This window comes from Leiobunum rupestre, chromosome 2 (assembly GCF_980474605.1).
Source record: "Leiobunum rupestre chromosome 2, qqLeiRupe1.1.hap1, whole genome shotgun sequence".
Classification (NCBI taxonomy): domain Eukaryota; kingdom Metazoa; phylum Arthropoda; class Arachnida; order Opiliones; family Sclerosomatidae; genus Leiobunum; species Leiobunum rupestre.
Genome location: NC_143385.1, coordinates 42527724 through 42599812, shown reverse-complemented (window position 1 = coordinate 42599812; position 72089 = coordinate 42527724). Strand labels below are relative to the sequence as shown.

General features: G+C 36.7%; 2 protein-coding genes across 2 annotated transcripts; one reads left to right on the top strand and one right to left on the bottom strand.

The window, feature by feature from the left end:
• The first annotated feature begins 17932 nt into the window (after positions 1-17932).
• On the top strand, positions 17933-44193 carry LOC149957556 (uncharacterized). The gene is made up of 4 exons (XM_090164835.1): positions 17933-17998; positions 30386-30603; positions 31200-31453; positions 43906-44193. The coding sequence occupies exons 2-4, from the start codon at positions 30394-30396 to the stop codon at positions 44144-44146; spliced, it is 705 nt and encodes a 234-aa protein (XP_090020961.1). The 5' UTR covers positions 17933-17998; positions 30386-30393; the 3' UTR covers positions 44147-44193.
• An 11104-nt stretch (positions 44194-55297) lies between these two features.
• On the bottom strand, positions 55298-56347 carry LOC149957555 (uncharacterized). Its single transcript, XM_090167087.1, has one exon. The coding sequence runs from the start codon at positions 56345-56347 to the stop codon at positions 55298-55300; it is 1050 nt and encodes a 349-aa protein (XP_090023213.1).
• Positions 56348-72089: the final 15742 nt, after the last annotated feature.

The window sequence follows — 72089 nt, the reverse complement described above, 5'->3', positions numbered from 1 at the left end:
ATTTTAACACTTCTAGAAATATTTTAACACTTCTAGAAATATTTTAACACTTCTAGAAATATTTTAACACTTCTAGAAATATTTTAACACTTCTAGAAATATTTTAACACTTCTAGAAATATTTTAACACTTCTAGAAATATTTTAACACTTCTAGAAATATTTTAACACTTCTAGAAATATTTTAACACTTCTAGAAATATTTTAACACTTCTAGAAATATTTTAACACTTCTAGAAATATTTTAACACTTCTAGAAATATTTTAACACTTCTAGAAATATTTTAACACTTCTAGAAATATTTTAACACTTCTAGAAATATTTTAACACTTCTAGAAATATTTTAACACTTCTAGAAATATTTTAACACTTCTAGAAATATTTTAACACTTCTAGAAATATTTTAACACTTCTAGAAATATTTTAACACTTCTAGAAATATTTTACCACTTCTAGAAATATTTTAACACTTCTAGAAATATTTTAACACTTCTAGAAATATTTTAACACTTCTAGAAATATTTTAACACTTCTAGAAATATTTTAACACTTCTAGAAATATTTTAACACTTCTAGAAATATTTTAACACTTCTAGAAATATTTTAACACTTCTAGAAATATTTTAACACTTCTAGAAATATTTTAACACTTCTAGAAATATTTTAACACTTCTAGAAATATTTTAACACTTCTAGAAATATTTTAACACTTCTAGAAATATTTTCAAACTCTATCAATTTTAATAAACTTTCTATAGATATTTTAAAGCGTTTCCTAGTTATTTTAAGAGAGACGTTTCCTACATATTTTACGGCAAAACGCGGGAGAGAAAGCAGCGCTTGTAGTTTCCAATCGGAGAGTTGAGTGTGAACACTGTAAAGGCTAGCTATGATGGGATGGTACTTGTACCGTTGATGGAGTGGTACTTGTACCGTTGACCGAGAGTTGAGTGTGAACACTGTAAAGGCGAACTATGATGGTACTTGTACCGTTGATGGGATGGTACTTGTACCGTTGATGGGATGGTACTTGTACCGTTGATGGGATGGTACTTGTACCGTTGATGGGATGGTACTTGTACCGTTGATGGGATGGTACTTGTACCGTTGATGGGATGGTACTTGTACCGTTGATGGGATGGTACTTGTACCGTTGATGGGATGGTACTTGTACCGTTGATGGGATGGTACTTGTACCGTTGATGGGATGGTACTTGTACCGTTGATGGGATGGTACTTGTACCGTTGATGGGATGGTACTTGTACCGTTGATGGGATGGTACTTGTACCGTTGATGGGATGGTACTTGTACCGTTGATGGGATGGTACTTGTACCGTTGATGGGATGGTACTTGTACCGTTGATGGGATGGTACTTGTACCGTTGATGGGATGGTACTTGTACCGTTGATGGGATGGTACTTGTACCGTTGATGGGATGGTACTTGTACCGTTGATGGGATGGTACTTGTACCGTTGATGGGATGGTACTTGTACCGTTGATGGGATGGTACTTGTACCGTTGATGGGATGGTACTTGTACCGTTGATGGGATGGTACTTGTACCGTTGATGGGATGGTACTTGTACCGTTGATGGGATGGTACTTGTACCGTTGATGGGATGGTACTTGTACCGTTGATGGGATGGTACTTGTACCGTTGATGGGATGGTACTTGTACCGTTGATGGGATGGTACTTGTACCGTTGATGGGATGGTACTTGTACCGTTGATGGGATGGTACTTGTACCGTTGATGGGATGGTACTTGTACCGTTGATGGGATGGTACTTGTACCGTTGATGGGATGGTACTTGTACCGTTGATGGGATGGTACTTGTACCGTTGATGGGATGGTACTTGTACCGTTGATGGGATGGTACTTGTACCGTTGATGGGATGGTACTTGTACCGTTGATGGGATGGTACTTGTACCGTTGATGGGATGGTACTTGTACCGTTGATGGGATGGTACTTGTACCGTTGATGGGATGGTACTTGTACCGTTGATGGGATGGTACTTGTACCGTTGATGGGATGGTACTTGTACCGTTGATGGGATGGTACTTGTACCGTTGATGGGATGGTACTTGTACCGTTGATGGGATGGTACTTGTACCGTTGATGGGATGGTACTTGTACCGTTGATGGGATGGTACTTGTACCGTTGATGGGATGGTACTTGTACCGTTGATGGGATGGTACTTGTACCGTTGATGGGATGGTACTTGTACCGTTGATGGGATGGTACTTGTACCGTTGATGGGATGGTACTTGTACCGTTGATGGGATGGTACTTGTACCGTTGATGGGATGGTACTTGTACCGTTGATGGGATGGTACTTGTACCGTTGATGGGATGGTACTTGTACCGTTGATGGGATGGTACTTGTACCGTTGATGGGATGGTACTTGTACCGTTGATGGGATGGTACTTGTACCGTTGATGGGATGGTACTTGTACCGTTGATGGGATGGTACTTGTACCGTTGATGGGATGGTACTTGTACCGTTGATGGGATGGTACTTGTACCGTTGATGGGATGGTACTTGTACCGTTGATGGGATGGTACTTGTACCGTTGATGGGATGGTACTTGTACCGTTGATGGGATGGTACTTGTACCGTTGATGGGATGGTACTTGTACCGTTGATGGGATGGTACTTGTACCGTTGATGGGATGGTACTTGTACCGTTGATGGGATGGTACTTGTACCGTTGATGGGATGGTACTTGTACCGTTGATGGGATGGTACTTGTACCGTTGATGGGATGGTACTTGTACCGTTGATGGGATGGTACTTGTACCGTTGATGGGATGGTACTTGTACCGTTGATGGGATGGTACTTGTACCGTTGATGGGATGGTACTTGTACCGTTGATGGGATGGTACTTGTACCGTTGATGGGATGGTACTTGTACCGTTGATGGGATGGTACTTGTACCGTTGATGGGATGGTACTTGTACCGTTGATGGGATGGTACTTGTACCGTTGATGGGATGGTACTTGTACCGTTGATGGGATGGTACTTGTACCGTTGATGGGATGGTACTTGTACCGTTGATGGGATGGTACTTGTACCGTTGATGGGATGGTACTTGTACCGTTGATGGGATGGTACTTGTACCGTTGATGGGATGGTACTTGTACCGTTGATGGGATGGTACTTGTACCGTTGATGGGATGGTACTTGTACCGTTGATGGGATGGTACTTGTACCGTTGATGGGATGGTACTTGTACCGTTGATGGGATGGTACTTGTACCGTTGATGGGATGGTACTTGTACCGTTGATGGGATGGTACTTGTACCGTTGATGGGATGGTACTTGTACCGTTGATGGGATGGTACTTGTACCGTTGATGGGATGGTACTTGTACCGTTGATGGGATGGTACTTGTACCGTTGATGGGATGGTACTTGTACCGTTGATGGGATGGTACTTGTACCGTTGATGGGATGGTACTTGTACCGTTGATGGGATGGTACTTGTACCGTTGATGGGATGGTACTTGTACCGTTGATGGGATGGTACTTGTACCGTTGATGGGATGGTACTTGTACCGTTGATGGGATGGTACTTGTACCGTTGATGGGATGGTACTTGTACCGTTGATGGGATGGTACTTGTACCGTTGATGGGATGGTACTTGTACCGTTGATGGGATGGTACTTGTACCGTTGATGGGATGGTACTTGTACCGTTGATGGGATGGTACTTGTACCGTTGATGGGATGGTACTTGTACCGTTGATGGGATGGTACTTGTACCGTTGATGGGATGGTACTTGTACCGTTGATGGGATGGTACTTGTACCGTTGATGGGATGGTACTTGTACCGTTGATGGGATGGTACTTGTACCGTTGATGGGATGGTACTTGTACCGTTGATGGGATGGTACTTGTACCGTTGATGGGATGGTACTTGTACCGTTGATGGGATGGTACTTGTACCGTTGATGGGATGGTACTTGTACCGTTGATGGGATGGTACTTGTACCGTTGATGGGATGGTACTTGTACCGTTGATGGGATGGTACTTGTACCGTTGATGGGATGGTACTTGTACCGTTGATGGGATGGTACTTGTACCGTTGATGGGATGGTACTTGTACCGTTGATGGGATGGTACTTGTACCGTTGATGGGATGGTACTTGTACCGTTGATGGGATGGTACTTGTACCGTTGATGGGATGGTACTTGTACCGTTGATGGGATGGTACTTGTACCGTTGATGGGATGGTACTTGTACCGTTGATGGGATGGTACTTGTACCGTTGATGGGATGGTACTTGTACCGTTGATGGGATGGTACTTGTACCGTTGATGGGATGGTACTTGTACCGTTGATGGGATGGTACTTGTACCGTTGATGGGATGGTACTTGTACCGTTGATGGGATGGTACTTGTACCGTTGATGGGATGGTACTTGTACCGTTGATGGGATGGTACTTGTACCGTTGATGGGATGGTACTTGTACCGTTGATGGGATGGTACTTGTACCGTTGATGGGATGGTACTTGTACCGTTGATGGGATGGTACTTGTACCGTTGATGGGATGGTACTTGTACCGTTGATGGGATGGTACTTGTACCGTTGATGGGATGGTACTTGTACCGTTGATGGGATGGTACTTGTACCGTTGATGGGATGGTACTTGTACCGTTGATGGGATGGTACTTGTACCGTTGATGGGATGGTACTTGTACCGTTGATGGGATGGTACTTGTACCGTTGATGGGATGGTACTTGTACCGTTGATGGGATGGTACTTGTACCGTTGATGGGATGGTACTTGTACCGTTGATGGGATGGTACTTGTACCGTTGATGGGATGGTACTTGTACCGTTGATGGGATGGTACTTGTACCGTTGATGGGATGGTACTTGTACCGTTGATGGGATGGTACTTGTACCGTTGATGGGATGGTACTTGTACCGTTGATGGGATGGTACTTGTACCGTTGATGGGATGGTACTTGTACCGTTGATGGGATGGTACTTGTACCGTTGATGGGATGGTACTTGTACCGTTGATGGGATGGTACTTGTACCGTTGATGGGATGGTACTTGTACCGTTGATGGGATGGTACTTGTACCGTTGATGGGATGGTACTTGTACCGTTGATGGGATGGTACTTGTACCGTTGATGGGATGGTACTTGTACCGTTGATGGGATGGTACTTGTACCGTTGATGGGATGGTACTTGTACCGTTGATGGGATGGTACTTGTACCGTTGATGGGATGGTACTTGTACCGTTGATGGGATGGTACTTGTACCGTTGATGGGATGGTACTTGTACCGTTGATGGGATGGTACTTGTACCGTTGATGGGATGGTACTTGTACCGTTGATGGGATGGTACTTGTACCGTTGATGGGATGGTACTTGTACCGTTGATGGGATGGTACTTGTACCGTTGATGGGATGGTACTTGTACCGTTGATGGGATGGTACTTGTACCGTTGATGGGATGGTACTTGTACCGTTGATGGGATGGTACTTGTACCGTTGATGGGATGGTACTTGTACCGTTGATGGGATGGTACTTGTACCGTTGATGGGATGGTACTTGTACCGTTGATGGGATGGTACTTGTACCGTTGATGGGATGGTACTTGTACCGTTGATGGGATGGTACTTGTACCGTTGATGGGATGGTACTTGTACCGTTGATGGGATGGTACTTGTACCGTTGATGGGATGGTACTTGTACCGTTGATGGGATGGTACTTGTACCGTTGATGGGATGGTACTTGTACCGTTGATGGGATGGTACTTGTACCGTTGATGGGATGGTACTTGTACCGTTGATGGGATGGTACTTGTACCGTTGATGGGATGGTACTTGTACCGTTGATGGGATGGTACTTGTACCGTTGATGGGATGGTACTTGTACCGTTGATGGGATGGTACTTGTACCGTTGATGGGATGGTACTTGTACCGTTGATGGGATGGTACTTGTACCGTTGATGGGATGGTACTTGTACCGTTGATGGGATGGTACTTGTACCGTTGATGGGATGGTACTTGTACCGTTGATGGGATGGTACTTGTACCGTTGATGGGATGGTACTTGTACCGTTGATGGGATGGTACTTGTACCGTTGATGGGATGGTACTTGTACCGTTGATGGGATGGTACTTGTACCGTTGATGGGATGGTACTTGTACCGTTGATGGGATGGTACTTGTACCGTTGATGGGATGGTACTTGTACCGTTGATGGGATGGTACTTGTACCGTTGATGGGATGGTACTTGTACCGTTGATGGGATGGTACTTGTACCGTTGATGGGATGGTACTTGTACCGTTGATGGGATGGTACTTGTACCGTTGATGGGATGGTACTTGTACCGTTGATGGGATGGTACTTGTACCGTTGATGGGATGGTACTTGTACCGTTGATGGGATGGTACTTGTACCGTTGATGGGATGGTACTTGTACCGTTGATGGGATGGTACTTGTACCGTTGATGGGATGGTACTTGTACCGTTGATGGGATGGTACTTGTACCGTTGATGGGATGGTACTTGTACCGTTGATGGGATGGTACTTGTACCGTTGATGGGATGGTACTTGTACCGTTGATGGGATGGTACTTGTACCGTTGATGGGATGGTACTTGTACCGTTGATGGGATGGTACTTGTACCGTTGATGGGATGGTACTTGTACCGTTGATGGGATGGTACTTGTACCGTTGATGGGATGGTACTTGTACCGTTGATGGGATGGTACTTGTACCGTTGATGGGATGGTACTTGTACCGTTGATGGGATGGTACTTGTACCGTTGATGGGATGGTACTTGTACCGTTGATGGGATGGTACTTGTACCGTTGATGGGATGGTACTTGTACCGTTGATGGGATGGTACTTGTACCGTTGATGGGATGGTACTTGTACCGTTGATGGGATGGTACTTGTACCGTTGATGGGATGGTACTTGTACCGTTGATGGGATGGTACTTGTACCGTTGATGGGATGGTACTTGTACCGTTGATGGGATGGTACTTGTACCGTTGATGGGATGGTACTTGTACCGTTGATGGGATGGTACTTGTACCGTTGATGGGATGGTACTTGTACCGTTGATGGGATGGTACTTGTACCGTTGATGGGATGGTACTTGTACCGTTGATGGGATGGTACTTGTACCGTTGATGGGATGGTACTTGTACCGTTGATGGGATGGTACTTGTACCGTTGATGGGATGGTACTTGTACCGTTGATGGGATGGTACTTGTACCGTTGATGGGATGGTACTTGTACCGTTGATGGGATGGTACTTGTACCGTTGATGGGATGGTACTTGTACCGTTGATGGGATGGTACTTGTACCGTTGATGGGATGGTACTTGTACCGTTGATGGGATGGTACTTGTACCGTTGATGGGATGGTACTTGTACCGTTGATGGGATGGTACTTGTACCGTTGATGGGATGGTACTTGTACCGTTGATGGGATGGTACTTGTACCGTTGATGGGATGGTACTTGTACCGTTGATGGGATGGTACTTGTACCGTTGATGGGATGGTACTTGTACCGTTGATGGGATGGTACTTGTACCGTTGATGGGATGGTACTTGTACCGTTGATGGGATGGTACTTGTACCGTTGATGGGATGGTACTTGTACCGTTGATGGGATGGTACTTGTACCGTTGATGGGATGGTACTTGTACCGTTGATGGGATGGTACTTGTACCGTTGATGGGATGGTACTTGTACCGTTGATGGGATGGTACTTGTACCGTTGATGGGATGGTACTTGTACCGTTGATGGGATGGTACTTGTACCGTTGATGGGATGGTACTTGTACCGTTGATGGGATGGTACTTGTACCGTTGATGGGATGGTACTTGTACCGTTGATGGGATGGTACTTGTACCGTTGATGGGATGGTACTTGTACCGTTGATGGGATGGTACTTGTACCGTTGATGGGATGGTACTTGTACCGTTGATGGGATGGTACTTGTACCGTTGATGGGATGGTACTTGTACCGTTGATGGGATGGTACTTGTACCGTTGATGGGATGGTACTTGTACCGTTGATGGGATGGTACTTGTACCGTTGATGGGATGGTACTTGTACCGTTGATGGGATGGTACTTGTACCGTTGATGGGATGGTACTTGTACCGTTGATGGGATGGTACTTGTACCGTTGATGGGATGGTACTTGTACCGTTGATGGGATGGTACTTGTACCGTTGATGGGATGGTACTTGTACCGTTGATGGGATGGTACTTGTACCGTTGATGGGATGGTACTTGTACCGTTGATGGGATGGTACTTGTACCGTTGATGGGATGGTACTTGTACCGTTGATGGGATGGTACTTGTACCGTTGATGGGATGGTACTTGTACCGTTGATGGGATGGTACTTGTACCGTTGATGGGATGGTACTTGTACCGTTGATGGGATGGTACTTGTACCGTTGATGGGATGGTACTTGTACCGTTGATGGGATGGTACTTGTACCGTTGATGGGATGGTACTTGTACCGTTGATGGGATGGTACTTGTACCGTTGATGGGATGGTACTTGTACCGTTGATGGGATGGTACTTGTACCGTTGATGGGATGGTACTTGTACCGTTGATGGGATGGTACTTGTACCGTTGATGGGATGGTACTTGTACCGTTGATGGGATGGTACTTGTACCGTTGATGGGATGGTACTTGTACCGTTGATGGGATGGTACTTGTACCGTTGATGGGATGGTACTTGTACCGTTGATGGGATGGTACTTGTACCGTTGATGGGATGGTACTTGTACCGTTGATGGGATGGTACTTGTACCGTTGATGGGATGGTACTTGTACCGTTGATGGGATGGTACTTGTACCGTTGATGGGATGGTACTTGTACCGTTGATGGGATGGTACTTGTACCGTTGATGGGATGGTACTTGTACCGTTGATGGGATGGTACTTGTACCGTTGATGGGATGGTACTTGTACCGTTGATGGGATGGTACTTGTACCGTTGATGGGATGGTACTTGTACCGTTGATGGGATGGTACTTGTACCGTTGATGGGATGGTACTTGTACCGTTGATGGGATGGTACTTGTACCGTTGATGGGATGGTACTTGTACCGTTGATGGGATGGTACTTGTACCGTTGATGGGATGGTACTTGTACCGTTGATGGGATGGTACTTGTACCGTTGATGGGATGGTACTTGTACCGTTGATGGGATGGTACTTGTACCGTTGATGGGATGGTACTTGTACCGTTGATGGGATGGTTCTAGTACCGTTAATGGGGTGGTATTTGTACCATTGATGGGATGGTATTTGTACCGTTGATGGGATGGTACTTGTACCGTTGATGGGATGGTACTTGTACCGTTGATGGGATGGTACTTGTACCGTTGATGGGATGGTACTTGTACCGTTGATGGGATGGTTCTAGTACCGTTAATGGGGTGGTATTTGTACCATTGATGGGATGGTATTTGTACCATTGATGGGATGGTATTTGTACCGTTGATGGGATGGTATTTGTACCGTTGATGGGATGGTTCTTGTACCGTTGATGGGATGGTTCTTGTACCGTTGATGGGATGGTTCTTGTACCGTTGATGGGATGGTTCTTGTACCGTTGATGGGATGGTTCTTGTACCGTTGATGGGATGGTTCTTGTACCGTTGATGGGATGGTTCTTGTACCGTTGATGGGATGGTTCTTGTACCGTTGATGGGATGGTTCTTGTACCGTTGATGGGATGGTTCTTGTACCGTTGATGGGATGGTTCTTGTACCGTTGATGGGATGGTACTTGTACCATTGATGGGATGGTACTTGTACCATTGATGGGATGGTACTTGTACCATTGATGGGATGGTACTTGTACCATTGCAGGGATGGTTCTTGTACCGTTGATGGAGAGGTACTTGTACCGTTGATGATAAGCCTCCACTGAAAGATCTAGTGTCCGAATCTGCATCCTTCAATAATGCTTGAGCTCTACGTGTTCTCGCCTCAAGAATATTTATGGTCAACGGTACAAGTACCAGTCCATCAACGGTACAAGTACCATCCCATCATAGCTAGCCTTTACAGTGTTCACACTCAACTCTCCGATTGGAAACTAGAAGCGCTGCTTTCTCTCCCGCGTTTTGCCGAAAAATATATTATGTCCGTAAAATATGTAGGAAACGTCTCTCTTAAAATAACTAGGAAACGCTTTAAAATATATAGGATTTTTAAAATTGATAGGTAATTTTAAAATATTCCTAGAGTTTGAAAATATTTCTAGAGTTTGAAAATATTCCTAGAAGTTTGAAAATATTCCTAGAATTGTTAAAATATTCCTAGAATTGTTAAAATATTCCTAGAAATGTTATTTAGTTTTTCCGGTTTAGCGCCCCATATATAAACCAATAAATAATATAACAATAATTACCAGCGGCAACTTTTAGGAGTGTATACAGTAGCGTAACTAGGAACTCCGGGGCCCCCCTTGAAAAACGACTCGGGGTCCTTTTAAAAAGCATCAATTTCAATCATAAACGTTTGGGGGCCCCCTAGTTCTCGGGGGGCCCCCCCGCGCCGCGAGGTCTGCGGGGGCGCTATTTACGCCACTGAGTGTATATCGTATAGCTTTGCTGTGTGCAACCGACACCTGTTTTCTTTGAAGGACTATGAAGAACTCCTTTCTACGTGTAACTTATTTGTCTACGACAACGTCTGCTACTGTTGACATTATCTATACGCACACTATGGAAGTTAAGCGTAGAAAAAATTAACTTGGGAGAAAATGAGTAAACTTGTAAGACTATAACTCCTATATTTATTCACCCTACACGTTTACTAGTCCTTACTTATGTTGTCTATTAAGGAAGTAAAATTTCCATAGCTTACTAAAAGGATATTATTTCAGAAGTGGAGAAAGAAACGTAATTAGCCTTTTCAGTTTACATAGAGCCACATAGTGGCAAATGCGAGAAGCTCATGAAATGCTGGATTTTCGTCTGCTAAGCAGACGATTTTTCCATAAAGCGTCTGCTTAGCAGACGAAAATCCAGCAGTTTATGAGCTTCTTGCATTTGCCACTACGTGGCTCTATGTAAACTGAAAAGGCTGATTATTGAAAGTGCGATACTTGTACCCGGGTGCTTGTAAGGACTGGTCACTCAATCGCGTTGTGGGGGCATTGAGGACCAAAAATGCCCGTCTCACTGAAGCGTCGCTCCGTATTTTAGTAAACTGCGCAAACGACACAGGTTATATTGCGCTCTGGCCAGATGTCTGTAGACTTCCGCGGCCCAGATTAGAAAGGGAATTTTATGACCAACTTTATCCCGCGCTTTATCCATTTTGTTAAAATAAAATGTATTTCACCGTTTCATTAGTCAGCATTGACACTTCAGTTTATTTCGTGATTTATCTATCCATCCTTTTCGGAATTAAGTGTAAGATACTAGCAGCACCAGATGAAAACATAGTTATATTATTTGCTAAACCATGGTTTTTATTATAAAAATAGATAAAGTAGTTGACTATTATCCATGGGTAGACTAATACGAGTTTTCCATTAGTGTTTTATTACATTTTAGTCGAGGCACATCGCAACCGGAACAACAAATATGATTGATTAACGAAGAAATATGGTATATATTTCCAGAAAAAACTATTTGCTTTTTTTCGGTAAATATTTAATTCGTAAATATTTCGAAGAGTTATAATTTGATCTTATTTCTCTTAAAAAAACAAGTGTGTACAAATTTATTTAAATAAAAGTTCATATCGACTTCATGATAAAAAAATACATTCGGGGAAAGTAAAGCGGCGGTGAATTTATTGCGATCAAGATGTTTTTTTTTTAAACTATATAATTAGTTGATAAACAAACTCGAGATTTTACCGTTAAATTATCTGGAAGTTTTCCGATTAATCATGGTTAACTGAATTTACCGGTTGAAACGATCAAAAAAATCCGAGCCCTATCCCAACCTGTCAAACTAGAAGAGAGGGGCAGTTTGTGTTTTTAAAATTTTGGGGTTTGACCCAGTTTTCAACACTTTTACGAAATCTCTTGACCTTGATCGTCGTGTCTCTTTATCCCGACGACACGGGCCATCTTTCGTTCCATTTCGTTTTGCATTACAGAACGAGTGAGTAGTTTAAGTTTGTGTCTCTCCAGTCGAGTTATTTTTTATTAGTCTGTTTAAAATTTTGGCAAGAGCGGACTTCTACCTCCTTGAGGTTTAAAGAAGCCTTAATGCGCTTGTCTAAAATTTAAACACTTACAATTTACCTCAAACCAAAAGCCTTTTTAAAGACTAATTAGTTATTATTTTAAACAATCTTTTTGAAGACTATTAGTAGCTACATTTCGAAACAGCCTATTAAAGGCTATTTGTATTTTTTCAAACAGCCTTTTTTTAAGGCTATTGGTACTTTTTTCAGTCTTTTTAAAGCTATTTGTACTTTCTCAAAGAGCGTTTTTAGACTATTAGAAGTTACTTTTTTAAAACAGCCCATTTCAAGGCTATTAAATGTTACCTGTTAAGGCAGCCCTTCAAAGGGTTTAAGCTCTGACTTATTCTAGGGCATTTACGGGATTTTCAACTATTTGCTCTGGTTAATCATTTTTCGAGGTTGGGAAAAAAACTTAATTTGAATGGTTAGTTTTAGTGTGGAGGTTTAAATATGACAAAATAAGATAAAATTAGAACAAAAATCAAATTAACTTAAAAGGATACACTTCAAAAGTTCTTCAAAGTTAAAACCAATGAAATTAATGAAGCCCAAGAAAAAACTACAGAACCAACTGGGAAAGGATAATTTGTTGAGGAACGATGTATCTCAAACGGCTCCGAACCAAAACACGAGGAAATAATTAAATAAAAGGCAAATACTGTTGGTGATATTAAGTCGATTATCATTTACTGATTAAGTGAGTACCGACAAACCAGCAAAAGATAAAAATATAGACGAAGCACAAATACCAACAATAAAACCTGTTACAGATATTAGCTTTATAGCTTTAGTAAAGACGATAACCCAGTTCAGCCTAAATTGAAAATATTTCTACAAACCGATTTTAATGGGCCAAAATGAAGTTTCAAAACTTTCAATTTATATTGGTATGATAGATTTCCAATGCTAGACTATTCGGTTAAAACCAGAAGGCGTATTGCTTTTGCTGTCGTCATTTTTCTACTACTAAGAATTTTTTGACTAACGGTTATACAGACTGGAAAAATACAAACCAAAGATTTAAAAAACACTTTAGCTCAGATAAATCACCCCACATGTTTGCACACGAAAAGTTTCAAATATATCTTCAGAGTAAAAATAATGGATCAGTCGCGACGAAAATCGGTAATCAAAGAGAAGGCGATGCTACACGGAATCGCGACGTTATAGCGACGTTGGTTAAAATTGTTGTTCATTGCGCTCAGCAAGATATTGCTTTTTGGGGACATAGGGAAATGAGTGATTCGGACAACAGCGGTAACTTCAGCAAAATGAGATGGTTATCGTTAAGATGATGTGCTCTGATTTAAAAAAGAAATTAGATAAAATTCCCTATAACGTACACTAGTTGTAAAACTCAGAATGAATGAATTTCTTTGAGTGGTAACATAATTTGAAAAATGGTAAAATCAGAAATTGAATGTTCTGGTGGATACTACTCAGTAATTGCGGACGAATCGAGAGATAAAGGTGGCTTAGAGCAATTGATTGTATGCGTCAGATATACTTTTAATGGGGCCGTTAAAGAAAGGTTTATTGGATTTTTAGACCAACACTCATTTGACACCAAATCAGTTTCTTCTGATATAATTGAAATTGTTGAAGAAAGTGGACTTCACATTAACAACTGCGTTTCTTAAAGTTATCATGGCGCGAGTATTATTTTTAGGAGATGTAAGTGGTGTAAACATACAAATTCAAACCGCTGCTGGTGGCCCTGGTACCTACATACACTCATCGTTTGAATTTAGTTTTAATAGATTGCTGTTCGAAGTTAGGGTCCGTTAGAGAATTTCTTGAACTTCAAGAAATTTACAATTTTCAGTGGAACTCATTACTTAGATCCGAGTTTTTTTTTTAGAATCACAAAGTGATCTCAATTACAAGGATGTATTGAAAATGCCCCAGAGTAGACACACAAGGTGGTCGAGTAAACGAAAAGGGATTAACTACTTCAGAAATAGATTGGATGCCGTATATAACGACTGCTTTCGATTTGGGCGAAAATTTTAGGAAATCGTGCCGATTTTAGTAGGAGGGATCTACAGTTCTTTAAAATTCGCCACTCCCGCGCAAATAAATTAACGAGAATCACTCGTCCGCCGTTACATTGAAATTTATATTGTTCGGGATAACCGTGCTAATAAATTGAGGAGTTGAGTGAAAATAATTCAATTCAAGATTCAATGAAATATAGATTTTATTCTGGTCTTTAGACCTTAATTACAATTCCAACCTAGCATCAGTTTAAATACTTTTCTACACTTATCTTATTGTAGCCACTGAATAATTATCTAACCATTAACATACACTTTTCAGTATCACACTTTAAATGAAAAAAATAGTCTTACGTTGTTCTTCCGGTCGTTTTGCCTTCGGTCTTGACCACGCACTTAACACAATATGGTCCAACACAATAACGTTAAAATAATTCACTTTGACTCGAACAAAACACATGGACTCTCCTGAACTTTGGCCTCGGCTCTCGTTTCACCGGCCCCTCTGGGCAGTCCGACAGCCTCTCGAGTCGTCTCTGATACTTTTTTCTAATTCTAATATAACCGGCACGGCTTTATATATCGCCCCCGTGTTGACTTTAAAAAATATAATTTAAAGAGAGAAAAAAAAGGGGGGGGGTTGCTAAAACAAAGGTGGTCTTTCCTGACCTTGGATAGAACACTCGGCTTGAACTATAGATGGCGCCAGGTTTGCGGTCTATAGTTCAAGCCCGGGGTTTTCAAATAGAATTAGGGCGACTTTCTTGTGTCGTATAATCTGAACCAAAATTAACAAATTTAACAGATTTTTGAACGAAATTTGGTTGAAATCGTTATACGTATTTTTAGGTTTAGACAATATTATTGAAAATGGTAAATCGAAAGAGTCGGCGAAGTGTAGAGGGTACATTTCTCACTTAGAAAACTTTCAAAACTTGGGACTTTTAATGGTTTTAGGAACAACAAATGGTCGTTCGGAAAATTTACAAAACTCCAAATTGGCATATTCACGAGCCGTTGCTTTGTGCAAAGCTACAGTTAGTGAACTTAGAGAAATGAGAACTGATACTATATTTACTGAAATATGGGACGAAGCTTCCCAACTTGCCAAAACAGTAAATGTTTCAATACCAGATCGAAAGAGTGAATTTGGTCGACGGGAAAGGGTAGTTTGTAAGAAATTGAAATAGTGCGTAGTTTACCTCAAAAAAATCGTCGATCCGCCACTGTTAGTGCGTCGTTGGTCGTTGCGCCGACGGGTATATTTACGGCGACTGGTGTCTACGTTGCCGGCTTTTACACCGATACTTCTACGTCGACGGGTATCTTCGGCCGCGGTCTCTTGACCGAAAGTTGCTTTTGCCAACGTCTTTATTTGGCCTGGTGTCTATCCAGGTTCTTTTTCTGTTTTTGGCTGTTATTCTTTAAGAGCATTTCGGAAATAATATTTGGAAATAATTTTTATCCTAGGTCTAAAAAATAGGACGCGTTTCAAGTTTGATATAGATCGTTAAAATAGAGTTTTGCGTTACAAAAAACTGATACAAGATGGAAACTGCTGCTAATGACAAAGGTTAAGTAAGACAGAGAGGCATAATATTTATTAAGTTGAGGCAAAATAACGAGGGGTAGAAGCTGTAGACAGTGAGAAAGGGCACCAGGGGTTGTGGCTCCAGTCAATGCGAAATTTTGGCAAAAACAACGAGAGGCACAAGCTGCAAACCAGTGAAAACGTTGAGGCCAGACAACGAGGGGTAATAATTCCGTACAATGATCAAGTTGAGGCTAGGAAACGAATGTCTGTAGCTATAGGTTTTAATTTTATCGTGGTCATTCTTTGACCACGATCTGGGGTATCTGAAAATGGCTTATGCATTTCCGACTAACTTGAAAATTCCTAGTGATGAGCGGTGTCGCTATATGTCTGAAATATAATCACCCTGTACAACCGTGAGTGGCTTACTTACAGGTGTTTTAATTATTTTTTCATAAAATAATAAAATCGTTATAGCATTAATAAAACTTAACTATAATGACTTTAAAATTTCAGTGGCATTTCAACGCTTGTTTAAATGCATTGTCTCCACGGACTTTAGTAAATAAAAAAAGTATATGCAACGAGCTAAATTTCTTATCCTCTTATAAGAAAGCCGGGTAAGATTAACCTCTGAAATTTATCAATTTATTTTTTAAAGCCTTTTAACATGTTTTACTTTGTAAAACGCAAATGCATTTTTTGTTTAAAATTTTTTCAGATTTCATATTCAACAGATAAGGAACAACTGGGTAAAAGTGAGTGATTTTTAATTAACAGATTAATCATAATTGGACTTTTTTATTTAAAACTACCGCCAAGCCGAGCATTTTGTTTCCAAATGTTTCAATTTTTAGTGCTTTGTTCACTTTTTTGACCCGATTCCGTGTAACTTTATCAAAAGGATTTAGGGGACTGAGTATAAATAAAGCTAGCAATAAGTGAAAATGATGGCAATGTTGAACGTTCTTTGATCTTGAAGAGGTACATGAATTTTTTTTAAATAAATCGTCTGATCGATTAACTTAAAAACAAAAAATAAACTTTAAACAATACCAATTTAAAATTCGACATAAAAGATAAACCATTCATCGTGTTACCATTTTGTCCTATCGCACAAAAATCGGCAATGTTGTTCCAATTGTGGGATTGTTCCAATTTTTAAACCGATTAATAAAATCGAGCAAAAATTGCAAAGCTGTAAGGATAAAATTGACACATATCAAAAAAGCGGGATCTACGAAATCGAATGTAAAAAATGTCCGATGAAATACATATTGCCAACCAAACGTAGCTTGGGAGTCAGAGTCAATGAACACAGAGCAGACATTCGTTTAAATAGAAAACATAAAGCCATATATTCCCATCTTACAAAATGTAGTGGTCACTATGATATTGATAATGTTAAATTATTAGCCGATTTGAAACATGCAACCGAACTTAATATTCGTGAATCTAAAGAAATTGAAAAAATCAAAAAACATAATCTATGTACAAATAAAGAAGAGGGTCCGAACTCTGGTATTACTAAACAATATTTATCATGTTTTTTATAAGATCTTGGTTTAATCACGTGATCTCGTCTAATATCGACGGCGTAGCCCGAAAGTAACAATCAGTTTCGCACCTGACGACGACGTGAGTGAACGTCGAAACATGTAGTGCCTTTATTGTTTTAATAAAGTAACTTTTATTGTGTAAAAGTCGATTTTTTTTAAATATCAATATACACAAGAAAACGCTATCTTCAATTTAATTGAGGTACATGAAGACCGCATCTGAATTGTCACTTCAGAATTAACTAATTTTCTAAAAATTAACTCGGGTGGGGTTTATGTATTCGATAGAATTTCAAACATTAAGAGCTGTCCTGGTCAGCCATAGTTCAATAGTTGTGAAGTTGGTTTGATTTGGAATTTACCCGTAGAAGCATATGTAGTTTAAGCAGTAATGAATAATTATGTTATTAATGGTAGAAGTGATCCACCTGAAACTAAAATTTAATCGTAGTAAACGAAAGTTAAATTATAACCAATAATTTTTTTAAGGATGAAGACATTTTATCTAGCTATTTAATGTACGACTTCCAATATCTGGGTCACTTTTCTATTGAAAATTATACTCTATCGCCGGCGAAAGGATCGGAAGTATACTGGCCACTCTCGTGTGAATGTCAAGTGTATCACAACTCCTTTGACCAGCTTATCAATGTTTTCAAAATTGAGGTAAGACCTATTTATGTAATTGAAAAATTTTAGTTTCAGTATAAAACTGTGAATAACACCAATGGGTTCTTTAATCCGTGATAGTTAAGATTCAATTTTTATAAGTTGATCAATAAATGTAAAATTATAAAATTAAAATATAATAACTGTAATAATGCACATCTTAAGCCATATAGTCAGTTTTCTAAGCTGCAACTGTATGATTGAGTAGGAAAATAATTCTACAGGTTTTTAATACCAATTTGCACTGCGAGAAGGAAAGGCACTTGGTGTTAGTAATTGGTTTGGGTGACATCCGTCGGTGCTGCCGGGTTCATGCGTGGATAAATGGAAGGAAATTGAATTAAGTTGAAATCATTTTGGAAGGTAACTACGTCTTTGCAAATCTGAAGAACGGCCGCTACTTTAGGTAGAGAGGAAGTCTAGGTCGGAATGGTGATATCCTTGAATTCAGATTTTTCCTTCAACCATTACATTCATTCCCTTTTGCTTTTTTAAGCAATCTACTCTGAAGGTGTGTAGTTAGAAATGGTTATTTTAATTTTTTTTGGTAAATTATTCGTTTTAAATTCTGCTATTTTGTCTTTTACGTAAGGGGTCAGTCCACTTAAAATATTTTTTTAAAGCTGAATTTTTTTACTTTGAACAATTATCTTCTAAAATTTAAAAAATTTAAATAATAGAATTTAATAAAAAACAATACCTTACGAATAACATTTAAGAAAGGTATGAAAGTGATTGTGCTGATTAGACGATTTTCTTCAGTACGCCACTGCTTGGTGGGAAATCTATATAGTGGCACGCAAGACCAGGGGCGGATTAATCCTTTAGGAACAGAACAATTTTCCGCCCCTTGGTATTGTCTAACGGGTTGGTCAGATAAGTAGGGGCAGCCCACGTACTTCGACCGTGGGGCTTTTTCACAGTTTTGGCGCCCCTAGAAAAATGGTGCCCTAGGCACGTGCCTACTCGGCCTAATGGTTAATACGCCCCTGCGCAAGACACGGATCGAGACGTCATTGATGGTCTGCGTGTTGTTAAAGTGATCGGCGATATAATTCTTAGAGGCAGACTTTCTTATGTCGTTGAGATGTTCTCTGAGTCTCGCCATTGTAAATAATATCGCAAAACTTGCAGCTGAGAGCGTAGATTAGATTGGCAATCGTGCAGCTGAAAGACCTCTTGGTGGTGAAATCACGCCTAGGACTACGGACGGAAAGGTCAGACGACACAAACGCGCAAGCGTTGCACCGGGGACGATTGCATTCTTTAGTACCCTCATCAGTCATGTCGGCCCTGCAAAGAGCTAGAGACTAGGAGATAATGCAGGTAACTATCACGACGGTAGCATGTTCAATAAAAATATTTATCGTGTTGGGGTCAAGTTTTAGAAGACGGTTATGTTTCCGAATGACAGTCTCGGTCCGACACAGTTGAGGATGGTACGTTATAACTACAGATGGCCTCTCATTGGTAGACTTCCTTGGGTTGATAGCAAGGGCCTCATTCCAGGAGACAGCGGACACCCTGTTAAGGGTCATCATTCGACGAATACACTTAATCCGTTTCTTAAATATTTAAACATGAGAAACTGAATTGGCTTATTTCAATTTTTTAATGATTCGCATAACCTTCTTAACGATCCAATTATTTCAGCGAATATGGCGCCAGTCAGTTCAAACTACTGTTTGTAATGAAGATGAAATTCGCACTCGTGGAAATTATATTCATGTCTCTCTATCTCTGACTTTGCCTGGCCAGATCCTTCCGATATTTTGCTATATTTATCTCATCTTGTTTTATCACTGGCTGACACTTCTTCGCTTTAAAATTGCGTTTCACCGCCTCGTTTTACGAAAGGCGTCCCCGATCTTAGGAATTATTTTGATGTATTTCATTCAATGTGTCAAAAATGTGGTTTTAGAATTCCCCTGCGATGTGTAGTCTAGTGCTCATGGATATTATGGGACGCTGGATATAGGAAAGTGAATTTCAATGTAAGTTTAAAAACACGAAAATATAGCTCGTCAGCCAGCCCATCTGGGGAAGGTTTTAGTTTTTCATCTCAAAATTAAAAAGACAATAATATTTAAAAAAAATATTTACCATAAAAATTTTATTTTTGACATATTTAAAGCAAAGTTTTTAATGATCAAAAGTGGTACATTGAAAACTTAAAATAAACTTAGAATATAGCAATGACGTATTGGTAACGTTTAGGTAGACAAACAAAGAAAACCTAACTTCGCCAGAAAAATGTTTCCCTTATCTGAGTAAACTAACGGCAGCGAAACGAGGTACGCTTAGAAATTCATCTCGAAAATACAGAACCGTTTCTCACTTATAAGAAAAATAAAATCAGTGTTGATAATGAAAATAAACAAACATTTCATTAGGAACTACATAAAATAGATGTTTGTTGTATGTAATTCGATATTTGTTATGTTGAATACTGTTTCTGCTTTTATTGTTAAACGTTATACGCTCACTTGTTATTTATATGTTCCTGCACCTTTGTTGTTAAGTTTAATTATGAAGGAATTTCATTTACACGAGCTGATGTTTCGTAATAGATATGGCCCGAGAAAAGATACATCTCACTTATTAAGTTTTAAGTTGACGTAAACTCGCAAATTGATCCGAAAAAGGTCGTCAGTAGAAGGAAAGTAAGGGTGTGGCGTCAGTCCCGGGGTCGGGGTCAGGTTCGGGATCGGGGTCCGGGATTTAAGGGGTGAAATGGGTGTAAAATCATCGAAAAGTCAATGTATTTAGGGTATTTCTCGCTACGATTTGTTTTCTCATATATCAACATATTATGTCCAGGCCAACTTGTTCATTTATCTACGCTTATCTCGAAAGATACTTATATCTTATCAAGCTTTATCGTACGGAATAAGTTGAAATGATGTAACAAGTGATAACCTAGGCGGCGCGTGCGCAGATTACCCCGGGGGACGCGGTTAATTTGAATTTAAGAGTGTTTTGACGTCATGGAATATTCGTTGTTAAAGTAGAATGGAAATATTTTTAAACTTCATTTTAATATCATTGTAGTACTTAAATATGCTTGACACTTGAACCAATCTCACGAGTATTTCTTAAAACGAATATCTCGATCGCGTTTTATCGTACGAAATAAGTGGAAATTATGTAAGTTGTATGATACTTGATAACCTAGGCAGGAAGATAGCGCGCGCGTGCGCGGATTACCTGGGAGGCGCGGATTGCCCGGGCGCGCGGTTAATTTGAATTTAAAACATGGATTCCCTCTCCGAAATAATTCATGTACCCAAAATTGGACCGCAAGTTTTTTTCTTTTAGGGGAATCTCTATGGGAGTTTAACATTACAATAAAGCTAATAGGTCCAGTTTGGGGTACTTTTGGTCCGAAATGGGGTACATAGGGCCGAAAATGGTGACTTGGGTCGTTTTAAGGGTACTTTTGGTCTATTTTGGTCCATTTTTGGGTACATCAGAAAAGCAGTTGGAAAAACGAAGAGCCTTATTTTTTTTTCCACCCATCTCCAAACTCCAAAAATTTATTGCTATAATTTATTTATCCCTTCCGTAGGTATAAAATAAGATAAAAACCACTTACCTATATTTTAATTATGGTAAATTAAAAATACTTAATTAGTGTACTAAGTTACGTTTAAAAGAACCTTTTGTAACAATTCCAATATGTAAATATAGGTATAAGGATTGAAAAAATACTTAAAGTGGTTTTACTGATAAACTCTAAAGGAATTTAACTTTAAAGGGTATCTTAGATTATTGTTTTTAATTTTATTCAAGTTGAAAACGTATTAAGAGTCCTTCAAAGAACTATAAAAGGATTTTATTTACGAACTATATCATATTTTCTTCAAACTTTCAATTCGCTTTTATTACTATTTAAATACGGTAAAATATAATTCTTATACACAACTATAGTCAGAAAGATACTATAAAACACTAAAATTAAAATTAAATTAAATTTGTGTGGATAAGATTTGTAAATATCATTTTGAAACTAATAACTTTCACGCTTTATTTAAGTCAAGCCAATAAAAACAATTACCTATATTTTAAATACGGTAAAATATAAATACATTTCCGATATGTAAATAGGTAGAATAACACTATGAAAAGTTCCTTTTTCTTCTTTTAATACGACAACACACAACTCCGATACGCAAATATATAAAGAAAATATAAAAAAAAATTACTCTACGTTCGATACGTTTAAATACATTTCCGATACACAAATATGGATAAAGAAATACTATAAAATGTAAAAAGGTAGAAAATACTACACATTAACCAGTATGAATTTAAGCTTACAACATCCTTCACGTATAGAGCATAACATATATGTTCAGAGTTAACTTGTTTCCTCGTTATCTTTATCGCATGTGTTTTAAATAGCGTATGGAATAAGTTAAGAATGTACTGAAATGGTGTATGTTTAAACCTCGTAGAATAAAGAGTAAAACATATGTTCAGAGTCGGCTTGATTAATAAAGCGAATAACACAGAGACGTTTCCGGTGTAGTCACGTAGGAAGAAAAATACTACAACACTCTCTATACTCTACATTCAAGACGTTAAAATATACTTCAGAAATGCCAATATAGGTAGTAAAATACTACAAAATCTCTATACTTTACCTTCAATACGTTAAATTACATTCCAATATGTAAATATAGGAGGAAAAATACTACAAAAGCCTCTTTTCTTGGCGTTCAATATGTTAAAATAGATTTCTGAAATGCAAATGTAGGTAGTAAATACTACAAAATCTCTATACTCTACCTCCAATATGTAAATATAGGTAGTAAATACTACAAAAGCCTCTTTTCTTGGCGTTCAATATGTTAAAATAGATTTCTGAAATGCAAATATAGGTAGTAAATACTACAAAAGCCTCTTTTCTTGGCGTTCAATATGTTAAAATAGATTTCTGAAATGCAAATATAGGTAGTAATTACTACAAAAGCCTCTTACTCTACGTTCGATACGTTAAATTAATGATATGCCTCCGATCGAATCGTTCATTTTTTCCTATTTAAATATACGCATTTAAATTAGAATTGCTTCTAGTGTTCGGCAGTCGATTAATTTTTATCCACAAATTTTCCGATTTATTTGAATAAAAGTGGTATTTATTTAAATAACCAATAGTTAAATAAAAATTGTTAAATGTTTAAATAATCGAAAGTGAACAAGCCTATTTTTTAAATAAAACAAACAGACTTTAGAGTTGATAAGATTTGTAAATATCATTTGAAACTAATAATTTTCACGCTTTATTTAAGTCAAGCAATTACATTTTTAAAAATGAAAGAAATTAAACAATATAAAAATTTGTAAATATTGTAAATATTTTTAGGTAATAAAGAAATTAAGAAATGTTTTAATTAAAATATCTTTCATTTTCTACTACATTTTCAAAAATGAAAGAAGTTTAACAATATAATTATTCTAATATAATTTCAAAATCAGGTATTATTTAAAGTACAAATGCATAATTTAGTTAAGCAATTCTTATTTAAATACTTTTATTTAATTAATTTGTGTATCTGAAATGTATTAATTGAAAAATAAGTGGGTTTTACTATTTATCACGGTTTTTTATATATATATATATATATATATATATATATATATTGGAATTGTTACAAAAGGTTCTTTTAAACGTAACTTAGTACATTAATTTATTTTTGAAGTTCAAAACGTATTAAGAGCCCTTCAGAGTACTATAAAAGGATTTCATTTACAAACTAAATTAATATTTTCTTCAAACTTTCAATTCGTTATAATTTGAATTTAAATGAAAACATCATGGATTATAGGTGCGTAATCTACTATTAGACCGAACTAATTAAAAAAAATACTTAAAGTAAGTGGTTTTACTGATAAACTCTAAAGGAATTTTGGAATTTTCTAGAATAGCAAAGTAAAACTAAAACGTAAACCAAGTTTAAAACGAAACTAATTACTGGGAGAAAGGTTGAAGTAAGTAATTTTTTTGATTTTTCGTTTTTTAATTTTTGAGTTCCCTATATTATTATAAACTAAATTAAATGTAATTTTTGAAAATTTGTGATAAAAGATCTGCTCCTTCGTGTTTTACATATATTTAAAAACTCGAGATTTTAATGAATTGTTTTCAAAGCATGAAAAATATAGCAGATCCTTTGATTTTAATTGTAGTTAGTAGTTACTTAAAAAAAAGTCGCTAGCTGACTTGGAGCTGGTGTAGTTAAATTTTAAAAATGAGTATTTTAAATTTTGTTTGTAAAAGTTTTTTTTGAAAAAGTTTAGTATTATAGTTTAAATTTATTAAATAAAATAAAATATAAATTATACATTTGGTTTAGTATTTTACTATTGCAAGTAAAATTAATGGTAATTTCAATTACTTTTTTAGTTTTTTTTTGACAAATATGCAAACTATTTAGTTATTTCAAAAACAAATACGTCGAATTATTTGGTATTCGAAATACTATTGGTTAGTTTTTATATCTTTAATTTTATTTTTCAGAACAATTTCTCTTTGTCTAGCTTCTTCTAACTTTAATTTAGATGGCCTTAAAGCCAAGTATTTAACAAATTTTGTAACCAAGTAGATGGAGCTTAAACAATTTTTCAGTCATGTAGTCAAGGAAATGTTCAAATATACGTGTATTTGGTCATTTGGATGGTCAAATAGCCCATTATGGAACTGCGAGATGATAGTCAGACATTGAGACGCGGGTGGCGCCCGTGCCCCAGCGTCCGCGCCCTCGCCCTGATGGTGCCCCGAGCCTCCGTCGACGTCTGAAATGTGAAATGGGGCACCGACGGGGCTGGCGCGGACGCTGGGGCACGGGCGCCACCCGCGTCACAATGTCTGACTATCATCTCGCAGTTCCATACTAGGCTATTTGACCATCCAAATGACCAAATACACGTATATTTGAACAGTGACGGCGATCCCGTGGGGGCTCTGGGGCTCGAGCCCCCACAGGGAAATCCAAACGAGGGCAGAGCCCCCACAGAAATTAAATTGAGGAAAAATAGCAACCAGGGTAAAATTTATAATATCACTGCCTTTATTTGGGTCCAAATTCAGTCTTTTGACAGAAGTTATTTTGAGATTGCAGATGCGAGTAGCATTAAGATGATATAACCGTAAAATTGATTTCGATAGATTCGTCCAAACAGAAAATCGCCCCGTCGTGTACCCTATTTTGCCTCAAATACCTTCGTTAGTATGTGGCCAAGAAGGGCTTAATTATCTAGCCATGTACACAGATATTTTTCTAAAGATATCGACTTAACTTTATTATCCGGATGAGATATTATAAAGAACACTTTTAAAAATATATAGAAATTTAGAGCTGTACATTTTCTTGCTTCAGTTTTAAGTATATGCATTTTTGGATGAAAAAATAATGGCCCGGGCCCCCACAGAAATATTTTCCGATCGCCGCCGCTGTATTTGAACATTTCCTTGACTACATGACTGAAAAATTGTTTAAAGCTCCATCTACTTGGTTACAAAATTTGTTAAATACTTGGCTTTAAGGCCATCTAAATTAAAGTTAGAAGAAGCTAGACAAAGAGAAATTGTTCTGAAAAATAAAATTAAAGATATAAAAACTAACCAATAGTATTTCGAATACCAAATAATTCGACGTATTTGTTTTTGAAATAACTAAATAGTTTGCATATTTGTCAAAAAAAAACTAAAAAAGTAATTGAAATTACCATTAATTTTACTTGCAATAGTAAAATACTAAACCAAATGTATAATTTATATTTTATTTTATTTAATAAATTTAAACTATAATACTAAACTTTTTCCAAAAAAAACTTTTACAAACAAAATTTAAAATACACATTTTTAAAATTTAACTACACCAGCTCCAAGTCAGCTAGCGACTTTTTTTAAGTAACTACTAACTACAATTAAAATCAAAGGATCTGCTATATTTTTCATGCTTTGAAAACAATTCATTAAAATCTCGAGTTTTTAAATATATGTAAAACACGAAGGAGCAGATCTTTTATCACAAATTTTCAAAAATTACATTTAATTTAGTTTATAATAATATAGGGAACTCAAAAATTAAAAAACGAAAAATCAAAAAAATTACTTACTTCAACCTTTCTCCCAGTTATTAGTTTCGTTTTAAACTTGGTTTACGTTTTAGTTTTACTTTGCTATTCTAGAAAATTCTAAAATTCCTTTAGAGTTTATCAGTAAAACCACTTACTTTAAGTATTTTTTTAATTAGTTCGGTCTTATAGTAGATTACGCACCTATAATCCATGATGTTTTCATTTAAATTCAAATTATAACGAATTGAAAGTTTGAAGAAAATATTAATTTAGTTTGTAAATGAAATCCTTTTATAGTACTCTGAAGGGCTCTTAATACGTTTTGAACTTCCAAAATAAATTAATGTACTAAGTTACGTTTAAAAGAACCTTTTGTAACAATTCCAATATATATATATATATATAAAAACCGTGATAAATAGTAAAACCCACTTATTTTTCAATTAATACATTTCAGATACACAAATTAATTAAATAAAAGTATTTAAATAAGAATTGCTTAGTTAAATTATGCATTTGTACTTTAAATAATACCTGATTTTGAAATTATATTAGAATAATTATATTGTTAAACTTCTTTCATTTTTGAAAATGTAGTAGAAAATGAAAGATATTTTAATTAAAACATTTCTTAATTTCTTTATTACCTAAAAATATTTACAATATTTACAAATTTTTATATTGTTTAATTTCTTTCATTTTTAAAAATGTAATTGCTTGACTTAAATAAAGCGTGAAAATTATTAGTTTCAAATGATATTTACAAATCTTATCAACTCTAAAGTCTGTTTGTTTTATTTAAAAAATAGGCTTGTTCACTTTCGATTATTTAAACATTTAACAATTTTTATTTAACTATTGGTTATTTAAATAAATACCACTTTTATTCAAATAAATCGGAAAATTTGTGGATAAAAATTAATCGACTACGGAACACTAGAAGCAATTCTAATTTAAATGCGTATATTTAAATAGGAAAAAATGAACGATTCGATCGGAGGCATATCATTAATTTAACGTATCGAACGTAGAGTAAGAGGCTTTTGTAGTAATTACTACCTATATTTGCATTTCAGAAATCTATTTTAACATATTGAACGCCAAGAAAAGAGGCTTTTGTAGTATTTACTACCTATATTTGCATTTCAGAAATCTATTTTAACATATTGAACGCCAAGAAAAGAGGCTTTTGTAGTATTTACTACCTATATTTACATATTGGAATGTAATTTAACGTATTGAAGGTAGAGTATAGAGATTTTGTAGTATTTACTACCTACATTTGCATTTCAGAAATCTATTTTAACATATTGAACGCCAAGAAAAGAGGCTTTTGTAGTATTTTTCCTCCTATATTTACATATTGGAATGTAATTTAACGTATTGAAGGTAAAGTATAGAGATTTTGTAGTATTTTACTACCTATATTGGAATTTCTGAAGTATATTTTAACGTGTTGAATGTAGAGTATAGAGAGTGTTGTAGTATTTTTCTTCCTACGTGACTACACCGGAAACGTCTCTGTGTTATTCGCTTTAGTAATCAAGCCGACTCTGAACATATGTTTTACTCTTTATTCTACGAGGTTTAAACATACACCATTTCAGTACATTCTTAACTTATTCCATACGCTATTTAAAACACATGCGATAAAGATAACGAGGAAACAAGTTAACTCTGAACATATATGTTATGCTCTATACGTGAAGGATGTTGTAAGCTTAAATTCATAATGGTTAATGTGTAGTATTTTTCTACCTTTTTACATTTTATAGTATTTCTTATCCATATTTGTGTATCGGAAATGTATTTTAAGGTATCGAACGTAGAGTAATTTTTTTTTATATTTTCTTTATATATTTGCGTATCGGAGTTGTGTGTTGTCGTATTAAAAGAAGAAAAAGGAACTTTTCATAGTGTTATTCTACCTATTTACATATCGGAAATGTATTTATATTTTACCGTATTTAAAATATAGGTAATTGTTTTTATTGGCTTGACTTAAATAAAGCGTGAAAGTTATTAGTTTCAAAATGATATTTACAAATCTTATCCACACAAATTTAATTTAATTTTAATTTTAGTGTTTTATAGTATCTTTCTGACTATAGTTGTGTATAAGAATTATATTTTACCGTATTTAAATAGTAATAAAAGCGAATTGAAAGTTTGAAGAAAATATGATATAGTTCGTAAATAAAATCCTTTTATAGTTCTTTGAAGGACTCTTAATACGTTTTCAACTTGAATAAAATTAAAAACAATAATCTAAGATACCCTTTAAAGTTAAATTCCTTTAGAGTTTATCAGTAAAACCACTTTAAGTATTTTTTCAATCCTTATACCTATATTTACATATTGGAATTGTTACAAAAGGTTCTTTTAAACGTAACTTAGTACACTAATTAAGTATTTTTAATTTACCATAATTAAAATATAGGTAAGTGGTTTTTATCTTATTTTATACCTACGGAAGGGATAAATAAATTATAGCAATAAATTTTTGGAGTTTGGAGATGGGTGGAAAAAAAAATAAGGCTCTTCGTTTTTCCAACTGCTTTTCTGATGTACCCAAAAATGGACCAAAATAGACCAAAAGTACCCTTAAAACGACCAAAGTCACCATTTTCGGCCCTATGTACCCCATTTCGGACCAAAAGTACCCCAAACTGGACCTATTAGCTTTATTGTAATGTTAAACTCCCATAGAGATTCCCCTAAAAGAAAAAAACTTGCGGTCCAATTTTGGGTACATGAATTATTTCGGAGAGGGAATCCATGTTTTAAATTCAAATTAACCGCGCGCCCGGGCAATCCGCGCCTCCCAGGTAATCCGCGCACGCGCGCGCTATCTTCCTGCCTAGGTTATCAAGTATCATACAACTTACATAATTTCCACTTATTTCGTACGATAAAACGCGATCGAGATATTCGTTTTAAGAAATACTCGTGAGATTGGTTCAAGTGTCAAGCATATTTAAGTACTACAATGATATTAAAATGAAGTTTAAAAATATTTCCATTCTACTTTAACAACGAATATTCCATGACGTCAAAACACTCTTAAATTCAAATTAACCGCGTCCCCCGGGGTAATCTGCGCACGCGCCGCCTAGGTTATCACTTGTTACATCATTTCAACTTATTCCGTACGATAAAGCTTGATAAGATATAAGTATCTTTCGAGATAAGCGTAGATAAATGAACAAGTTGGCCTGGACATAATATGTTGATATACGGGAAAACAAATCGTCGCGAGAAATACCATAAATACATTGACTTTTGGACGATTTTACCCTCATTTCACCCCTTAAATCCCGGACCCCGATCCCCAACCTGACCCCGACCCCGGGATCGATGTCTCGCCCTCACTTTCCTTCTACTGTAGTCCGAACCGAGGGGCTGATCACTCCGCGTAATCGGTGTACAGAGCCGTACCTTTGACTGTACTAATGGGATTACGCGTAATCTTTGAAGTCCCTGCCTTTGTCAGTGGTAATGATAATCTAAGCGTAATCCGGCGTAATCGGTGTACAGAATTTCTAAGAGTGGCTAGCCCCTCGGTCTGAACCACGAAATGACCGGAAGAATCAGCGCTACCAGCGTTCGAGATTCGCACAGGGTTTTAGTTTAAATGCTTAAATTTTAATTTTACTTCTTTTAAATTTAAATTGATAAGAGATAGTTTAAACTAAACTTGACTTAACATTATTTTTCTTACCTATAGGTGTGGATTGTTGTTATATTTATATACTTGGTTTTGAATTTTAATATCAATAAATTGGTATCCAAAGTAAACTCTTTGCTTAAGCCTTTACAAATCACTCTGAAATCAGGTAATGAAATATTAAAATACATTTCAAATTTTTAGTGGATTGACATACATTTTAACAGATTTTTGTAAAATACTAAGCTTTACACTAGGTTCTACTACAAAGAATTGTGTGAGTGCCACATCTGTTGAAATTGCTCAACTATATCAAAATAACACAAAATATTCGTTAATTTAACTCTGCAAACAATGTATTTTTAAAATTATCTTACGTCTAACCCGGTTATTAATAAAAAATTGTTTTGTTTGCACCTCTTCCTTCGTCGTAAGGTCAAGGAGACGACAGAGATCTTCCGAGTTTGATATGTACTAAAGAACTCCATTTATTCTTCTTTAATTTATGGAATAAATTTTAATTTAATATTTCCATTTATATAGGATTTTCTAGATAGATAGACGAATTATTGAGCGTAATAATGAATATTTATTAACTTTTAGTTGAATTTAATATTTTGATGTATGTACAGGAAGGTGGATGCGATATTTGGGTTCAGTGGAAATGAAGTATCTGCTTCTTTTTTCCTGTTTCGCGATTCACCTGTTGGAGGAGATCTACAAAGCCAACCTTTCGACGAGATTCGTTGTGTCTGAGCAATGCAATGTAGACACTCTGGAGGACGCGGATCGATACCAACATTTAATTCCTATAGCTTTTACAAATGGACAGATTTGGACATCGTTAAAGGTAGAGTGGTTTTGCCAAAGCGTTAAAGCAGTGCTGATATGTAGATAGAAGTCTGAAGATAAAGATGGTTTGACGTTGCTTAAAAGTGATATCTCAGCAATCCTAATCGTAGCAGATAGACAGAGATGGCGGTCCTTAACAGGAGGCACGCTTGCGAATTAGACCCAACCTCAAAAGACCTCCAGAATAGTAATTTAGGTTACCGTTTTTGACCAAGTGAAGATAGTTTTACGATAAACCCTCAATAAAATCATTCGTTTTTAAGCTTTCCCTTTAGACCATCTTTTACTGTTTTCGAGTGAATGTACCATATTATGATGAAAATTCAAAACATGATTTGACTTGAAAATCTTTACCTTTTTGCGCATAAGGTTTAAGAACGAATATTGTTAATCGTGTAAAGCTGGCTGATCCATAAGTCAAATATATCTCGCTGATTACGAAATGATAGGAGTCGTAAAAATTTAAAGTTGTTCTCTAGCTGTTAACAAATGTACTTATATGTTTAATTATTTCCAAAAAGTTCAACTACTTCAAATTTAAAATATCGTTTTATCATTAAGTTCTTATTACATCAATTGTTAATTAATTTTTAGGCAAAACCAAGACTATTCAAGAGATATAATGAAGCACACAAGCGATTTCTACAACGAAAAAAACTTGAAGAGACGACGATATTTAACAACTTTCCGTCTGTGTATTTTTTGACGGATCGGGTTTTTTTTCAGCAATGCAAAAAAATATTCAAAAATTTAAATTTGCATAGAGGAAAAGAATTTTCGTCACGATCTGTTGGATATCTGGTGAATAAAAAACTACCACCAGAAATTCAAAATATATTTTTTGCAAGGTAAGAGAAATAATTTCTATTTAAAGTAGTATTAATTTTAAATTTATTATTCAGGGTGTTACGGATAAGCATGTCAAAAATTTAGTGACGTGATCTTTAGGTTATATTAAAATGAAAATACCTCATGAACATGGGTCCCAAAATGCATTGCTTAGGAGTAATTGGCCCCAAATCGGCCTTCGAAGCATCAAAAAAGGGCAAATGTGCAGTTTCTGTTATTCCTTTATGCCGATTGTTTCCTTTAACTAAGAGTTTGTGTTTTAACGAAAAAGATAAATAAACGATCACTTGTATTAAAAGTGCGATATAACTTAGAACAAGTAGAATAACTGTGTAAATTACATTTTACCTAAAAGGGTAGTGTTTCAAAGTGTCACCGTTGTTGAAATGAAAGTTTCTAATTGAATTGGGAAATTATTGTTCTTCAAATGTCATGAAACAAATTTAATTTAATTATTCGCTGTTGTAGGTCATCATTGTCGCGAACCAAGTCTTAATGTGTCTTTGAGATAAAAGTCGGGATATCGCTCGGACCACGCAACAGTGACCCATCGACCAATCCTTCTTATAGGAAACGTCGCACCAATGTGAGCTCTTCTCGGCTACAATGTGTTGGGGCTACGTTGTTCAAATACCACATGCGCCTCCTCGTTATTAATATACTTCCAGTAATTCGGGCAAAGTATCTTTTATTAACCATACATACGCCTCGCTATTAAGCCTACATGAAAGAAAGTAAGTTCCAAGTAAATTATTATTAACACTACGACTACATATCAGTTGGTGTGACTTAACACTTGTGGTAGGTCTTGCGTGACGTTTCCTTGACTCCACTGCTGGTTAATTGTGGTAAACATTGCGTATAAAACCACGGTTTAATTGTTGACCACTTATTATTCGTCTCAACTTAACGTTATTGGTACGCAATTTACCCCCAAAATTGCAGGGTATTTTTCTGAGATCACCTTTAAAAATTGCAATTACTTAAGTATTGGACGTTTTACGTTCATTTATGTTAATAAAAAAGTGACGGGGAAGAGGAATTTAAATCTAGTTGTAAAAAAATATTTAGTTTAGCATTTAATATGCATTTGATGTACGGACGGGCCCATGGTAATATTTTAGAAGCGAGGCGGTTATAGCAGGAGCATATTACCCGATAGACGATTACCAGAAAGACGTTTACAAGAGGGTGCTCATATTGAACTAGCAAGACGTCTAAGAACAAGTAATTTCACCTTGTCTTTAAAATTAGCATTTCTCTTATAATTATTTCTTCGTCGCTTATAATCCACCGAAAACAGTATTTACTTCAATTTATTGGTAAATAAATAAGGAGTCTAAAATTGAAAATACGAATATTTAAGTGCTTACCATATTCGACAATGATCCCTAAAGAAATACTCGGTAAGTGGGAAGGCAATGGGGGTGAATACTTCATGTCACCAGTATCACCCTTACCAACTGCAAAAGGTTCGGTCTCTGGATGAAGCAGACTATCCTAGGCGAGTTACGTTTTGCCAGTGGCTTGTGGAAATTAATTTTTCTCGTGACGGCACTATCAATCTGCACAATAAACATCAGTGGAGTCAAAGAAACCGTCACGCGAAAACTGTTAGATCACTGAGGCTAAATGTTGAGGATTATTAACAGTTTCTACGAGATAATATACCAGAATTACTGGAAAACTGTAGGGGTTTTTTAAGCTTAGCCTTAAGCCGCCCTCCTAGCCTAAAGGAGACCCTGCGACCCACCCTACAACAACTAAAATGGTCCTCCCTCCCGAGTTACCTTCGGGGTTAGCGAGTTTGAAAAGGGTTGTCTATGTTTTAATTTTTGCTTAGTTACTAAATTGAGATTTGCCATTGCTCAGATTTGAAATTAATAATTCACGTTTTATAAGGGAAAATAAAACAAAAACAAATACAGTTATTAGAACAGGTTAAACAAATAAAAATATACATTGATGATTGGACAATAACCAAAAACCAAGTACAATAATATTAAAAATGTCTGAGAGCCGTTTCTCTCGTAAATGACTTATATGATCGGTCCGTGTTGGAGGTCCATACTTATTGGCGTTCTTAACCGCAAATCTTTGCATCACATTTGAGCTGGCTTTGCCGTTAATGGGTTTGACTAACTGAACCAGGATCTTGCCATTCCGACCCAGAAATTCTCTAGTTCCACGAGACCGTTTACTTTTTCCGCACTTCGCGGTCGAGGTTCATCACAACTAACTTTTAGTTTCCGAACTTTCGGCTTTTGGGACTCGGTTATCCTCACCTTTTGAGACTTGGTGAGACCCAGTCGAGATCTGATCAAGGAACCACCAACTCTCTGGTTTTGTTCCTGACCTGGAACTCGATTCTGAGGCAGTCGTTAAGAATTTTAACCACCGAAAATCGTCGGTATCGCCAAAAATTGTCGTTAAAGGAGATGTTGCAATTCTAAGGCAGTCGGATCAAAAAATAGTCGGTAATAACCACTGAAAATAGTCGCTATCGTAAAGACTGGGGTAGAGCAGTCTTTAGAGGCTTTAACCACGGAAAATCTTCAATTTCAAAATGGCTGCGAACATGTTGAGGATTAATATGTTAATTTTAGCTGCCGAAGCTGATGAAAATAATTTATTTCGACGTGACTTACGTCGTCAACGGCCCACGGGTAATTAGAGACAGTGCTCAAGCTTTTGAGCTTTGTGATTTTAGATTTAAACGACTTTTTCGGGTGAAAAAAGACTTAGTATATGATCTCTGCGAGCGATTGATGGACCGCCTTACCGGGAATAATGCGTTGGCGCTACCTGTTGATATTAAGGTATTGTTTTAAATAGAACCTCTTTTTCTTAATTTATTTAAAATATTTCAAGCTTTGTTTTTTAAGATTCTAATTGCTTTGCGTTTTTACGCGGTTGGCTCCTATCAACTAGCTGTTGCTCAAGATTTATTTCTTGCAGTAAGTCAGTCGACAGTTAGTCGATGCGTCGCTAATGTAAGCCGGGCTATTTTGGATTTGGTAATGCACCCAAGCATAAAATTCCCAAAAACAGATGAAGAGGAATTGCAAAATAGAGTGGGGTAAGTTGAATAAATTGGTATTATACAAATACAAATTGAAAACTTATTGAAATTTCTGTAGATTTAGTAAAGTTGCTGGATTTCCCGGAGTGATTGGTGCAGTGGACGGAACCCATTTTGCCATTGTTGCCCCACCAACAACAGATGCAGAATAAAGGGAACATTTATATGTTAATAGGAAGGGTTTTCATTCCATCAATGTACAACTGGTAATAGGATACGGATTTCCTTTTGCATGCAACATAATGAAATAATTATCAATAATTTAAACCAACAGATTTGTGATCACAACCTCAATATTTTAAATGTAAATGCCAAATTCCGAGGGTCTGCTCATGATTCACACATTTTGAAAATGTCACAGGTGTCAACATATCTTGAGCAATCCTATTTAAATGGAAGAAAAATTCCTGGCTAATTGGTAAAATCAAAAGTCTTAATTCTTAGAATGATTATTTTCTATGTAATATTCGATTTTCAGGAGACAGTGGATATCCTTTAAGACAGTGGCTATTGACTCCCATTGTAGAAGTCCCCGAAGGATCCCCAGAAGAAAGATACACAGAAGCTCACACTAAGACTCGTTGCCTTATTGAGCGTTGCATCGGAGTTCTTAAACAAGTCTTCCGTAAGTTCCGTTGCCTACTACAACATCGAACGCTACATTACCACCCAACAGCTGCAGCAAGGATTCTTTATGCATGTTGCACTTTGCATAATTTGCGTCGAGATGCCAACCACACTGAAGAAGACGCAGTGGCGTACCTAGACCCTTTGACGCCTGGGGCGGATCACGAATTGGTCGCCCCTTCCAATTTCCAAAATGTTCATGTGTTCTGCATTACAGCAAAAGTAGCAAAATACTAAGAATTCGCATTAATTTTGTCCAAATGAACAAAAAGCTAGTAACAACGGTCTCAATACGAGAAAAGACTAAACCGTCTAAACGCCATTACTAAAAACACCAATGTTTTTTCTTGAATGAAAAATTCCGCCCCCTAGAAAATGCCGCCCGGGGCGGACCGCCCCCTCCGCCCCACCCTAGGTACGCCACTGAGAAGACGACGAGTTCTCTGACACAGAGAGTGAGAGTGATGATGACATCGGCTTAGAAAATGGCAATAGACGTCAACAAAAAAGGCAAGATCGAAGACAGAGAACCGCAGTGGTGGATGTTCCCAACTATGTTCCAAGACCAAATGAAAATTGGCTAGCGCCAGGTCACGCCACTCGAAATTAATTGTCACAAGATTTGCAAGACCACAAGACTCAGCTTGAAATGTACCACCGGGAACAACACCAAACACGGCTCAATTCGGTGAAAGCAAATTTAGGGGGCAACTGCCCCCTCCTGCCCCCCTTGCCCCCCCCCCCCCCCCAAAAACTGTGTTGTCCACCCCGCATCGCTGCGGAATCATCGTATCCTCAAAGTAGACATCAAAATAGAATTTTTAGGCCACATTGCAAGTTGGGACGAATTTTGCCGGTGAGCTATCCTCGTTTACCCGTACTATAGTGGAAAAGAAACTGGGGGAGAGAGGAAAAGGAGTTTGGGTCTGGTAGCGGATTGTTTCAACAAGATGGGGGACTCCCTAATCCCAAAGAGAGGTAGATAAAAAATAACGAAGGGGGAACCAGGCTACCAGTGGCCACAAGGTCATCTTTGACACCCCCTACCGATGACCCCTCGTCTACACACGACGCGAACACGCGGTCACTACAAGGAGGAAGAGAACGGCTAGAAATAGTTCACACGGACCAGCTGAGGCTCACTCTAAAAGAATATCCGAGAATATCAAGGTCAAATTCTTGTTAACATGGGCTGAAGATATCGTAAAAGGGTGAAACAAAAATTAATCGGGCTTCAATAACATTACTCATAAAATTGGTCGGTACAAGACGTACCATTAGCAAAGTTGAGGCGCATGTGGTTTTTGCGCGACTGAGCTCCACCACACTTTAGCCGAGAAGTAACAGCTCACCTTGATAAAGCGCCTTTAAAATGGATTGGACGAGGGGGGCACCGTTCGTGGCTCGATCTCCCGATTTAACCCGTCTGGGGACACATTTATGAAGGCCAATTTTGAGGACCAATTACTCGGAAGCAATGCATTTTCGACTCAATATGACCCAAGAACACGTCACTTAATTTTTGACATATTGTATACTAAGGTTATATTTTAATTGCAATGAAATTCAAACAAAATATATAAAATAATTTTTTGGATTATTGTTACAAAATTAATAAGTTTTCGTTTACAGTTTAAAATAATGACCTTAAAACTTGTATTATGTTATACTTTGGTTTCCATTAGCACTAAGAACATTTGAGTTTCCCAGAAAGCTTAAATTGCCAGGTGACAAACTGTTACCATAAGTTCATGACACACTACAGCAATCAAATTAGAAGATCTCCTCTACTTTTTATTCTAAATTGAAAAGAGTTAGGTTTTCGTAAAAGAGGTTTAATTACTCCACTTCGTTTCCTTCCCCCCATTTAGAGCGGTAAATTCTTTAAATATTTAGAACGATTGCCCTATTAGCCCGATATAAATATCCCAACAGATTTTTAAAGCCTTTGATCTGCTTTTATATTTAGTTTCCCATATCGTACTAATTTACGCTTAATGTTGCTAAAATCCGAATTCTACCATAATCTCAAAATACATCCGCAGAATGTTTTACATAGTACGAAATGTTTTAAAATAAAACTATATACTTAATTTATTAAACGTTTAAACAGGTCGTAAGTTATATCTTATAGAGCTAGTGTTTGTTTGACATTTTTGTCTCCTAACGGTACAAGTTCGACCCCGTTCACCGACATTCTCCTCCACCTCAATCCTCGCTCTCTACTTGTGCATTTGATTTCTATGGGCGAAAATAGAATACATACTTTAATGACGTACAGACAAGCCCAATGGACTACAAAATCCTAATGATTTTTAGACATGATAGTAGTATTGCGTTGATAATTTATGAAATTATGTCACTAGTAGTCTTGTAGGCTTATAAATAACTTTTCAAGGTTCAATATAATATGTTAGGCTAGTAAATTTACTTATATTTACAAATGTTCTCCATATGATGTTCGTGCTAGTAGCCGCTTGACTCGGAACTTCAACGAAATTTAACGTCTTTTAAGTTGCCTTTTGTTTTCCGTTATCAAATGGGGCACATATTGCGATTTTACCCCTGGGTCAAAAATTCCCTCAATTGGTGAGCATTTATTTTGAGGGGTAGGACACTTGCCATTATTTTGTATGGGATTTCGTAAAGATTTTGGCGATTTTATCATTACTTTTTGAAGTGATTTTGGGATTTCAATGTTAATTTACCATAGAGAGATCAAGAGATTCTGCGATTTTCGACAAAGTGTACGGGATTTTGGTCAATGTCAACCCCTCGATTTATTGTATTTTGTTACGACCAGTAAAGATTAAAGATCTGATTGATTTGGCCGTGCGGTGGGAAGTTGCTCGTTCCACAAGACGGAAAGGTCTGCCTTGTCCCTGGACACACACTGCGGTCGGAGATTTGATGACCGCTTGATCAGTATAGCTCCTTTGTTGACTTTAATGGGCATCCCACTTTTATCGTGTTTTAGTTAAAAGATTTTGCGAAACTTAAAACCGTCTTAAGTATATTAAAAATATAAAGTGTGAGATGTAGCAGTAGTATTTTAGGTTCCCTGATTATAAAAACTGTAATATAGTAAATAATAGTAAATAAAAGTTAATAGAGCTCTTTAAAAATTGATAAAAAAAATTGAAACTCATTTGGAATTTTTCTTAAGTGCCTTGGATTTATCCTGCATAGGATAGACATTTCGCAAGGCGTAAACAAAGGTGTAATGGAGGCGTTCCTGTTCTCCCCGCGCGAATATCAGTATTTTAGAATATGAGGGGTTTGTGATACACGTGTGCTAGTTGTTACCTACGTTTATACTCATTCACGTTGACATGTGAGTTACTTCCAAACAAGCGAGTGGATATACTTAATTTTTGAAACACTTGAGCTAAGTCAATTCGTAAGTATTTTAAGTTTCAAAAACAAATTTAAGAATTACTACAGTATTAAAATTGGGAAAAACGACCCCTAGTTATAAGCCCAAAGGTACTAAGAATAAAAGGGTTGTTTTTTAATCGAATGATTTGCTAAATTGAAGATTAGTAAAAGTGTCACGAAATATGCTAGTTTATCTCTTGTTTTAAGTTGGTTTTATTCAGGTCGGTGAAGTTGGCCCCCCTTATCGCCATTTTGATAAATTAACTATTTGATTAAAATGCACCCATTACGCACCATTATGCACCACCAATACCCCATTATGCACCCATTGGTCTCGGAAGGCAAAAGCCACTTTAAAGGGGGTGCTAACTTTACCATAGCCCCCCCACTTTGAATTTTCACAATAACAAGTTAACCAATCAAAGGCACTCATTACGCACCGTTATGCACCACACGCCAATCATTACGCACCAGTATCATAATAGAGTTATTTAAAATTTTAAATGGGGGGGGGCAGGTTTACCTCAGCCCCCCCTTTCACCAATCGCGCCAAAAACGGTGTCATTCTAACGCACCCATTACGCACCATTATGCACCACATTCAATATATTATGCACCATACTAGTTAATGGAAATTTTAATTTTTTACATTTTGGTCTATCCAAAAATTTTTTAAACAGACGGAGCAGATTTGATTTTACCTCAATAATTCAGATAAAAATGGTGCCAATATAACGTAAGCTCTAGCGTAGAATTATCTTCCGTACTCAAATTATTAGGCACCATCACATTATATCATTATTTAATTATTAAATCTAATGAAATGCTCTGCAAAAGAATAACAGTATTTACCTGGATAGCTTTTTCCGCAAACTCCCGGATTACAATTAATTATAACTTCGCATCACACTTACAATTTGTTCGCTGTTCAAAATATAATATAAATAATAAAATAGAAATTTATAAATAAAAATTTGTGGGTAGTCAAAATTGTTAATGAAAATTGTCAATTTACTTATTGCACATGACCCTTTTTGTATGGGGTAAAATAAACCGATACAAATGTGTGACAAAAACAGACGCGATAAACATGAAATAGCCCACAAGGCCCTAATTAAGATTTAAGGCCGAAATAATCGGTAAATAAATATACACATTTGCGGTAAAAATAGCCACTTTGCACAGGAGCTATTCACCAATCCATCTAAAAATTGTGTCTTGCAAATGCAACCATTATGCACCACAGTCGATTTATTACGCACCATACTAGTTAGCGGAAATAATTAATTTTTAAATTTAGGCTTTATATTTTCAATTTTTAGCAGGGGAAAAATTACGTCTGCCCGCCCCACTTTTACTAATCCTCCTAAAAATGGTTCCATTCAATTGCACCCATTACGCACCCATTACGCACCATTATGCACCACAGTCGAATCATTACGCACCTTACTAGTTAAGGAAATAACTTTTTTTTTAATTTTGGACTTTCACATTTTCGAATTAAAAAAGTGGGGGCTAGGTTAACCCCAGCCCCCCCCCCCTTTCACCATAAGCATCGAAAATGGTGCCATTTAAACGCACCCATTATGCGCCACAGTCGATTTATTACGCACCATAATAGTTAGCGGAAATAATTAATTTTTAAATTTAGGCTTTATATTTTCAATTTTTAGCAGGGGAAAAATTACGTCTACCCGCCCCACTTTTACTAATCCTCCTAAAAATGGTTCCATTCAATTGCACCCATTACGCACCATTATGCACCACAGTCGAATCATTACGCACCATACTAGTTAAGGAAATAACTTATTTTTTAATTTTGGACTTTCACATTTTTGAATTAAAAAAGGGGGGGCTAGGTTAACCTTGGATGTCGTTACTTTATCAATACGGGATATGTTGATTTGATGTTTTTCGGCACGGGGTGCGATTTTAGTCGGGTTCTATGTAGTGGTGTTGCTATAGGTAATTTTAGAAAACTACAGCTTACTTGAAGATTAAGGAGTAAAATCTTTATAAAATACAACCACAAATATCGTGTAAACAAGATGTCACGGACATTTCCGTACACACAATCCCGCTGATGTGTTAAGAATACCGTCCGAAATAATACATTCACCCTGTCCAAGCATTTTCCTTCGAAAATACTCATCATAGAATATGTCCAGTCCAATTTTTTCTCTTCTTCTGTTTTGCTGTAAATTTGAAAAGTATAAATGACCAACTTCTAGTTCATCGATTTAGGGTTTAACGTTCTCGATCGATTGATGTATCGTTTGATATTACAATGCAATCGGTTCGAGAGTTAAAGCGCAAAATTCATTCCAATTTGAAAAAAACGGCGGTATAAAAAAACTGGGCAAATGACCAACTTCTTAACGTCCTATTTTAAAATAATTAACAATGATGACGAGGGTTTTCTATTCCTAATCGATTGACGTATCGTTTGATTTTGTGTCGCAAACGGTTCGAGATTAATCAAACGAACGGCGGTGGGCACCTACACTGTACTTGAAACTAATACACTACACTATATACATAGGGATTGTGTGTAAAAATGTTTAAAAGACTACAGTATCTTTTAAATTTACCATGTTCCGCTCTAGTCCTTGGAGAAATTGTAAAATATACAGCCATCACTCAAATGGTTTCGATTCTGAATTTCTGAACTAGGGTTTACCCACGAAATGCTTCTGGGGTTTTGTTTTATTGTGTTAGTAATGATTTCTTCCTGAGGCGGTAACTAATGAAATAATCTCGGGGTAGGTCACTTAGTATCGAAGTGTCCTAATAAACATGATAAAAATCTAATCATGATTAAATCATTTTAAATCGAAGATACAGGTGTGATTGTAATCTAACAGAATCATGATTTAATCCGCCCACCGGAAATAATAGATCGATGAATTTGAGATTGAAGCCATAAGTATATTAAATAAAAAATGCTTTAATCAAAGCAGTTGAAAGGTTGAATTAAGGGGGAGTAGTTGAGATCTATGAAGGCGCAGATATTGAAAATGTTTTAGGTTTAAAGAGTTTTGTTTTTGGAATTTTCAAAAGCGAATTATATTTCTAAAATAATTTCCATCGGTTTTCCTCACCTTTTATATATTTTAAAACTCTTCCCTTAAATTTGAGACTTGAAATTGTAACAGTAAACTGAGAAAATTTCAAATTGTAAAGGATTACGTGTAAAATGACAGCATTTAACAGCCGAAAAACATCAAATCAACATATCCCGTATTGTTAAAGTAACGACATCCAAGGTTAACCTAGCCCCCCCCCCTTTTTTAATTAGAATGGTATGGTGCGTAATGATTCGACTGTGGTACATAATGGTGCGTAATGGGTGCGTTTGAATGGCACCATTTTCGATGCTTATGGTGAAAGGGGGGGCTGGGGTTAACCTAGCCCCCACTTTTTAAATTCGAAAATTTGAAAGTCCAAAATTAAAAAATAAATTATTTCCTTAACTAGTATGGTGCGTAATGATTCGACTGTGGTGCATAATGGTGCGTAATGGGTGCAATTGAATGGAACCATTTTTAGGAGGATTAGTAAAAGTGGGGCGGGCAGACTTAATTTTTCCCCTGCTAAAAATTTAAAATATAAAGCCTAAATTTAAAAATTAATTATTTCCGCTAACTAGTATGGTGCGTAATAAATCGACTGTGGTGCATAATGGTGCGTAATGGGTGCGTTTAAATGGCACCATTTTCGATGCTTATGGTGAAAGGGGGGGGGCTGGAGTTAGCCTAGCCCCCACTTTTTTAATTCGAAAATGTGAAAGTCCAAAATTAAAAAATAAGTTATTTCCTTAACTAGTATGGTGCGTAATGATTCGACTGTGGTGCATAATGGTGCGTAATGGGTGCAATTGAATGGAACCATTTTTAGGAGGATTAGTAAAAGTGGGGCGGGCAGACGTAATTTTTCCCCTGCTAAAAATTGAAAATATAAAGCCTAAATTTAAAAATTAATTATTTCCGCTAACTAGTATGGTGCGTAATAAATCGACTGTGGTGCATAATGGTTGCATTTGCAAGACACAATTTTTAGGGGGATTGGTGAATAGCTCCTGTGTAAAGTGGCTATTTTTACCGCAAATGTGTATATTTATTTACAGATTATTTCGGCCTTAAATCTTAATTAGGGCCTTGTGGGCTATTTCATGTTTATCGCGTCTGTTTTTGTCACACATTTGTATCGGTTTATTTTACCCCATACAAAAAGGGTCATGTGCAATAAGTATATTGACAATTTTCATTAACAATTTTGACTACCCACAAATTTTTATTTATAAATTTCTATTTTATTATTTATATTATATTTTGAACAGCGAACAAATTGTAAGTGTGATGCGAAGTTATAATTAATTGTAATCCGGGAGTTTGCGGAAAAAGCTATCCAGGTAAATACTGTTATTCTTTTGCAGAGCATTTCATTAGATTAAATAATGATATAATGTGATCGTGCCTAATAATTTGAGTACGGAAGATAATTCTACGCTAGAGCTTACGTTATATTGGCACCATTTTTATCTTAATTATTGAATGGGGGAGGCTGAGGTAAAATGTAAAAAATTAAAATTTCCATTAACTAGTATGGTGCATAATATGACACCGTTTTTGGCGCGATTGGTGAAAGGGGGGGCTGAGGTAAACCTGCCCCCCCCCCATTTAAAATTTTAAATAACTCTATTATGATACTGGTGCGTAATGATTGGCGTGTGGTGCATAACGGTGCGTAATGAGTGCCTTTGATTGGTTAACTTGTTATTGTGAAAAGTCAAAGTGGGGGGGCTATGGTAAAGTTAGCAACCCCTTTAAAGTGGTATTGGTGGTGCATAATGGTGCGTAATTCCTAATTCCATTAAAATATCAAAAGAATCTAAAATATTTACTAAAATGGACTAACAGAAGTGTGTTCTACTAAACATTTTAACAATTCTGGATATTAACTTATTTAATTAAAAATAAATCACGTGTCAATTTGCTTATAATAAAAGTTTTACTACAATTTAGCTACTTATATCAATATTTCTATGTTTTAAATGAAAACGTTACGTATGTTTAAGGAAATAATCCCGCTTATTAACTAGCTATGACTATCGAATGTCATTCAATAAAATTCCCTGTCGCTTAATGGAAGCAAAATCTTTCTCTCTGGCTGCAGCTGAAATTAACTGGAATTTACAATTATAATAATTGTTATTTAACGAAGACCATTTATTTATCTCCAACCGTTTACAATGAAAATGTTAACAACATTTTTTCAAAAAACAATTGAAAGTGTAAAGTGAAATACAATTTATCAATCCTTCATTAATTTATTTTTGTTATAAAGAGTGCATTATCATTTCAGAATTGAAGGTTTTCTGGAATCCGGACTTGGTCCGTTTTTTGAGAAAATGGATCCCAATTTCTCGCAACTGTGCGTTGATCGAGTTCACAAGAAACCGCCGAAACTGACCTACACTCAGATCTCTTTAACTGATTTGTCTTATTTCTTACTTATCTGGGTAATCTTGAATGTGTTCATCTTTATTCATTGGTTAATCAGCTTCATTTTCGTACTCAAGAAAATCTCCAAAGTAAACACTTAACTGCTTCACTGAACTCCAAATGCGTTTTGGAATAACATCAGATTGCCGCAATTACCAAATTTTGGTAAATGAAGTCCGCTGCGACAATTAATTCCTCCAAACTTGAAAAATCAATTATTAAAAATCACATTGAATGTTCACTCGTAGCAGCAATCTTCAATTGTATAGCTTCAGTTTTTCAGGTTTTGCACTTCAAAAATCTATGGTTAATCCGTCATAATGTATTTTAAAATAATCGAATAAAATTAAAAAATTAAAATAGATTTCTTATGTTCTGAAATAAACGCCTCGCTAGGTGTAACCGATATTCGAGATTTAATAAGAATTCAACCTACTCGGGTTCATTTTGCAAAATTCCAAAATGAAGACAAGGTATTTTATACAATTACCTTTTTGGTTTCACAGAAAAAATGTTTGAAACTTGAAACCCATTCTGGCTCAGTTAGTTGAAGTAATGAAATGGGTACTGAGCATTGAATGAAAATGTCTTTTAGACGTATTATTTTATGTCTTTTTTACCGAAAAACTAAAAAATAATGTTTCTACGTGGTATATTCTATAAAGTTTGATGCTTGCCATTTTACACAATGACCTGCTGATAAATAGGGTTTGAGATTTTTATTTTATGTTTTAACGATTTTATTGCTTTTTGCGTTTGCTTTATAAAGCTGAAAGGTAAAATAGAAATTTCGATATTTTTTATTAGTTATATTTATGTTTCAAAAGGTAAATATTTTGTTAGTCAACCTATAGTTGAAATAAATTTTTAAGACAAAATAAAAAGGATTAATGCAATTTCTTCTTCAAACGCCGTAGAAAAACTTTTGTCGCTTTCTATAAGAGTTTTATGCCTTTTTAACTTATAATTATTTATTATAAATATTTTCTTTTTTGACCATGGTTGACTAAATTAATAATTATTAAAAACAAAAGATCTTCATGGTTTATTTTAATTTAAAATCACTCGGGAGCTTTTGGACCGAGGTCCTTCTTCAGCCGCGTCTTACAATTGATATATTATTTAATTATGATTTAGTTGAAGTTATAATTGAATGCTAGCGTTTTAAATCTTTGAAAATCGGATGTTACGTTGATCCACATGCAATTTTAAAAATCGGTAAAAAGATTTTATAAAAATTATCTGACAGGGGTAGCTAATGAATTTGATGATAATCCTGATACGATATATTTCATGAAAAATATAACAAAAATAATAATCAGCTAGGCTAATACCCAAGGCACCACCTTAGGACTAAGTCATCAAGCGACATTTATAATAATAATAAGGTGTCCGGGTTATAAAGCGTAGGAGGGTGGTGGAAAGCCCTGCATGCCACGCGATCTAGCCAACAGCTCCCTACACTAACTATTACCGTTAACCTCAACAAGTTTTTATGGAAGGGGAAACCGAAGAGTTCGGGGGAAAACCCCTCAAACCAGTGGGGAGAGAACTTACAAACTCAACGCAGAAGTAGTTGTTCCGAGTTTTCACATAGTACCACAAGCTGGGATCGAACCCGGCTCCTCTTGTTGCGAGGCGAAAGTGCTAACCACTCCGCCACCCCACCTTGGTAACCTCCATCACCCCACCTTGATAACCTCCATCTTTTTTGCCAAAACTTTATTTATGAAACAAATTACATAAAATATATGTAATTAAAAAAATTGTTACATTTGACAATTAAAATTTTAATTTCGAAGATAAAAACAGTTTTATTTTTACATGTTTAGGAACGACTAAGGTGATTGAATCTTAGACGTTTCTCATAAGGTTTAGTTAGCCCCTATATTAATGACCCATTCAAATGGCAAGGTGTGGAAAGGCGACGTTCGATGGACTCGCCTTCGTTTTCAATATTCGGTACAGTGGTCATTTGAAATTTCTCGATGTTGGAGCTGTTTTCGAGAAGGGGAGAAAGTTCAAGATTGATTCCTTCGGAAAAAATTGGTACTGCCCAACTGTGAAAATATTGGTTTAGAAGGGTCTGAAAGGAATCTGAGAGAGGATTTTTTTTAAATTGAAGTAAATCGATAGGTTTACTGGTTATTCTTAGACTCGATACCTGCCTTTCACAAGCACCCCCTCCATTATATCTTACAGCTTTTACCCTTCTGCGTAGCTTTGATGTTTGCAGGATTCTTAGTCGGAAAGTTTTGGGAAGGGTGAACATTTTTACACTGATTTAGTCCCGCGCATCATTAGAAAACTAATCATCACAGACAAATTCTGAATCCACCATCGGATTCCTGACACTTCATTCTCCGAAATTTCTATATTTCAAGTCAATTCAAGTTTGTTTTAATTAGTAAATCATACTAAAAATACCAATATTTTTTGGCTCTGAAAGTTACACCCATTAAATTAGGCGCATCTAGAGAAATAACTTATCATCGAAGATAAAATCTGACAGCACCACTGGATTCCTGACTTCGCCTACATGTGCCTTTTATATGTTTCAATTTAATTAGGTTTATTGTGAAGTGCATAATAATTGATTGAAAATAATTCGAATACTTTTAGCGGCTCCCGTAAAAATCGACGGTTCAGCGTATCGCTATATGGAACGGGAAAGACATCGGGGGGAGAACCGTTCACAGAGAGAGCGAAAAGACAACAATGAAACTTAGCAGAAAGTTGCAGTCTGTGATCAATGTAAAATCGAGGACGTTGCGTTTGACAATCCAAGTGCCAATAAATAACCATTGCTAATAGAAGTTTTTTACGTTTACATGTATAACTTAAGTTTAATAATGAAATTGGTTTCATTTAATGTTTGATTACTTTTTTATTGGTTATCTTTATTGACACAATTTGGGCAGCCAAAATTACTTGATGCTATTTATATTTATTATATTTACAAACTACGATATATAAAATTTACTAGACGTCCAAGATTAACAAAAATTAATACACTAAGTTAGCTTATATACTATATTAATTTAAAAACCTATATTTAACATTAAAGGCATAATAAGTCGCTAGATGACTTGGACCTAAGGTGGTGCCTTGGGTATTAGCCTAGCTGATTATTATTATTATTATCTATATCGGAATCTACCTTCACCACGCATTGTTTGAAAGGGGTTTGTGAGGCATCTTAAAATCTTTGATGCTTCGTTATGAGAAACACTTTTGCTCTGAACGGTTTGGCTTATTTCATCTATGTTCGTTTAAATTCTATTCCACAACTGTAAAAGAAATCGGAAATCAAGCTTTTATATGATAGCTTTCGCACCTTAAACTGTGACCGAGTTATATTTGTGTTGTTTGTCATTTCGTCTAATATTGATAAAAAAACAGTAACTTTTTTTACGAGCAGCTACTGCATATTATTTGGATACTCACCTCATTTCACAAAAACCCTTGAAAGTGATTCCTAGTTTTCCTACTAAAACTTCCCATCTACTTCTGTAGACGGCAGACAAGCTGAATGTTTTCCAACAAGGTTCAAAGTATGGTCAGCACAGGGAACAAATCTAGCTAATTTATTTATTTTGGATATTCGAGCTTGAACACCGTTGTATTTCCCGACCATGTTGGCACCATTATCAAAACTTTGTCCCCGACAATCCTCAATATTCAGTTCATCTCGAGTGTAAAGAGGCATACTGGACAACAATCGGGCAAGCTGAGATAATGTTTTAACTTTGAAATGTAAACGCTTTAAATACTACTCGGACAATTGATATTTCACGTTAAAAAACAACAAAAGAAAAATAAGCGTAATTTTTGGTCTACAAATCTTTGTTTGATGATCTTACTCGTAACCACGTCGAAATGGAAGACGCGGTCTTTGTCTACTTTGTCTAATTAGGTGTTGAACGTAATAATTTTCTTTAACAATAACTTTTTGCAGATCTGATTATAAACTACATAGCTGAAAGCATAAGTTCCCTAAAATAAATGTACATGTGTGTTGTGATTATGTACGATTGTTTACGTTAAAGGCTATTGCCTGCTAGTACAACTTGTTTTTCCCCCCGACCTCCAAACTCATTGAAAAATAAGTCTTTTTCAACCGAACTAAAATTATTTTTACACTTTCGACTATGCCCTACAACTTTTCTATTGAAACATTTTGCGTGACACCTACCGGTGAAAAAATAAATTTTCCAAAACGGCACAAAATCGTTCGATTTTTCTGCAATTTAGTAACCAAAGCCTTCCATCCCTAACAAGTAAACCCTGAAAAATTCAGAACCCTAGCATAAATACATTTTGAGAAAAATGGCCTGATCGAGCAAATTGAGACACCCTGTATATTTAATAAACTGAATTTAAAACTTAATTGTTTTCTATTTCTTTAACCTTTTACATCCTAAACAATGCAAATACTACATTTTAATTTTAATTATGTTATTCTTAAGTTATTGGTGTTAAATACTGCCAATTTTCCACTTTTTGCTGGTCTTTTCCACTTGCCCCGGCAAAAACTAGTTTTAGCCGGGTTTTTGCCAACCCTGCCTGGCAGCAAGATTTACTACCGCATACGCTAACCGTGTATTGAAATTTAGAGTAAAAATCGTGTTTTATTGTGAAGACCGAGGAAAGTTGAGAAACGAAAAAAAAAACACTCCTTTTTAGGCTTTTCTTCTAACTGGTCGCGATAAAAAACAACGGCAAATGTAAATTGTGGCCGTTATGAAATAAAAAAACAACAAACAAACGAAAAATTATTCAAGAAATAATTTAGGTTTTTGTAAGTATTAATCATGATCAGGCCCGTAGCCTAACTCCTTAAAAAAAAACCTACTCCCTCAAATGAAATTTCGATTTTTGCCAGCTGCCCCCTCGAAAATATCCTCTGCCCCGTCTCTATTTCAGCATGTCACTTAATGCGTCGAAATATTTATTAAAATTGTAATGAATTTGGGCCCCCCGCAGTAGAATATTGACTGAGGTTTAGCACATGTTCTTCGAAAATATGGGGGTTTGATGGGATTTTTAAGTTGCTGTAGCATCGTTCAATCTCTTTTTTCTTCTTCGTGTATCTAAAGAGAGTACGCAAATACTTCACTTATACCCCGACGCCGTGAAATTTTGATCGGCGGCGGCGCGAATGGCGTGCGCCAATTTTTTGTCGACGGCGGCGTTGACTTAAAATACCACGGCGGCGGCGGCTGTTTCTTTATTAAGAAAAATAATTTTATACAAGAGAGTAGAAATCAACCTACCTGTGGTCAAGAAAGATGAATCTTCCTTGCTGTGGTCCTGCTCCTGGTGTAATTTATTCCGAGTGTAAGCTTATTTTATATACGCTAGTTTAGAATAATAATTCGAACAAATCAATTTTTTTTAAAGTATCAGGTAGGCCTACATTATGTAAATACTACCATCTTGGTAGTTGGAAAATATATATTATGCCATATCCAATTTCCGTCTTCATAACGTTGCAATTGTCCAAAGTAATTCCAAGCTCCGCTACTGCTGATTGCAGAACTTATTTTAGGCAAATTACTTTAAACTTCCCACGCTCAAAATAATCATCTCTAACTTTATTACTCATTACTCGTTTAATAAAGTTAAAACATACAACGTCTAATAAAATAATACGCAACTGAAGCCTTGACCCTAACCTTTGACGAAACGCTGACGAGGAGACTACCCGAGGTGTAAAACACCGGCGAACAGCGTGTCATCAAAGTTTGCCGTAATAGGACAATAACAGCGCCCAATGGAGGGTGATTTTCGTAGGTCACGTGCCGGAAGTGGTTAAAGGCCGGTTTTTCATCAGCCGTTCAGTCCCATCTAAAGGGGGATGAAATGCGGGAGGGTCGAAACAAAAATGGGGCTATGAAAGTTTTCGAGGGTCGTGCGGGTCCGAGCGAAGGGGGACCCCTGTAGAGATAATCCTTTTCTTAGTTCGCTGGACCGAACAAAGGGCAACTCTTCACTCGTTTAATTTTTTAAACTAGCTAGAATGCGTCCGAAAATACAGTATTGATATCTACATTTGACCTACTGTTTATAAAAACATCGTTGAAATAAGAGGCAATTTTTTGCATATTCTGTGTTATGAATAAAGATATTATAGAGATTATCAAAAAACCACAAATTTTAAATAAATTCTTCATTTCCTATAAATTATTGGAATTTATTCGGATAGTTTTCGAAAAGCTATAGTTTTGCGTAGTATATATAAATATATTTATTTTTATAGATATTTATATGTGTTTATATTTGATTTATTTATATTTATTTATATATAAAATAATACGGGTCAATTTTCGCTTTTATTTGATTTTAGATCCAAATAAAGTAAATTATATAATTGTAAATATTCCCGTTCGTACTTTGTAAGCTGCATTTCTATTTGACGAGTAATGGTGAAAAAGGTTCATAACATGCTTAGATACTTTCTATATATTTTCGCAAAAAAACGCCACAAAATGCAACTACAAACGGTATTGTTACATCGCAAATAGAAAATTACCTGTAGTATATTTATTGATGCTAAATTTTGTCAAGTTAATAAATCTAACATACGGGTAATTTGATTGTAAATTCCCCCATTACCTAGTTTTTTTAATGGAATATTTACAAAATAACTATTATTATAAATTAAAACCACTATATGTATAATACGACCGGTTTTCTTTTACAGGCGGTGGTTTAAATTTATAATAATAAAGTAATTTACGTATAGGTATTTTCTATTTATTTTCGGAACGCGGTTTTAGACTGACGCAAAAGGCTCCTAAGAATAAGTAGGCATTATTTGGTGGTATATCTTAGATTGCTCGCGTTTATTGTCCTCCGTCTAATAATGTAATTTTTATGTGCCTCACTACAAAACAATCAAAGTATTGTAACTTACATCAAGCAAATTGATACAGATAGGAATAAAAATGAAAGTTTTATTGCGTTACGTACAAACTATGCCCACTTGTGCCCCAAATTAGTTATTAATTTTAATTTTGTTCTTCTTCACTGTGTATGGTTTCATTTTGGTTCTCTGAAGTTGCGCATTCTGGTGGCGAAGATTTCAGCAGCCGCCAAATTGATTTCACAAAACTAAAATTATATTCAACATTAGTTTTAGGAATTGCGAGAAATTTGAAAAAAAAAACGCTCAAATTTGCAGTGAGCTTACTTACCTGTACGTTTTGGGGACGTAATTTTTCTTTCCTTTGGTCCTGCGTTCATTCTCGGCGGTTTCAGTAGAGTAGCGTGACGTGAAAGCGCGACACACGTGCTCGTTCCAATCTAAAACTGCGAGCGATTGCCGGAGCTCGTAGGAAAACGACTTGTAGTGAATACGTTTGTCCAAATACATAAGAACTGTATTGTTAAAACTTTCAATGAAAAAGGTGTCTCTGCATTTTGCATAGTCTTCAGCGTATCTGTACAGAGTGGATTTTTTCAACATACCCTCTAACAATTGTACCGCGATTGGTTCCGTGATAAGTAATACGCAAGGAACGTAATTTGATTTTTTACACGCTGAAGCTTCGTAACATTTTTCATGACTTCCATGAAAGTGCGCGACACATAGTAAAATTAACTCTCGGAGCTTCTCGCCGTCACTTTCGCAGTTTTCTATACACCAATATAAATGATTTTTGATTGGTGCCACCTTTTCCTGCAGCTCTTCGTGCCACGTAACTCCGTGCCTTTTTATCGCGCCTTTGCCAATTACCTTCAGTTCTCTGGTGACGGCTTTTACAGCGTGCCACCTATCATTGGTACTGGTAGGGCCGCCTTTCGATTTTATAATTTTGTTTACGGATGTGTTGCGGTCATGCGCATGGTCTTTTATAACAATATTTTTCTTTCGAAACTCTTCGTACATTTTTTCGATTCCCAAATGTTGTATTTGTGATGTTGTAAGAGGAATAACATTCAATTACAAGTTAAAATACACTTTATTATTCTAAGTATTAAAAGGTTAAAATTGAGGTACTAAATTTGCCATTACTTGCCCGGTCAGGGACTGAATCAAGAGAGACCTCTGTACTTTTTCCTAACTTCTTACCTACCCCTCATGCGCCCCCTAGTGCTCGCAAGAGTAACTAATTTTACCTATACACTTCAGTACCTTCCCCATAAAAGAAAAGTTAGTTGCTAGGTTACAATTATTATTTCACTCTTGACTAAACTTATTTGCTCGTAACAAAGTCTTTCAATTTGGCTGGTTTCTGTGTAACCCTCCTTAACCTGCTAGGTTTGGGAACTTTGTCCTTTGATTGCGTCGTGTTTGATTGCTCTTCCGGAATCTCTTGATTCGTTGACTGCTTAGGAATTTCTTGGTTTGTTGATTGCTCAGGAATCTCTTGGTTCTGCTGCGTGTGTCCATGTTGGACCTTAGGAGTGGTGAAATCTAGGTGAATTTGGATGGTTCGATCTCGTTTGGGTTCTGGAGTTGCCATCTGCTCTGCTGCTACTTGTTGTTCCACTGGTGGTGGGGGTGTGGCAGTCGGTGTCATTTGCGGATGGACTGCTGGTTGTGCGATTTGCCTATTTGGTTGAATTGCTGCAAGACAATTTTGTTTATTTGTTTGAGGAGGAATTGTCATTGCTTTCATGGGTTGTGCATTTCCTGGACTGAGAGTTTGTTTCTTGCTAGACTCTTTTGGTGGTTTAAATCGTATTTGGTTCCGATGTCTCCTACAGTTGCCTTTATCAGTTATAATTTCAAACATCATGTTTTCCTGTAGCTTCTTAATAGTACCGTTTATCCATTTGGGACCTTTTCCAAAATTTAGAACTGATACTTCATTGTTAATTTGAAAAGATGGATGACATTCAGGGTATTTGCTATCCTCACTTCCTTCTTGTGAGATATTCTTAGAAAGTTTAAATAATTTCGGATTACATGTGTCCAACTTAGTCAAAATGTTCCTACCAAACATAGCTTCAGCAGGGGACTTTCCAGAGTTATTTGGGGTCCGACGATAATTCATCACGATTCTGGAAATTCTTTCTTCTAGAGTGCCCTTGTGAAAATTGTATAAACCCTCATCGATTAGTTGAGTTTCTTCGGTTTGACCACCATTTATCTTTCTCAAGCTAGATTTAACTGTTCGTACGCTCCGCTCTGCCTGTCCGTTTGAAGCTGGGTGGTAAGGAGCGGATGTCAAGTGTTGAATACCATTCAGACGAGTGAACTCGGCAAAATCTTTGCTTGTAAAACAAGTGCCGTTGTCGGTCACCAGAGTGGGCATTATGCCAAATCTTGAAATGTGGGCACGTAAGTTTTGTGTTACAAGAGCTGTTGATGTCGTATTCGTGATATCGACTTCCATCCATTTGGTGAAGGAATCGACCGTGATAAGAAGATATTTGTTTTAGACTGGTCCTGCGAAATTGCAGTGAACTCTTTTCCAAGGACCGTCTGCCTTTGGCCATTCTTGATATTTAGCTGCAGGTAGTGTTGCATTTTCTTGACATCTTCTGCATTCACGGGCCTTGTTTTCAAGATCTTTATCAATCCCTGGCCACCAGACTTTTGATCGGGCCATTGCTTTCATTGCCACGATTCCCTGATGGGAACTATGTAGTTCTCGGATTAGGTCTTGTCTGTATTTCGGAGGAATTATTATTCTGTTGCCTATTAGCATGATGCTGTCAATGTTGGAAAGTTCTGTTTGTCTCTTATAATATGTCATCAACTCTTCCGTAACTCTGTTCTTGTTTGGCCAGCCGTCTCTCATGAATTTCCATACTTCTTTGAGAGTTGGATCTGATTTTGTGGCTTCAGCTAATGCTTGAGTGGATATCGGTGAATGTTCCATGGAATTGACGAGGAATACGTATTCTACCGGTATAGGTGTTGCAGTTCCCTCCTTAATCGGTAAGGGCAGTCTACTTAGCGCATCAGCATTTGCATTGTTCTTTCCTTTCTTGTGATGTATTTCATATTGATAAGCTGAAAGAATGATCGCCCACCTTTGCAATCTGGCAGCTGCCATAGCTGGTATCTGTTTGTCAGGTGCGAAAAGATGTACTAGCGGTTGATGATCGGTACATAAGTAGAACTTCCGTCCATAAATATAGTCTTTGAATTTTATGACGCCAAAAATAATGGCTAAGGCTTCTCGGTCTAGTTGGAGTAATTTCTCTCGGCTGGGGTCAGTGTTCGAGATGCGAAAGCTATCGGTTTTTCTACTCCATTCTCCAAGTGAGATATCACCGCTCCCACGCCTCTCGGTGATGCATCACATGCCAAATATACGTCCTTGGTAAGATCATAATGCACCAAAATGTTGGTGTCTTTAATGGATTGTTTGGCATGATTGAAAGCTTGACGATGTTTATCTTCCCAGGACCACTGTGTCGTCTTCTCAAGTAATTCATATAACGGTGCCAATTTTGTTGATGTATTTGGAATAAATTTCGCGTAATACATTAAGAGACCAATGAAGGACCGTAGTTGTTCCAAATTCTCCTGTTCCGGTGCTTGCATTATAGCCGTCATTTTCCAAGCCTGGGGATGAATACCAGCCGCATCCAAAACATGCCCCAGAAATTCCACGGATTCTTGTAGGAAACAACATTTTCTTTCTTCAACTTCAATCCATTTTCCAAAAGAATTTTCAAAACGCCATCTATTAGTTGTAGAAGGTCTTCTTTCGTTCGCCCTCCCAACAAGATATCATCTTGGAAAGGTGATACACCTTGTTTGTTCCGAAATATCGTTTCTATATGGCGTTGGAAAAGAGCCGAAGCGGAAGCAATTCCAAAAGGTAATCTATTGTATCTATATAGACCCAAAGGCGTGTTGATGTTTAAGGATTCCATTCTTCGAAGTTCCTTCTCCACAATTTCTTTCTTCGCATAAGGAATTGTGCGGGCCTTACAAAATTTTGGTGTATGGTGGTCTTTTATGGCCAACTTCACTTCTACGTTCTCTAATCTTCCCAAACCTGGTGAGAATAATTCGTCATATTTTCTGAGAATATTCTCCAAAGTTTCTTGTGGTGGAACTGCAATATTGTGCACAGTTTCACCATTCTCGAATATCATTGGTAATATATCCAGTGTGGAATAAAGCCATTTTCTTCCGCATAGACTTTCTTGATTTATGTCACTGATGATTAAGAGAGGTAAAGTTTCCTCTTTGTTGCCATATTGTACGTGAATCCGAGCCTTCCCCAAAACATTGAGGTGTTCACCCGGCGTGACTGACCGTAATATTTTTGAAAATGGTTCTATTTTTGGTATCCGAGGAATACGATGGAATGTTTCTTCCGATATAATGGTGTGTCCTGATCCAGAATCAATTTCAAAGAAAAGGCATGCCCATTAAGCTGGCATATGACCTTTTTAGGTGGTGGAGCATCGTCGTCATTAAGCTGTTGCTGATTGAGTCCAGTTGTGACTTGGTGGACAGGATATTCATTTATTGGAACATATCTTTCCTCGTCCTGAACATAGTTGGTACGGTAATTCTTCCGTTTGTTTTTGTGGTATGAAGAAGTCCTTTCAAAATTTTTAACCGTTGCTTGGGAAGACGCTCTGCAAGCGGCTTGTATATGACCTTTTTTTCCACACGCGTGACATGTAGCGTCGATAAAAGGGCATTTAGAAATTACATGATCCATTCGCTTACATCTCGTACATTCAGTCTGACTCCTTTGAGCTTGCGCGTTTGAATCGTGCGTACGTGGTGGTTTCTGAGCTTGATTTATTCTCTTGGAAGTTTTAACTGCGTTGACTTTTGACGTTGCCTCATGTTGAGTATGTGTCCTCAATTGTTGGGCATTGTGTTTTGCTGTTTCGATCTTCTGAACCAGATCAATTGCTACTTGCAATTTTATGTCATCGCTTTCTTCTGTTAGTCGTTGTTGCATGTCCTCGTTGTTGATGCCACAAACGAGCTGGTGCATAAACATTTCATCGAAGTGTTTGCCAAAACCACACTGAGCTGATAAACGATTTAGTTCCGCAACGTACTCCACTACTGTTTCGTCATTTTGTCGATAACGTCGATTGAATTTCAATCTTTCCAATATCCTAGACGGTTTGGGATTGAAGTGTTTGTCGAATAAGGCTGCCAAAGCCTCATAGTCAGTTTCTAATACAGTTTTCGGATATACCAAACTGTTTAATAGGGTTAGAGTAGGTGCTGGTAATACCGTCAGCAAAACAGCTCTCTTTTCATCTTCTTTCACTTTATTGATTATAAAATGGGCGTCTAAACGTTGTTTATATTGTGACCATGGCTCTGTGTCTTGATGAAAGTCCGGTAATTTTCCCATTGTGGAGGAATTCGAAATCCTTGTTGCGTCTGTCAGGTCTCTTGTTGAGCGTAATTAATGTAATTGCTTGTTGCTCTGTTAGAAACGGCCGCCGTGGATGTTGACTTTATTTCTGTTTTCTTAGTTACTTAGTTGTTACCTCGTGGCCTTCCCCTCGCCTTGAGGCTGAGGAAAGTCGTGCACTGTGTCCGCGGTCCGTTAGGCTTAGCACGCGGGCCTTTGTTGCCCTCGTGGGTTCCATCGGAAAATCCTTATTGCGCGGAAAAGAATTTTCGAAGAACTATCCCCGTCGCCATTGTTGTATTTGTGATGTTGTAAGATGAATAACATTCAATTACAAGTTAAAATACACTTTATTATTCTAAGTATTAAAAGGTTAAAATTGAGGTACTAAATTTGCCATTACTTGCCCGGTCAGGGACTGAATCAAGAGAGACCTCTGTACTTTTTCCTAACTTCTTACCTACCCCTCATGCGACCCCTAGTGCTCGCAAGAGTAACTAATTTTACCTATACACTTCACCAAAGCTTCGTGCCTTTGGGAAGAGTTATCGTCTTGCTTAGTGACGTGCATGATGCTTACTACTTTGTGTGTATTTTTCCCTAAGGCTACGACATCCGAGTGATACGAATTTTTGCGGCAAGCGTGTCGGGCGTCCGATTCTATCGAAAATGTCTTGCTATTCGACGTTTCTAAATTTTCTCTCGGTTCGCTTTCCGCTTCTTTAAAAATGGCTTCGGAAACCGATTCATATTTGAGAATATCGACAATGGCGCTAACTGAGTTTTTGATTGGTTTTACTATATTTTCCGATAATGATCCAATATTGGCAAAATTACACAATTTTTTGTATTGAATACCTAACATGCCGGAACAGACGAAGGCTAGGTACATTAGGCAATTTACCGTATATTGTTCTCCCAGTTGGGTAGACGTCGAGATTACGACCGAATGTCCCTTAGGGCAAGAACATTCGTACACGGTCACGTGGCCTACTTCTCGTTTTTTTGAAACTGAGAGAGCACCATGACAACCTCGGGCATGCTCTTCGACACTTTGAAGGGCACGAAAAAACGCAGTGTTTTCGAAGATCAGCAAACGAGGGTAATTTTCGGAAATAGCCGTCGGTTCGTCATTTCTCAATTCCGAATTCTCAATTTCGATAGCTTCACCCTGTACAAAATAATTCGGTTCCGTATGACAATAGCTTTCGAATGATATCGAAGTATTCGGGGCGTCATTTTCTTCCGTCTTGTTTAGTTGTTCCACCGCTTTCGTAAACAAAATGCGAACGGTTATCCCGAAATGTTTTCGTTTAGCTTGCTCGTACTTTTCTTCAAAACAGATCTTTTCTTCCAAGGTTTCGAAAAACAAGCTAACGGATTTCTGAGCTTGTGCTTTTCTCGTATAAACAGATTTCTTTACCGTTCCATCACTAAGTGTTGACGTAACTTGAGTTTTGATAGCGTTGATTGTTGTTGCGTTGGGATAATTTTCTTCAATATCAATACCAGTGACGGGCTCCGTCAAATTACACAAATAAATCACAGCTTTCGTAAAAATACCTGCCAAAGAAATTGTCGCGTATTTTTCCTTGGCTATCTTCAGTTTTTCGGCAAAGTTCGATTTTTCTTCGCTAGATGAAAAACACAAGGATAACGATTTTCGAAATTGAGCCTTTCGGTTATACGTGTATTCTTTAATTTTGCCATCGGATAAGCGTTTCTTACATTTAGGTACGGTTTTCCCGGGACTGATTTGATTCGAAACGTCGTCTAGTGCGTTAGAAAACATATTCGATTGGTAATTACGCTAAAATAAATTTCAAACTCGCGGAACACAAAATGAATGACTCGCGTAGAGGTGAAGTAGAGGCAAGGTGTGTAAACCCGTTTCGCTGTACAATACGCTTAGTTATTGCAAATGACATTGCTTTGGTTTTTCCCGGAATCTTGACATCGCTATGGTTTTTCCCGGAATCTCTTCAAAAATATTTTCCACCCCTTTTTGCTGAACCCCAAAAAAACCTAAATCCAACGGATTATTTGTAACGTTCTCGAGGCTTTCGTAGTAGGTTTTATTCTTCGTTAGAGCCAGTGGACGAAAGAGGGTAAATTTCCAAAAGCGGTTAGAAATCAATTTTAGTACCTAAGTATTTTTGATAATGAGCAAAAAAACGTTGTTAATAAAAGTGACCGTAGAGCAAGAAGACGCCATAAAGAAATTATTTCTCGAAAACGGATGGTCTATTGAATACAGTAAGTTCGTTACTCGAATACTTTCAATTGAATATAATTTATGCTAAGGTTTGAAACTTCGTCGTATAAATTTTCGTTATAATAGATTCAAGAAAAAGGAAGCGTGTTGAACCGGATGATGTCCCAAAATTAGGATGTCCGATTGACGATTTTCCAGGGGGAAGTGAGCCACCCATCCAAACTGTTCGAGACGCAGAATGTCCCCATTGTTTTCAAGTGCCATGCATTACAGAAAGGAATTTTGAATGGGAAGGTCGTGGCCAGCCGGCCCATCGCGCCAACGCCAATATTAGGAAAAATAAATATAAGAAGTTTTGGGGATGTTTGGCCAATTTAGGGCTATGGAGAGATCCACGTTATCGCGCTAAAAAATTAGCTGGTGTACAGCAAAATGTCGCTTACTACGCAACGCACAAAAGGGACATTTTACCAGTTTGCGTTGTCGAAAAAGTAAGAAGACAGTATCCAAATCCACCAGATGTCCCATATTTGGGGCACAAGTGGGCATAGTTTGTACGTAACGCAATAAAACTTTCATTTTTATTCCTATCTGTATCAATTTGCTTGATGTAAGTTACAATACTTTGATTGTTTTGTAGTGAGGCACATAAAAATTACATTATTAGACGGAGGACAATAAACGCGAGCAATCTAAGATATACCACCAAATAATGCCTACTTATTCTTAGGAGCCTTTTGCGTCAGTCTAAAACCGCGTTCCGAAAATAAATAGAAAATACCTATACGTAAATTACTTTATTATTATAAATTTAAACCACCGCCTGTAAAAGAAAACCGGTCGTATTATACATATAGTGGTTTTAATTTATAATAATAAAGTTATTTTGTAAATATTCCATTAAAAAAACTAGGTAATGGGGGAATTTACAATCAAATTACCCGTATGTTAGATTTATTAACTTGACAAAATTTAGCATCAATAAATATACTACAGGTAATTTTCTATTTGCGATGTAACAATACCGTTTGTAGTTGCATTTTGTGGCGTTTTTTTGCGAAAATATATAGAAAGTATCTAAGCATGTTATGAACCTTTTTCACCATTACTCGTCAAATAGAAATGCAGCTTACAAAGTACGAACGGGAATATTTACAATTATATAATTTACTTTATTTGGATCTAAAATCAAATAAAAGCGAAAGGTGACCCGTATTATTTTATATATAAATAAATATAAATAAATCAAATATAAACACATATAAATATCTATAAAAATAAATATATTTATATATACTACGCAAAACTATAGCTTTTCGAAAACTATCCGAATAAATTCCAATAATTTATAGGAAATGAAGAATTTATTTAAAATTTGTGGTTTTTTGATAATCTCTATAATATCTTTATTCATAACACAGAATATGCAAAAAATTGCCTCTTATTTCAACGATGTTTTTATAAACAGTAGGTCAAATGTAGATATCAATACTGTATTTTCGGACGCATTCTAGCTAGTTTAAAAAATTAAACGAGTGAAGAGTTGCCCTTTGTTCGGTCCAGCGAACTAAGAAAAGGATTATCTCTACAGGGGTCCCCCTTCGCTCGGACCCGCACGACCCTGGAAAACTTTCATAGCCCCATTTTTGTTTCGACCCTCCCGCATTCCATCCCCCTTTGGATAGGACTGAACGTCTGATGAAAAACCGGCCTTTAAACGCTTCGTTACAAAACCGTCAATCTGATGTTTTTTTTTATTTCGAATCTAGGGTACGAGGTTTATACTATCTTAGTTGTAATTTATGTCCTATGTTCAATTGTTTGCCTCGGCCTCGGCCTTGGTGAGGAGCCAATAAATTTTGAACCCGCGGACTCAGCCTCGGCCCGAGGGAGTTTTCACACCCTCGTTCGAAAACTTATAATATGTTATTGAAAGCAGAGGTGGGCAAACATTGTGAGCGTTCATTTTTGAAAATCCTCTCGAAACGAGTGAGCACTTCAAATACGAAGGTCGGTTGGTCTTGTTAAGCGAGAAAGACAAATTGAGTCAGCTCAGGGTGATCGCCGATTAGTTCGCTCAGGCAGTGATTTTTCACGGCGCGGTGAGCGAGATCGGCCGATCGAGGCGCTGGCCTGCTCAATTTTAAGCACCGCTTCCCCTAGCGGCGGGATAATTCGTTCACTAGAAAGCGCTGACGGCGGGCTGAGTGAGATCGCGCCGAGAGAAGCGCTAGTTTTTTAACATCGGAATTTCTCATCCCACTGAACGACGGGGTAGACTGTTTCCCGGAATTCGCTCAAAGTGCTGTGAGAAAAAAGTTTCATTTCTTATAAATTATTTCATAAAAAAGTATATTGAATAAAAAAATCGTCAATAAAATATTATTTGTATACTTTTTCTCACCGCGCTATGAGCGAATTCCAGAAGAAAGACTATCCCGTCGCTCAGTGGGTTGAGAAATTCCGATGTTAAAAAACTGCCGCTTCTCTCGGCACGATCTCACTCAGCCCGCCGTCAGCGCTTTCTAGTGAACGAATTATCCCGCCGCTGGAGGACGTGGCGCTTCAAATTGAGCAGGCTAGCGTGTCGATCAGCCGTTTTCGCTCAACGCACCGTGAACGATCAGTGACTGAGAGAATTTCACGGCTTTCGGCCTGAGCTGGTTCAGTTTAAGAGAGAGAAAATAGCATCGCCAGTATTGAGCACTAGCTTACTTGATCACTCAAATTAAAAAGGTCTGAGCGTTCATTTCAGAATTCGCTCACAATTTTTGCCCACCTCTGATTGAAAGCGTGAAATGTTTTTTCAAATGTCCGAACATTTCTGAGCATTTTGGGAAAAATTTATCAGGAAACATGTAAAATGTTGTCAAATTGCATATACAAAAAGCTAAAATTTTTAATAATAACCCTTTGCTCCCAAAGCACAATTCAGTGGAATGAGAACAGTGTCAGTATCAGTAACACCTGATAGAAGTAAGGAAATGTTTTACTTGAACAAAACACACAATTTCTTTATAAGTAGGTATTAAATACGAAGGGGCTGTTGGAGTGGTTAGCCATTACTTCTCGCAGAAATAATAAGCCGGGTTCGATCACAGCTTGTGACTTTGGCTGAAAACTCTGCGCGTCTCCTTCTGCATTGAGCTTGCAAGTTCAGTCCCCACCGGTTAAAGGGCCTGGGTTTCCCCCTTTCCATAAAAAACGTGTGGAGGTGAGCTATAAGAGAAAGTGTAAAGAGTTGTTAGTTCGCGCGGTGGAAAGGGCTTGCCACAACCCTCCTATGCAGTGGTATCCCGCCACCTAAATTAATGGCATTAAAAGTCATTAGATGCTAATAACATTATAGGTGAGTGCATTTATTGAACTAGCTTTAGAAGCTGAGACAAAAATTTACTTGCCCATTTAAACAAGGAAGCAACATTACTTTATATTATTTCATGCTTGAGGGTCACTTTAAATAAGAAATTAGACCAATCATAAAAATGCCCGCGAAATTTGGAAGAGAGAAAATGGACGATTTCATATTAATCGAAAAAAATGCTTCCATTTGAGTCGAATTTATGTTCATTTCAAATTCACTGCTTAAATACAATACAAATGTTCATGGGTCACAAGAGAGGGTAATCTTAGTAGTGTCTTAGCACGTTATTTTTGTACACAGCTCTATCATGCACTGGTAAACTCGCTGTCCTCAAAAGTACAAGTACGATCCCTCTTCGCGAAGAAAAAATATTGTTGTTTCTTCAACACACACATGTTCGAAGTGTCGTCTTTAAGTATAAATTTCACTTCCGTGGTACAGGGATAAAAACATATACCACACTGACGTATTTAATCTACCGCCTTGAACAAGTCCCTTGAAGTGTGCAGACATTATAAGCCTATATTTTTGCTTACAAAGAAATCTCTTTAACTAATTTTTGTTTCCAGAAGGAAAAATTGTGCCAAAGGGACCCGACTAAGCTGTTTTGAGCTCATTCATTCCGACTGGTTTCACCCCGAAAGATTCTAGTTGCATAACATCTGCACTTTCGCCTTCATTCCCTTTCGTACTGACTCCGAAATTGCCTCGCTAATAAATACCTTTTTATTAGAACACTTTGCACTTAAATTTAATTAAATGTGCAAACACGAATTCCCTATTCTTCGATGCCGTAGAGTTTAAACCCAATTACCGAAAATATTGCATATTTTATATTCCATTTCTCATTCAATATCTCCACAAAAATAACCATAATCTTATCTATTTGAGCAACCAACGCAGAAATGTTGAGATAAATCAGCTAAAATTTAAAGCAAATTTCGCGACTGGAATGTTTGCTCTTATGCATACGCCATTTTCCAAGATGTCGTTGGAATTTAAATAAAAACAAAGGAAATCGGCTTAAAAGTATGGTAGTTATTACATTTAGATTACTAACTTACTAACAAGCAAATCATGTTTCATAAAAAAAATTGTGTTAATTTCCCAGGTCTACGCAAATACCTAAAAACATATTAAACGATTTTCCAACAACCTTTATGAAAACCATGATTATTTCTTCGCTTAAATCAAGTAACTCTATTTGAGAAGTATGTAAGTCCAGTTTTTGGATTGAAAGTTGAGTCCCGAATCGCTACAAGAACCATAACGCAAAAAGTTTTTATTACCCAAATATTTTAAAAACACTAACCCTTTTTGAGATTTTTGAAAACACGCGTGCGCTTTTTATAAGCGCGTAGATAAACTTTATATTGGAATTTTTATAGTTTTATAGATACGTATTTAAACACGTTAGTTATTAAAATATATTACGAAATATCGGAAAAACCTTTCTTGTCCAATTTAATGAGTGGCCAAAGGAGGAACATTGGCCTTGATAAAACACCTTTGGTAAAAGATTAACTGGTTAACTAAAAATTTAATTCGTAGCAAGTCATTGCGTATTTCGATACCGACTGCTGAACAGGGCCGTCTTTACATATTGTGAGGCCCTGGCACTTTTTATTTTGGGGGGCCCCCTATGGTGGCGTACGAATTGGGGCACCAAAGTGGCACTGAGATAGCAAGTATGGGCTGTAACCGAGTACTCTTTAAGGTAGGGCAGGGCGAGTAGAAAGTTATCATTTATTTTTGGTATCATGTACGGCCACAGCGTGGGAGTAATTGCCACCCCCCCTCCTTCAATGAGCTATGCCCCGTTGCCCTTCACTCTTAAAACAGTTGGGTTAAAATCGACCCAAAATGGGTTATTTTTGTAACCCAACGCTGGGTCAGTATTTACCCTACCCTTTTTTGGGTTATTTAAATTTCAACCCAGAAATGGTTAGAACTTGCAACACAAAGTTGGGTTGTTACGTTTTAACCCACAGTTGGGTTACTAGAATAACATAAACTGGGTTATTTTTCGTAACCCAAAACTGTGTTAATATCTAAAACAACCCATTTTGGGTTGCAATAATAACCCAATTTGGGCTCTTTTTAAACTGAAACACCCCATTTTTGGTTGCAATAATTACCCAATTTGGGCTCTTTTTAAACTGAAACACCTCATTTTTGGTTGCAATAATAACCCAATTTGGGCTCTTTTTTAAACTGAAACACCCCATTTTTGGTTGCAATAATAACCCAATTTGGGCTCTTTTTTAAACTGAAACACCCCATTTTTGGTTGCAATAATAACCCAATTTGGGCTCTTTTTAAACTGAAACACCCCATTTTGGGTTGCAATAATAACCCAATTTGGGCTCTTTTTTAAAATGAAACAACCCATTTTTGGTTGCAATAAAAACCCATTTTGGGCTCTTTTTTAAACTGAAACACCCCATTTTTGGTTGCAATAAAAACCCATTTTGGGCTCTTTTTTAAACTGAAACACCCCATTTTTGGTTGCAATAATAACCCAATTTGGGCTCTTTTTAAACTGAAACACCCCATTTTTGGTTGCAATAATAACCCAATTTGGGCTCTTTTTTAAATTGAAACACCCCATTTTTGGTTGCAATAATAACCCAATTTGGGCTCTTTTTAAACTGAAACACCCCATTTTTGGTTGCAATAATAACCCAATTCGGGCTCTTTTTTAAACTGAAACACCCCATTTTTGGTTGCAATAATAACCCAATTTGGGCTCTTTTTAAACTGAAACACCCCATTTTGGGTTGCAATAATAACCCAATTTGGGCTCTTTTTTAAACTGAAACAACCCATTTTTGGTTGCAATAAAAACCCATTTTGGGCTCTTTTTTAAACTGAAACACCCCATTTTTGGTTGCAATAATAACCCAATTTGGGCTCTTTTTTAAACTGAAACACCCCATTTTTGGTTGCAATAAAAACCCAATTTGGGCTCTTTTTAAACTAAAACACCCCATTTTGGGTTGCAATAATAACCCAATTTGGGCTCTTTTTTAAACTGAAACAACCCATTTTTGGTTGCAATAAAAACCCATTTTGGGCTCTTTTTTAAACTGAAACAACCCATTTTTGGTTGCAATAAAAACCCAATTTGGGCTCTTTTTAAACTGAAACACCCCATTGTTGTTGCAATAATAACCCAATTTGGGCTCTTTTTAAACTGAAACACCCCATTTTTGGTTGCAATAATAACCCAATTTGGGCTCTTTTTAAACTGAAACACCCCATTTTTGGTTGCAATAATAACCCAATTTGGGCTCTTTTTAAACTGAAACACCCCATTTTTGGTTGCAATAATAACCCAATTGGGGCTCATTTTTAAACTGAAACACCCCATTTCTGGTTGCAATAATAACCCAATTTGGGCTCTTTTTAAACTGAAACACCCCATTTTGGGTTGCAATAATAACCCAATTTGGGCTCTTTTTAAACTGAAACACCCCATTTTTGGTTGCAATAATAACCCAATTTGGGCTCTTTTTTAAACTGAAACACCCCATTTTTGGTTGCAATAATAACCCAATTTGGGCTCTTTTTAAACTGAAACACACCATTTTTGGTTGCAATAATAACCCAATTTGGGCTCTTTTTTAAACTGAAACACCCCATTTTTGGTTGCAATAATAACCCAATTTGGGCTCTTTTTAAACTGAAACACCCCATTTTTGGTTGCAATAATAACCCAATTTGGGCTCTTTTTAAACTGAAACACCCCATTTTTGGTTGCAATAATAACCCAATTTGCGCTCTTTTTAAACTGAAACACCCCATTTTTGGTTGCAATAATAACCCAATTTGGGCTCTTTTTTAAACTGAAACACCCCATTTTTGGTTGCAATAATAACCCAATTTGGGCTCTTTTTAAACTGAAACACCCCATTTTTGGTTGCAATAATAACACAATTTAGGCTCTTTTTTAAACTGAAACACCCCATTTGGGGTTGCAATAATAACCCAGTTTGGGCTCTTTTTTAAACTGAAACACCCCATTTTTGGTTGCAATAAAAACCCATTTTGGGCTCTTTTTTAAACTGAAACACCCATTTTTGGTTGCAATAAAAACCCATTTTGGGCTCTTTTTTAAACTGAAACACCCATTTTTGGTTGCAATAATAACCCAATTTGGGCTCTTTTTAAACTGAAACACCCCATTTTTGGTTGCAATAATAACCCAATTTGGGCTCTTTTTTAAACTGAAACACCCCATTTTTGGTTGCAATAATAACACAATTTGGGCTCTTTTTTAAACTGAAACACCCCATTTTTGGTTGCAATAATAACCCAATTTGGGCTCTTTTTAAACTGAAACACCCCATTTTTTGTTGCAATAAAAACCCAATTTCGGCTCTTTTTTAAACTGAAACAACCCATTTTTGGTTGCAATAAAAACCCATTTTGGGCTCTTTTTTAAACTGAAACACCCCATTTTTGGTTGCAATAATAACCCAATTTGGGCTCTTTTTTAAACTGAAACAACCCATTTTTGGTTGCAATAAAAACCCATTTTGGGCTCTTTTTTAAACTGAAACACCCCATTTTTGGTTGCAATAATAACCCAATTGGGGCTCATTTTTAAACAGAAACACCCCATTTCTGGTTGCAATAATAACCCAATTTGGGCTCTTTTTAAACTGAAACACCCCATTTTTTGTTGCAATAAAAACCCAATTTCGGCTCTTTTTTAAACTGAAACAACCCATTTTTGGTTGCAATAAAAACCCATTTTGGGCTCTTTTTTAAACTGAAACACCCCATTTTTGGTTGCAATAATAACCCAATTTGGGCTCTTTTTTAAACTGAAACAACCCATTTTTGGTTGCAATAAAAACCCATTTTGGGCTCTTTTTTAAACTGAAACACCCCATTTTTGGTTGCAATAATAACCCAATTGGGGCTCATTTTTAAGCAGAAACACCCCATTTCTGGTTGCAATAATAACCCAATTTGGGCTCTTTTTAAACTGAAACACCCCATTTTGGGTTGCAATAATAACCCAATTTGGGCTCTTTTTAAACTGAAACACCCCATTTTTGGTTGCAATAATAACCCAATTTGGGCTCTTTTTAAACTGAAACACCCCATTTTTGGTTGCAATAATAACCCAATTTGGGCTCTTTTTTAAACTGAAACAACCCATTTTTGGTTGCAATAAAAACCCATTTTGGGCTCTTTTTTAAACTGAAACACCCCATTTTTGGTTGCAATAAAAACCCATTTTGGGCTCTTTTTTAAACTGAAACACCCCATTTTTGGTTGCAATAATAACCCAATTTGGGCTCTTTTTAAACTGAAACACCCCATTTTTGGTTGCAATAATAACCCAATTTGGGCTCTTTTTAAACTGAAACACCCCATTTTTGGTTGCAATAATAACCCAATTTGGGCTCTTTTTAAACTGAAACACCCCATTTTTGGTTGCAATAATAACCCAATTGGGGCTCATTTTTAAACTGAAACACCCCATTTCTGGTTGCAATAATAACCCAATTTGGGCTCTTTTTAAACTGAAACACCCCATTTTGGGTTGCAATAATAACCCAATTTGGGCTCTTTTTAAACTGAAACACCCCATTTTTGGTTGCAATAATAACCCAATTTGGGCTCTTTTTTAAACTGAAACACCCCATTTTTGGTTGCAATAATAACCCAATTTGGGCTCTTTTTAAACTGAAACACACCATTTTTGGTTGCAATAATAACCCAATTTGGGCTCTTTTTTAAACTGAAACACCCCATTTTTGGTTGCAATAATAACCCAATTTGGGCTCTTTTTAAACTGAAACACCCTATTTTTGGTTGCAATAATAACCCAATTTGGGCTCTTTTTAAACTGAAACACCCCATTTTTGGTTGCAATAATAACCCAATTTGCGCTCTTTTTAAACTGAAACACCCCATTTTTGGTTGCAATAATAACCCAATTTGGGCTCTTTTTTAAACTGAAACACCCCATTTTTGGTTGCAATAATAACCCAATTTGGGCTCTTTTTAAACTGAAACACCCCATTTTTGGTTGCAATAATAACCCAATTTGGGCTCTTTTTAAACTGAAACACCCCATTTTTGGTTGCAATAATAACACAATTTAGGCTCTTTTTTAAACTGAAACACCCCATTTGGGGTTGCAATAATAACCCAGTTTGGGCTCTTTTTTAAACTGAAACACCCCATTTTTGGTTGCAATAAAAACCCATTTTGGGCTCTTTTTTAAACTGAAACACCCATTTTTGGTTGCAATAAAAACCCATTTTGGGCTCTTTTTTAAACTGAAACACCCATTTTTGGTTGCAATAATAACCCAATTTGGGCTCTTTTTTAAACTGAAACACCCATTTTTGGTTGCAATAATAACCCAATTTGGGCTCTTTTTTAAACTGAAACACCCCATTTTTGGTTGCAATAATAACACAATTTGGGCTCTTTTTTAAACTGAAACACCCCATTTTTGGTTGCAATAATAACCCAATTTGGGCTCTTTTTAAACTGAAACACCCCATTTTTTGTTGCAATAATAACCCAATTTGGGCTCTTTTTTAAACTGAAACAACCCATTTTTGGTTGCAATAAAAACCCATTTTGGGCTCTTTTTTAAACTGAAACACCCCATTTTTGGTTGCAATAATAACCCAATTTGGGCTCTTTTTTAAACTGAAACAACCCATTTTTGGTTGCAATAAAAACCCATTTTGGGCTCTTTTTTAAACTGAAACACCCCATTTTTGGTTGCAATAAAAACCCAATTGGGGCTCATTTTTAAACTGAAACACCCCATTTCTGGTTGCAATAATAACCCAATTTGGGCTCATTTTTAAACAGAAACACCCCATTTCTGGTTGCAATAATAACCCAATTTGGGCTCTTTTTAAACTGAAACACCCCATTTTGGGTTGCAATAATAACCCAATTTGGGCTCTTTTTTAAACTGAAACAACCCATTTTTGGTTGCAATAAAAACCCATTTTGGGCTCTTTTTTAAACTGAAACACCCCATTTTTGGTTGCAATAATAACCCAATTTGGGCTCTTTTTAAACTGAAACACCCCATTTTTGGTTGCAATAATAACACAATTTGGGCTCTTTTTTAAACTGAAACACCCCATTTTTGGTTGCAATAATAACCCAATTTGGGCTCTTTTTTAAACTGAAACACCCCATTTTTGGTTGCAATAATAACCCAATTTGGGCTCTTTTTAAACTGAAACACCCCATTTTTGGTTGCAATAATAACCCAATTTGGGCTCTTTTTAAACTGAAACACCCCATTTTTGGTTGCAATAATAACCCAATTTGGGCTCTTTTTTAAACTGAAACAACCCATTTTTGGTTGCAATAAAAACCCATTTTGGGCTCTTTTTTAAACTGAAACACCCCATTTTTGGTTGCAATAAAAACCCATTTTGGGCTCTTTTTTAAACTGAAACACCCCATTTTTGGTTGCAATAATAACCCAATTTGGGCTCTTTTTAAACTGAAACACCCCATTTTTGGTTGCAATAATAACCCAATTTGGGCTCTTTTTTAAACTGAAACACCCCATTTTTGGTTGCAATAATAACCCAATTTGGGCTCTTTTTTAAACTGAAACACCCCATTTTTGGTTGCAATAATAACCCAATTTGGGCTCTTTTTAAACTGAAACACCCCATTTTTGGTTGCAATAATAACACAATTTAGGCTCTTTTTTAAACTGAAACACCCCATTTTTGGTTGCAATAATAACCCAATTTGGGCTCTTTTTAAACTGAAACACCCCATTTTTGGTTGCAATAATAACCCAATTTGGGCTCTTTTTAAACTGAAACACCCCATTTTTGGTTGCAATAAAAACCCATTTTGGGCTCTTTTTTAAACTGAAACACCCCATTTTTGGTTGCAATAAAAACCCATTTTGGGCTCTTTTTTAAACTGAAACACCCCATTTTTGGTTGCAATAATAACCCAATTTGGGCTCTTTTTAAACTGAAACACCCCATTTTTGGTTGCAATAATAACACAATTTGGGCTCTTTTTTAAACTGAAACACCCCATTTTTGGTTGCAATAATAACCCAATTTGGGCTCTTTTTAAACTGAAACACCCCATTTTTTGTTGCAATAATAACCCAATTTGGGCTCTTTTTTAAACTGAAACAACCCATTTTTGGTTGCAATAAAAACCCATTTTGGGCTCTTTTTTAAACTGAAACACCCCATTTTTGGTTGCAATAATAACCCAATTTGGGCTCTTTTTTAAACTGAAACAACCCATTTTTGGTTGCAATAAAAACCCATTTTGGGCTCTTTTTTAAACTGAAACACCCCATTTTTGGTTGCAATAATAACCCAATTGGGGCTCATTTTTAAACAGAAACACCCCATTTCTGGTTGCAATAATAACCCAATTTGGGCTCTTTTTAAACTGAAACACCCCATTTTGGGTTGCAATAATAACCCAATTTGGGCTCTTTTTTAAACTGAAACAACCCATTTTTGGTTGCAATAAAAACCCATTTTGGGCTCTTTTTTAAACTGAAACACCCCATTTTTGGTTGCAATAATAACCCAATTTGGGCTCTTTTTAAACTGAAACACCCCATTTTTGGTTGCAATAATAACACAATTTAGGCTCTTTTTTAAACTGAAACACCCCATTTTTGGTTGCAATAAAAACCCATTTTGGGCTCTTTTTTAAACTGAAACACCCCATTTTTGGTTGCAATAATAACCCAATTTGGGCTCTTTTTAAACTGAAACACCCCATTTTTGGTTGCAATAATAACCCAATTTGGGCTCTTTTTAAACTGAAACACCCCATTTTTGGTTGCAATAATAACCCAATTTGGGCTCTTTTTAAACTGAAACACCCCATTTTTGGTTGCAATAATAACCCAATTTGGGCTCTTTTTAAACTGAAACACCCCATTTTTGGTTGCAATAATAACCCAATTTGGGCTCTTTTTTAAACTGAAACAACCCATTTTTGGTTGCAATAAAAACCCATTTTGGGCTCTTTTTTAAACTGAAACACCCCATTTTTGGTTGCAATAAAAACCCATTTTGGGCTCTTTTTTAAACTGAAACACCCCATTTTTGGTTGCAATAATAACCCATTTTGGGCTCTTTTTTAAACTGAAACACCCATTTTTGGTTGCAATAATAACCCAATTTGGGCTCTTTTTAAAATGAAACACCCCATTTTTGGTTGCAATAATAACCCAATTTGGGCTCTTTTTTACACTGAAACACCCCATTTTTGGTTGCAATAATAACCCAATTTGGGCTCTTTTTTAAACTGAAACACCCCATTTTTGGTTGCAATAATAACCCAATTTGGGCTCTTTTTTAAACTGAAACACCCCATTTTTGGTTGCAATAATAACCCAATTTGGGCTCTTTTTAAACTGAAACACCCCATTTTTGGTTGCAATAATAACACAATTTAGGCTCTTTTTTAAACTGAAACACCCCATTTTTGGTTGCAATAATAACCCAATTTGGGCTCTTTTTAAACTGAAACACCCCATTTTTGGTTGCAATAATAACCCAATTTGGGCTCTTTTTAAACTGAAACACCCCATTTTTGGTTGCAATAAAAACCCATTTTGGGCTCTTTTTTAAACTGAAACACCCCATTTTTGGTTGCAATAAAAACCCATTTTGGGCTCTTTTTTAAACTGAAACACCCCATTTTTGGTTGCAATAATAACCCAATTTGGGCTCTTTTTAAACTGAAACACCCCATTTTTGGTTGCAATAATAACCCAATTTGGGCTCTTTTTAAACTGAAACACCCCATTTTTGGTTGCAATAATAACACAATTTAGGCTCTTTTTTAAACTGAAACACCCCATTTTTGGTTGCAATAATAACCCAATTTGGGCTCTTTTTAAACTGAAACACCCCATTTTTGGTTGCAATAATAACCCAATTTGTGCTCTTTTTTAAACTGAAACACCCCATTTGTGGTTGCTATAATAACCCAATTTGGGCTCTTTTTTAAACTGAAACACCCCATTTTTGGTTGCAATAAAAACCCAATTTGGGCTCTTTTTAAACTGAAACACCCCATTTTGGGTTGCAATAATAACCCAATTTGGGCTCTTTTTTAAACTGAAACAACCCATTTTTGGTTGCAATAAAAACCCA

What these genes read in the sequence shown, in the direction of transcription:
- LOC149957556 (XM_090164835.1), top strand. Translation starts at nt 30,394, where the DNA reads ATGCGATATTTGGGTTCAGTGGAAATGAAGTATCTGCTTCTTTTTTCC. An exon ending in AGATTTGGACATCGTTAAAG is followed by an intron (nt 30,604 to 31,199) that starts GTAGAGTGGTTT and finishes ATTAATTTTTAG; the next exon opens with GCAAAACCAAGACTATTCAA. An exon ending in CAAAATATATTTTTTGCAAG is followed by an intron (nt 31,454 to 43,905) that starts GTAAGAGAAATA and finishes TTATCATTTCAG; the next exon opens with AATTGAAGGTTTTCTGGAAT.
- LOC149957555 (XM_090167087.1), bottom strand. Translation starts at nt 56,347, where the DNA reads ATGGGAAAATTACCGGACTTTCATCAAGACACAGAGCCATGGTCACAA.